We start from the raw sequence: 72,089 nt of genomic DNA on the forward strand, positions 1-72,089 counted from the left end.
AAGTGAATTTCTCTGTGATAGAGAAGGAGCTTTTAGCCTGCTGGTGGGCTGTGAGGAAATTCAACTCTTTTCTCTGGGGTAGTCACTTTGTCATACGGACTGATCATAATCCCATCCTCGTCGCCAACAATTTTGTAGTAGATTTGTCAGGAACACAGGAAACGTTGTGATAAAGATTGTAGTTTTATTCAGCATTCAAAGGACACAGCGACACAAGAGAGCACCAGGCTTCAACTGCCAACAGCTAACATTCTCAACAAAGCCCTAGAATGCACATGGCAGAGAGTTCTATCTACAGGTGCCAGTGAGGCACAGCACAGAACACTACAACGACCTATAGGTTTTTGGGCTGAGTCTATAAGACTGATAGGTCTATATTACTGGGTGGAGATTTATCACCCTTTTTATAAATCGGAATTATTTCAGCGCCTTTCCATGAAGATGGGATTGGCGCACCCCTAGCCACAGAGTTAGCTAAACACTCAAAGTACTGGCACCAAGACGATCTATCACTTAAAAACACGTCAGCTGGGATGCCATCCATGCCTGGAGCTCTTCCCCCGGTCACGCAATCTAACGCTATTCTGACATCTTTAGTTGTGAAAAGCTGACTTTGATAAAAGATAGTTGGGGGTAGTGGACACTCTTCTTCAACTGGGTTACAAGCGTATTGTGGTCTAAAGAAATCTACCCATTGTTGTTTGGCAACATTGTTTTGGGGGGGTTCAGCTACACCTCCTCTATCCCACTTAACAATGGCCCAAAATTGTTTTGAGTCCTTTGCTTTACAGGCTGATTGCAGATCACGCCACTGATCCTCATCCCACTGTTTTTTTGCTACTTTCTGAGCTTGCCTATATGTCTCCCTTGCCTTTCTCACTCCTGAGGGATTCCTAGATCTTATTTCTGTGCTCAGGTTTTGACGGGCTAATTTACAAGCATTGTTATACCACCCCACCTTGGGTTGTTTTTTGTTTCCCTTATCTGGTTTTATAGTCTTCCTGAAGATCAATTGGAGTTTTGCGAAAAAGTGGATATGTGCCTCAAGCATTATTTGGGGAAAGTCATGCTTACTAATGTGAGTGTTTAAATTAACCACTTCTTCGACAACCATATTTTTAAGGACCTCCAATTTCTCAGGATTCTCAATTAATCTACCCCATTTAATGTGACGTGTGTTATTAGAGGCAACGATATCTAGGGTGACTTTCCCACGCCCCGGTTTCGGTTCTCTAGTCCCCTTCTGTGCTTGAAATTCCATACAAAGTGGATTGTGGTCACTTTCCATCCTAGTTTTAACAGTCATGTCTATCAGACAGTACCATCCTCGTATATCCACCAGAAAGTAATCTATACGACTGGAATACCTGCCATTATCAAATGTATTTTCTCCCAGGCGGTCAGACGGGGTACGCCCATTTGCTGCTCTAAGCCCTCTCACTAAGCATAAGGCCTTAAGCTGTATGGCTACAGCTGACCATCTTCTTACGGCAGGTAATTCAAGCTGAGGGACGCCCCATTTACTGTCCTCCTCAGCAGCAGGAAACTGATCCTCTTGTCCAAGAGGTTCAAAAGTAGTATTAAAATCTCCACCTACTATACTAGACAACTGTTGTGGGAGGGCCTCAAGCTGGTGATCAAGAGCAGAGATTACCTCGGATGTTTGTCCCCCTGCCGTCCCCCTTGCATAAATGTTGTGAATAGCCACCCCTTGACCATTTGCCCATATGATTTTGACTGACAGGATGTCATTCGATGGGGAAATAATTTGTTGCACCTTACAGCATAAGGATTGGCGAACCCAGATTAGATTTCTTGGTAGCAGGAGCCTGAAAATTAAGGAACCCCTAGCGATAAACTGGAACCATCGACCAGGATTCCTGGAAAAGGATGATGTCATACTGGTCAACAAAAGTACACAATTCTGGAGATGTTATCTTATTGCCAATTCCAGCGAGGTTCCGTGAAAGGAAAGCCAACCCTGCCTCGCCTTGTAATATGCAGGATGAGTCCTGCGAGATTTTAGCTCCTAGGGTCACGCCCTCAATCACTGGTTGATGTTCTATGCTAGTTGACATGTGGCAGTACATCTCTGGAGGGAGCCCATCTAATCCGGGGCAGTCACATGACCCGAATGGGTTAGAGCAAATTAATTGTCCGAGATCCCTGTTCTCTAGGGGCTGCCCTGTAAGGTGGGATCCTTCCAGTGAGTTTATTCGAGGTGTAGGGGCCTTGTTAGTTTGTGCCATACCCTGATCCTTAGGACCATACATTCTACCAAACTCTGCTGCTTTCATAGCCACAGTTCTTTCAGCCCTCTGGAGTCAATCACATTCATTCAAATCAGACAAAACCCCAAACCGATTTTCCAAGCTGATACCTCCATCCCTAGTTTGGACACCCCTCCCCAGTGTACTCAACACAGGGATCCATTTCAGCCATGATCTACTGAAGTTCGCTACACTCCATCTGTACTGTAGAAAAATTCAAGCGTTAGTGGGATCATAGCAGAGTCCCTACGTTGTGGGGGAAATAAATTTGCCAGTACGTTAGGGAGTACCTCAGGACTTGAGAAGTTCAAGGCTATACAGTCTCCCTTAAATTTTTTCGGGTAGTCCCCAAGCCAGGCTACCCTTCTAGCCATAATAATTTCCCCTGCTTACTGCTGTTTACCCCAGGGAGACATCTTCAAGTTTTTCGTCAGCCAATGCAGCGCTTTATCAATCAGAGAGGTTGTTGTTTCCACCTGTCCAGGGGACAAAGGGGGGTCGTTTGAAAGGACTAAAACTAGGGGAGAAGCTTCCACAACAAATTGGAATAAGTCGCACTCTTGGCGCGGTTCTGTGGATGTTATTGGGGGATCATCTATAACTACAGCCTGGCAATCCTTGCCTACTGAGGGCTGGGTAGGGGGAGGGTTCCGTACAACATTCTCACTGCCACCTACCCCTCTCCCGAGGGGAACCTCTTGGGTTTCTCATCTACTTGATACTAAAGCTACCCACTTCCTCCACTGTCTTATTGAGGAGTCCTCCTAGTCTGTTAACCTCTGCAGTAAGCTGATCGATTTTGGCCACAAGGGGTTTAATAATACCCTTGATCTTCAAATCGATCATACTTACTATTTTTTTAATTTGTTCATCCTCCAATTTCACAGTATCACCTTTCACCGTAATAACATCGTCGTTGTCTAGGTTTTTAGGTGGAGAAGCTATTCTTTTTCTAACAGAACGTGACCCCCGCGTTTGGTCTGGGCTTTCCTGCACGCTCTGACTGCTCTAGGCACAGGTGTTGGTGGATTCTGTACCATAGTATCTGAGGACACCTCTAGATCAACTGTGGGGGGAATGTTGTGCTCAGGCATGTCACTGGCAGAGAAGTCAAAATTAATGTTATCACTGCTGTCATCCTGCGCCTGCGCCGGTAATACTGGTGAAGGTTGCGCAGTGGGTGGTGTAGGGGAGCAACTTAACCCTAGTGACTGCCGTCTCTCACTGTTGATTTTACTCACAACCTTCACTAGATAGTTATCCAAGGTGTTAGGCACCGGGGGAACCTTTTGTTTAGACATACCCAACAATGATAATTAAAAGAAACAAACTGAAGCTTTGCCAAATTGCACAGGATAGAACAAGTCACCTATAATAGACACTAAGATCTCAAGAAAACCACGATATAAGAGTTTAAATGTTTTATAGTCTCACTGTATAAGGGTCACAGAAGGCCAGCAGCATACATGACTCAGGGTCCCTGGCCCAGCCCTGTCGCGTCCTGTTCCGGACTGTCACAGACTGTCCGCCCTTTGTCCGGGCTTCGTCCGGCGCGGCCCGCGCGGTCCCGCGAAGCGCGGGGGCTGTCCTGTGATTAAATGCGCCTCCGTGCGCGGAAATGGCGTGGGCGGCTTCCGCCGCTGAGGAGCCTGGGATTAGTAGTCCCCTTCCCCTTCCTCCTCTCGGCGGCCGCGATGAATGGAGCTGCGGCGGCGAGAGGGGGGACCAAGAAGACCAGCGTCCACAGTGCAGAACAGGTAGGTTCAACGCTTTGCCTCAAATGTTTTTTTTTAATTTACCCCCTCTGCCGGGCTGTCCTGCGATTAAATGCGCCTCCGTGCGCGTAAATGGCGTGGGCGGCTTCCGCCGCTGAGGAGCCTGGGATTAGTAGTCCCCTTCCCCTTCCTCCGCTCGGTGGCCGCGAAGAATGGAGCTACGGCGGCGGGAGGGGGGACCGAGAAGACCAGCGTCCACAGTGCAGAACAGGTAGGTTCAACACTTTGCCCCAAAAGTTTTTTTTAATTTGCCCCTTTCAAGCTGGAGGAGATCCTTTTACTCATATGAAGAAGGTACTTGTATCATGTTTTTTAAGCTGCTGAATGCCACTGTAATTAGTCTTGCTTCAAATTGCAAATGCCATTCTATATTTACTCATCTGTTTACCAGTGAATGCAGTGCTGCCGAAACACAAGATATAATAGTCGAAACTCGTTAGGCAATTACAAAACCTCTCACTATTAACCTTTTCCTGACACAAAATGTATTTTACAGTTCTAGAGCACGGCAGCGTTATGAGGGCATAGAAGTACACGTTTTTACTGTTTTGTCTACTGGTGTTCCACTGAGCGAAAAGTAGCTTGCTTAATTTATCTCTACTTTAAACCTGGTTGCCTCAGGCCTTGGAGATGTGCATAATATGCCTAATCATTTCAACAATTAGTACTTTTGTACTTCACATAAAATACCATATAAACCCTTTCATGAAAGAGACCTTCGATTGTGCAATGAGAATGCGGATTTAAAAAACAAAGGAGAAAAATATAAGAATGCATTAATTTAAGACGTTTTGGTCGCAAGAAAAAAGAATCATGCTTATCAGAGGATATTGCTGTCTTTGTTCACTTTGAATATAGAAATTAATGCTCTCAGCCGAGAAAAGTGACCTTAGAAATGTATAATAGCTATTACAAGTTACCATTTAAAAATAGGATGTCTCTCTGCTTTTGTTCCAGTTCTTTTATGTATTAACAGCGCAGGTCGATATATTATTTTTCTCTTACAAACTTTGGGGCATATTAGCAAGAACCTCGTTAAAATGACCGCAGTTTTAGCCGCACGAAACTGCCGCTAAAACGGCGATAATGTGCTTGCTAATATGCGTTATAGAATTCCAATAGAAGTACATGTTAGATGTGAAGGACAACTAACCTGGGCTTCTATTGGAATTCAATAACACATATTAGCAAGCCCATTATCGCCGTTTTAGCGGCAGTTTCCTGCCGCTAAAACTGCGATAATTTTAACGAGGTTCTTGCCAATATGCACCTTTATTTCTTAAATGAAGCCAAGCATTCACTCCTCCATAAGAGTTCTGCAGACAACGGAGCTAGAAAGACAGTGGGGCATATTATCAAGAACTGCGATAAAATTATCGCCGCTTTAGCGGCAGGAAACTGCCGCTAAAACGGCGATAATGGGCTTGATAATAGGCCCTTGTGAATTCCCATAGCAGCCCAGGTTATCACCAGAACCTGGGCTGCTATGGGAATTCACAAGCCCATTATCGCTGTTTTAGCGGCAGTTTCCTGCCGCTAAAGAGGCGATAATTTTATCGCAGTTCTTGATAATATGCCCCTGTACAACTTAGCAGTAAAGCACAACAGCATTTACCCATTCAATTCAGTGCTCGTAGCTTCTTTAGGCAGACAGCCGGCCCGCGCTGTTTCACTACGACCACTTCTTATAGCACAGAGTCGGGCATTAAACATACATTCAAAGAATGTTATAACCAAGAACCTTGTCAATTATTTGAGAATATCAGCCGTTTTTATTTTGCTTTCTCGGTCCTGTACAAAGTGTTTTTTTTTGGGTTTCAATGAAATTTTAAATAGGTTAAAACTTACAAAGATTCATATTGGCCACTGTAACATTTAACTGGAAACAAGCATTGTCAAAGCCGAATAGGCATTTCCTTGGCAAGAGGACGCGTTCGTTATTTTTTTAATGTACTCATATCCCCCCAGAAAATTAAAATGACGAATGAAACACACTACCCTCTAATTGTGGCATGTAAATGTGTTGAATACAAACACTTACATTTAAAAGAAATTAGTGTTGCATATTATTTTTTCTGAACCATGCCGGTGCTTCCATATGTACTTATAAAAGGGATAGAAATTCATTTTGGTGTTAATGCACATCACAAAGATATGAATCGAATTGGTGCAAAGAACAATTATTATTAGCTAAACTTACTATGAACTTAAACACATACTTTCAAAACACAACATTGACGTAGAAAATGCATATAGAATAGAAAGAAAAAAGTTCTGGTCAAAGTAAAATACTTGCCACATCTGATGTAAGTGAATGTGCGCATTGCATTGGGCAAAAATGCCATCTCTCACAGGGCAAGAGAGACAAAAGTTGATAAGTGCTGGCACATTGCCCTTGATAGACACTGTGTTAGGGGGGAAGCAAAATGTGAAACAGATTTGAACATGGGAATAGGGGAATAGGGAGTGTGCATGGTATTGTTATTCACAATATTTTTGATTATTGAGTCTAGGGAGGAGGCTGAAGCTGTCCCTTAGCAACACTTAACAAAACACAGAAATATAGCCTTTTATAAATCAAGTAGCATGATGATGATGATGATGATGATGATGATGATGATGATGAAGATGATGAGGAAAGCGACTTGTATCACGCACAGCTACTCCAAGAAATGTCCAGGCGCCAAGCACAGGTCACATATGATACAAGATGCAGATGTATATTTCTGCATTAAAAGCCACTGTGTCATTGTTCAATGCGTGGAATTCGAGAGGGAGCATATTCCATTCTGCTGGTTTTAGAAGGATAGGTGACCTTACGCCTGTTCTAACGCTAAAAAGTCTGGGAGTCACACAAAGCAATTTATTAGCAGACCTTAGGTTTCTTGATGGTGTGTAGAAGCTGAACCTTGTTTTGAGGTAAATGCCACCGGTCTGGTAAAGTGTCCCATGAGCCAACACTATTGCCTTGAACAAGATTATTTTCCTGATAAGGAGCCAGTGAAGAGCATTGTGTATGTGTGGGGACATCCACACTCTAACTGGTATATCCAGGAGAAAACATGCTGCCGCATTCTAGACTACCTGTAGCCTGTCCAACAGGTGTTCAGGCAGACCAAGATAGAGGGCATTACAGTAATCCAACCTCGAGGTTATCAGGGCCTGGATTACGATTTTGTTTTTGCTGTGAAGGGCCGGTAATGCAGAAAACCTTTTCAGGGAGCACAGAATTTCAAAGCAAGTGCCTACTACAGACTTAATTTCTGACTTAAAGGACAGACTGTCATCGAATTTGACCACTAAGTACTTGATTTTGCCTCCCTATAGACCTGGAGCGGGAGCATCATCGGGCCAGAAATTCTGCCATGTTTCTGGGGGAGTGATGCCAAAAAAAACCAATTCTTGTTTTGTCAGCATTGCACTTGAACTGGTGTACGGCCATCCAAATGAAAACCGCAGTCAGGCAGGTTTCATTCAACATCCCTGAAATCTCTTCTTCCTTGCCAAATGGAACAGCAGCTAAGTATCATCAGTGTAAGATAAAGCATTTGCCCCTAGGGCTTCTGCTGTCTGGGGAAGAGGAATGATATATGTATTGAATAGTGTTGGGCTCAAAGTGGAACCCTGGTTGACTCCCACTGTCAGATCACACAGTTTTGATGAGAAAGGAGGAGTCCAAACCTGTTAACTTCTGCCAGTCAAAGTGGTTTGACTGATTGTGTGAATGGAATCATGTTGATATGTTGTGTTTAACTTTCTAAAGTGTAAATATACATTCGAATCCGTCACTTGTTGTTTTGTTGTACATAAGGTCTTAAAAAATTGAAGTGTGTCAAATTTAATTTTCCAACCAAAAAAATCGAATAAATGATTGAAATATAATAAAATAAAAAACGATACTTCTAGATCGAATTAAACATTTGTTTGATTTCTTATGTTTAGCCAAAAATAGGGCAGCTAATTAAATAGCCGCACTGGCATTTTCTATTGTTTATTATTAGCTTGTGGCAAGCTGTGCTGTTGGGAGCCCATACCCAGTAGTGTTGTTCTAGAGCGAAAAAAAGGAGGCAAGCCAGTCCAAGGCTTGACCCACTAATGATTGGAGATGCATTAGAAGTCTTGAGTAGGGGACTGTGTTAATGGTGCTGCCTAAGATGTTCTTTGATTTATTCTGCTACCTCCATTAGCACTGTGTCAGTACTAAAGTGGGGGTCTAAAGCCGAACTGGCTAGGATGGAGCAGGTTATTGGATTCCAAGCATAAAGAAAGCTGCTGATTCACAAGCTTTTCCAGTATTTTAGATGGGGCGGGTAGTAAAGATATAAGCCTGTAGTTAGACTGAACACATGGGTGCGCAGATGGTTTCTTCAACAAGGGCAGGATTTTACCTTGGTTGTGGGAGCAGGGTACCGAAGCTGTCACTTGCGATGCATTAAGGGCTTTGATCACCAGAGGATATATGGCTATCGCCCCTGAGACTAACTGGTTGGATGGATCACAAGTCTGATAGAGAACCTGATTTAAGGTTGCTTACGGCTGCCAAAGATCTCTCCAGCGAAATAGGTTTGAAGCTAGAGAGAGTTGCATCAGTTGTAGAGACAGTGCTGGCCTGCATAGTGTCCAGACGATCTTCATCAGCCTGAGAACTGGAGGACAGACTGGCTTGAAAGAAGGTTGCTAGCTATTCACGCCAGTCCATCGAGGAATGATGGGACCTAGCACAAACTGCAGAAGACATCCAATTTTTAACAATTGCAAAATGTCCCTAGCGTTGGTCGCTGTTGTTTTTTAAACTTATCCTCTAAATACCTTTGTTTTGCATTCAACATGATATTTCTTGGGAGTTGACTAGTACATTTCCTTATCATTAGTGTTGTAATCTGTCTCCATTGCCTTTCTAAGGCTTTGCACCTTTTCTTCTCTATCTTGAGGCTGTGAGTAAACAAAGGACTGGAAGGCTTATATCTACTCACTATTCGTAAAAGGGGCAGCACCAGTTTACAGTATAGTCTCAAATCCAGGTATCAAGGAGCATAACATCATCCTTGAGCAAGCCTGAAAGAGAAGGGTTGTTTCCTTCTTGTTGGCATATAAATTCCTCAGGCTGAACTCTGTGAAATATTCTCGATATCCAAGAGGTCCTGGTTGACAAAGAGTATGCTTTAATTAGGACCTACCAAGAGAATCTAATCTGGCAGTAGTCCGACCAAACTTGAGGGATGGGATCTTATATTTGCATAGTAATGTTAGAGAAAACCTGATCCATGATATGACCTCCTTGGTGATTTGGACTAAATATAGGCTGAACAAGATCCCAGGATATCATGGTTTCTCTCAGTTTCTTTACCTCATTTTTTATCTACTTAATCCATGTGAAGATTAAGGGCCCCAAAAAGCATAACATGCATGTATGTATCTCAATGCTAAATGTGCCAAGGCATTGCCTAAGGATTTCAAGAATTGAACGGCCGACCTTGGGGGCTTGTAAATTAAAGCTACCGCCACTGATTGCTGATGTGACAGAGTAGTGTACAGTCCCATCACTCCCTGCACCTACCAGGCCTGCAATCAATAAAGTCTGCCAGTCAAATGCTTCCTTAAGAATCAGAGCTAGCCCTTCTCCTCTACTGCAATGCTGGTCTTTCTGATATATTTTACAGTCAATCAGCTTGTCAGTGGCAATAGAGGGGTTTGAGGTGTTAGAGAGCCAAGTCGCAGTCAGAAATAATAGACCCAGATTGTCCTCCCTCTGACAGTCAGAGATGTGGACTGTATGGGTCTACCGTGAAGAGACGTTAATCAGGGCTGCATAACACTGAGCCTTACCTTTCTTGTTTACATTGATGAAGGAAGTGTTCATATCCTAAAGTGGGAAGATAAGCTGGAAGTCACACAGGGATACAAAATAATTGGTATTAGTTGGGGATAAAGGAGTTAGAAATGTAATTCAGGAAACACTGAAGTCCTGCTGTTGGTAAAAACACCTCTTTCTGGTCACCCAACGAGTGACCCATAGAGTTTAGGCCCCTGCCCACACTTGTTGAAAAAGTTACAAACCTTGGTGTGATTTTCAACAACAAGCTGACTTTCTAGAGCCAAATCAATCAAATTGCCTCCATAGATTTCTTCCATTCATACCATCAAATCTCACAAAAGACAGTTCTTACTGCACTGGTTTTATCCAAATTAGATTATTGCAATGTACTCTACATCAATATGCAGCAAAGCCTTCTGACTAAACTACAGACTCTACATAATATAGCAGCTCAGCTGCTCTATAGTCTCCCTAAATACCAATCTGCAGCCTTTGTCCTCAAAAAACTACAGTGGCTAGCCGTCAAGAAAATAATTTCCTTTAAGGCCCTTTGCATTGCCTTTAAGGCACTACTCAAAATTGGCCCAATACACCTAACACCTGGGGTGGAAAAAGCTTTGCAGTCGAAATAACCATATTGTGGAACATGCTTCCACTTGAGCTGAAAAACGCGTCTAGTGTTCTACATTTCAAGAAGGCCCTCAAAACATGGCTTTTTGTTCAAACCAACTAATTTACCACACTTCCACTAAGCTCAAATGCCATCTTTTTATTGAACAAGGCAGCGCCAAGACACCCTTGGGTAATTCAGCATTATATATATAACAAATTATTAACATACATCCAGTCACTCACCAGAACCTGTTTATGCATGCAACAGAGTCAAGGGTAGTTGAAGTGACACCTACATAGCTCTCCATTGCCTAATACAGGTACTGAAGTGTTTGTGCAGACCCTTACATATACATTTAGGCTGCCATTAGGATAATATATCAGGGAGTTACATACCACCACATTTACTTAAATATCTCATGGCACTGATAGACGTGTACTCCTACACTCTCTGAGATATGTAGGCAAGTACTGACATAACCTTCTCCACCAAGTATAGAAATAGTCCTTCAAACATGGGTGGTGGCTACTAGATTCACGTTGCATATTATGGGTCTTTCCCAAGTGTCAAATCCACTCAAAAACCTTAGATTTTCACTGAACACATCAAAGTTACAGGGAGGTTATAGTTAGAAAATAGAATTTAAATAACCTTAGAAATTCACACAAAAAAACAAACATATCAGCAACGTTATAGTTAGGAAATAGTATAAAATAACTTTGAAATTCAATGAAAAAGCCAAAGGTTACTGGGAGATTATGTTTAGGCTCACATTTCATTCCAAAACCACTGAATTTCAGCAGTTATAGTTACCTGAGCTAACTGTAACGTAATACCACACAATGCATTGCTTATAACCCCACATGTCTCATCAATCATGACATGGACAGTGAAATCACCCACGACCTCACTGATGACACCATCCAGCAAATTTAACTTCAATATACTTAATAAAATACCATTTTGCATGAGTCTATCGCGAACCACAACAACACTATTCGCGAAACAGGAAAGTAGTTTTAGTGCAAATGTGAATTTCACACAAACCACTGCAAACTCATTGTGTTGTGCATATTTTGTAAAGTAGGGGGATATCATTAGCTATGGGGCCAGTGTCAGGATGAGGTCAACTCATCGATAGCATGGGTAAGGGGGAGCACACGGCAAAACTAGCTATAATAAAGGCAGAGATAAATAGCTATTATCGGGAAAAGTGTCCCAAACCTACCAAGCACATAAAAGAGAGATGTACGAGAATGGAGAGTCAGCAGGAAGGTTGCTGGCCTATCATACAAGGCAAAAACAACATAGAAAAATTATAGGCCCACTGAGATCATGGGCGTCTTTGAATAATTCTATATAGAATTGTATCAAGCAGACTCCCCCAGATCTAGCCTAATGGGAGAAGAAAATAGACAGCTGAAACCCAAAAGAGTCTGCGGAGCAGTCTTATTGGAGAGAGGATTTGGCCCATGACGTATCACTGCTTTCCAGGCAATATACTATAAACCCCATGTTTGACTGCAAATGATGGGTAATACATCAGGGAGGATTGAGGTAGCTAGAGGGATGAGGAAGGGTTGCCTATGCTCCCCAATTCTGTTAGCTATGTACATAGATCCCTTTATTAACCAGATCTTAGAAAACCCCGCAATTAAATCCATAACAACTAACTGCCATAATACCAAGGTCTTGGCATATGTGGACGATATTGCTGTCCTTACAACAGATCCATAGAAGACAATTAAAGAAGTTGAAAGCATGGTGAAAGAATTTAGGATCAAATCTGGGTATCTCCTGAATAAAGGAAAAACACAAGTGGTCTGCTTGTGGCAATGTAATATTCAAGATCAATGCAAAGGCCAATCCGCCACTTACCTATGGGTTAAGATAAGCTCCAAAAATGTCCCATCAATTTAATTCCGGTGCTCAATAGTATAAGCACGGAATTGAGACGCTTAGATAAGCTGCATTTCTCAATTATAGGGAGGTCCAATGTATTAAAAAAGAAACTCATCCCTAAACTGCTATATCTGTTTAGCTCAATCCCCCTTTAACTAGCAGATGCAACTATAAAAAAAATGAATGCAATGTTTTCCAACTTTATATGGAACTACCAAAAACCCAGATGGCTGCTGAAAACTCTGATGTTCCCTCGAGAAAGAGGGGGGGGGGCTGTCCCAAATTTGTTGTTTTACTATTGGGCAGCTGCATTCCAACAGATGGGTACCCTGCTCGTATCAGATAGCTTGAGAACTCGTGACCTAGATCTGTCCACTTTCTATCACTTAGATATCGGAAAAAAGGCAAAGAGGCTCTTCCTTAGACAACTAGAACCTAGTTACTACAAAAAGACACGCTGTAAGTGTATAAATGCGGCCTGGAATATCCGGATAAAGGTCAGCAGACTTTTGAAAATCCCAAGATAAAATAGGTACACACCCCTATGGCGCTCCTCCCTCTTTCCGGCTGTGCTGTACGATGCAATGTGCAAAAAACAGGAACAGGCCTGAAAGGGAGGTGGGGTAGCATTGTTGTTTAAATCTCCCTCACCTGCAGACAGGAGGCGATTACTCAGGCCAGCAGCCATGAAGCCATGGCATTTTCAGTATCCACCAACACCACCATCCTATTCAGTGGTGCTATCATCTATAACCCTCCTGGTTGCACCCCTCACCAAACAGCTAACTGAGAATATGGAGATTCTGCAGTTGTCCCAGAGAATTAATCAACCAACTCATAGGGCCGGACACACCCTTGACCTGATGTTCTCCAATATTAACCACATCTCCATTTTAGGGATAAAACCACTACTGTGGACGGACCACTCCTTGGTCGAGTTTAATATTCACCTACCTGTTAAAAACGCTAGGCCCTCCTATCAAGTAGCAACCCTCAGGAGAAGTTATACTAACTTTAAGGTTGAAACTTTTCAGCAACACTTTGTCCATTCCTCTATAGGAAATATAAGCATTGACGAAGCAACAGATAGACTTCAGAACCACATCACGATGGCTCTTGAGCACTGCTCACAGCCTCGCCGTGATGCCAAACCCAGGCGCACCAAGTCAGAAAATTGGTACGGGCAAGAACTCAAGAGACGAGGATGGTATACAAGAAAGAACTTTCTCAATACACTAAAGCCATTAGGAAGGCAAAAAAGGACTATTTTTCTCGTAGAATTATAGAAAATAAAGACTCCTCCAAAGAGCTTTTTAAAATAGTAAAAGAGCTATGCAGTCCTACCAGCCTCTCATCTAATCTGACTCCCTCACAAGTAGGATGCGACAAAACGAATAACTTATTTTGCGAAAAAATAGACAAGATCTACTCATCATTTCCCAACCCCAAATCGGGCAGCCCGGAGGACCACGAGCCATCCACCTCCCAAGCCTGCTGTACTAGCTTTGGCCCATTCTCTGAAGAGGACGTGGGCAAAGTGATGCTTGAAATCAAATCTGGCTCCCCCCTGGACCCTTGCCCTCATCATATTTTCCGGCAACTTATCCCTTCAATTTGCCCTGCAGTGACTCAAGTACTGAATCACTCGCTAGAAGCCGCAGAATTCCAATCCAGCTGGAAGAACGCCACAGTCACCCCCTTCTAAAAAAGCAGGCTTAGATATTAACAACCCGGCCAAATACAGACCCATATCCCAACTTCCCTATTTGTCGAAAGTCCTAGAGAAACTGGTCAACAGGCAGCTGGCCAGTTTTCTCGAAGCTAACAACCTGCTGGATATCACACAAACTGGTTTTAGGGCCAACAACAGCACGGAAACAACACTCCTGGCCGTGCTGGATAACATCAGATTGCATGTAGATCAGGGGAAAACAGTTGCCCTAATACTGTTGGATCTCTCGGCGGCATTCGACACCGTCCCTCACAATCTGCTCCTGGAAACCTTAGCATCTAGGGGCACTAGGGACAGAGCACTGGGATGGTTGCGGTCTTTCCTATCGGATAGATCGCAATCAGTGCACATGGGCAGGTTCTCATCCCCACGCCGTAACATCAAATACGGGGTCCCACAGGGGGCCTCGCTAAGTCCAACTTTGTTTAACGTTTTTGTGTCTTCCCTGGCTGGAATAGGCAGAAAGTGGGGTGTCAAAATCTGTCCCTATGCCGACGACACTCAACTAACTGTAATCCTGGATGAGAAAAATAACCCCAAAGACAGGTTACTAAACTGTCTCTCTGAATTGGCTGAATGGATGCACAAGCACTGCCTTAAACTAAATGCAGACAAATCAGAGATACTGCTGTTCGGAGGCCACACTCAATTGTGGAACAACAGCTGGTGGCCAGAAGCCCTGGGTACTCCACCTGCTCCGACACCAACAGCCAGGAATCTTGGAATAACAATCAACACCTCCCTATCCATGAAAACCCATGTAGCTGCCATATGCGGCAAAGGCTTTGCAATATTAAAAATGCTTAAAAGAGTCTTTCCCTGGATTCCAATAGAGTGCAGAAAAATCCTAGTCCAGTCCCTCTTGATGAGTAGGCTGGACTATGGAAACTCCCTGTTCGTAGGCATGGCAGAGTATCTTTTCACCAAGCTCCAAATGGTGCAGAACGCAGCGGCCAAGGCTATTTGCATGAAAAGAAAATTTGACTCAGCCAAGAGCTGTTTGCGTGATCTCCATTGGTTGCCAATGAAGCAAAGAGCAACTTTTAAAATGATGTGTATCACACATAGAGCGCTGCACAAGACAGGCCATCTCATCCTCAGAAACAGGATTCGGTTCTATGCTCCCACCAGGAACCTCCGCTCTCAATTCTCGGCACGTGCCAGAACCCTCCGGGTAAAGAGAGCCAGGATGGGTGAGCGAGCCTTCTCCCACATCGCTGCAATCAAGTGGAATGAACTGCCTATGGCCCTCCGACTCACAGAATGCCACTTGGCATTTAGGAAACATCTAAAAACTTTCCTCTTTTCCATCCAGATTAATCCAAATCGACCTATGCCAACTGTCCATGCACTTTACCAATCATAGCGCCGTGATATCCTACTTGGATGATTGTTAGCGTTCTATAAGAAAATAAAATAAATAAAAATTGATAGGATAAATAACTTGTACAGTAATGCAGAGATTTTCTCATTTGAAGATTTAGTACAAAACTAAGGGATAGACAACGGAACACAATTTAAATATTTACAGATTAGGTAATGTTTTAAGTATCTGCCCACTGGGACCTTCAACTTGACTAAAATCTCAATCTTGGAAACAGTAGGCAGAGGGTATAGTGGGATCAGGGACTTTTATAAACGTTTATTAGAAACCCTCCCTGATGACTTGGAAAAAAATTAGGCAAAATGGACAGCAAAGCAGGGGGAGGGGGAGGTAGACTTGCATATGTCGATTGAAATGGGGATGAATATCTTTCTATCAGCCAATCTGAAGGCCCAGCACTATACAACAGTCTTCATCTATATTACGCACCTGCAAAGTTATATAGTTGGGGGAAGAGGGAAAATGACCATTGCCCTAGATGCCAAACAGGTCCTGCTGACAGTACACTTGTGTCCTATGCATGCAGTAAGCTGGTACCTTAAAAACCTGCATAGAGAACTTTTGGCAGTAAACAATCAACAAGGTAATTCCTATTAGCCAAGTTCTGATTGTATTAGGATATGACTGCCAGATTAATTTAGCTGTGGCTCAGCTACTGATTGCCACTGCATGGAAAGATGCCGAACACCCCCACATATCAGACCTGGCTCCATCGCCTGTTCAGCATCTATATGCAAGAAATAGCAAAGGCCTACGTGCCAGGGAGAGTAGTTGAAAGATATGGGCTCCTGTGATTGCATCGCTCAACAGCAGGGCAGGACAAGGATGGCAGCTCTAAGTTAAGTTAAGTTCAGAATATAAGAAGAGCTATATGATATGCTTCAAGACTCAGCTGTGATTTCATGTGTGTACGCCCACGTTTAGAGAGACTGAAAGTACTACTCAGTATGGTATCACATCTCCTCCACTGCTGCAAACTAGAAATGCAGCAATATTCATGCTTCCGATGAACTAAGGAAACCTCACGATAATATATGTAGCTATTTAAATGTTTATGAAATCATGTATGAACCTTGAATGATGTAACATATTTATTGATGAAATTAATACTTCTGTAAATTAATATCTTTTTTGTACCTTTCAGGTTCTGAAACAAAAAAACTAAAAATTCAATTCAATGAAAAAGCCAAAGTTTACTGGGAGGTTATGTTTAGGCTCACATTTCATTTATACAAAACCAGTGAAATTCAGCAGTTATAGTTACCTGAGCTAACTATAACTTAATAAAATACCATTTTCTATTAGTAAATCGCAAATCACAACAACACTATTCTTGAAATGGGAAAGTAGTTTTAGTGCAAATGTGAATTTTACACAAACCACTTAAACTCATTGTGTTGTGCATATTTAGCAAACTAGGTTGTTCGCATATTAATTACATTTTACATTGCTGAAGACAGTGACTATGAAAAGCAGATTTTTCATTCCAATACTGAGTTCTTGATGTGATGACCATTGCACTGGTCTTTAACCTTTGTGTATTTTATTTTAAAAGGCCAAGGGAAGGTCTTCCAATAAGAAAATTAGGACCTGAAGGGGCCTATTCACAATGGTAAACGGCAGGTAAATTTACTCTTTCAAGTTTGAGTAACTTTACTACTTTTGTTTTTTTCACCTTTATGAGTGTAAAGTTATTCTATAAATGAAACGTTTAGACCTGCATCCCCTGAGTTCAGGGGATGGAGCCTAATTTAAGAGTAAATTACTATTCTAACTTTTTTAATGTAGTTGGAGGTCTGCATCAACAGGGCGGTGATCCTGCTGTCGGAAAGTATAGGGAAAGGTTTATTAAACTCAAAAAAAAGAAAGAGTCAAAAGTGTGTTTAATATTAATTTGCATTAATTTAAAATGTCTACTTAAATGTAGAGGAAAAAACATCCTCAGTATCATTAACTTTAATTATTTAAATTATATTAAATTAAAATGTCCCACCTCAAGTATATCATGTATTTATTATGTAGTATAGTCTTAAAAGTTATTTATAGACATGAGTGAAATTAATGTAAGTATTTAAAACCTAATGAAATTATTTAATAAGATCATTAGCATTTTTGTAAGCAGATGAACTTGAGAAATGAGGAACACGTGGAGTGCATCCTGTCCCCCTTACAGTGCAGTTTGATACAGATGCCCTAAACCAGGAATGCACCCAGGACAACGAGGAGAAATTTGATGAAATAAGTAGCAATAAAAACGAGTCTGCATGCTAGGAGTAACAACGGGGTTCATAAACGACAGTACTCGAGACGCATGAGGAGTTTACTTTGAAATGATTATGAAAATGACTTGTAATATACTCTCACTCATTAAGTATTTATACAGTGCGACTTTCCATTGTTTTTATATGTGTTTATAGTATTGTGAGCCATAAGGGCTCGTTTAACTTAATCTCGCTGCATTATGGGAAATGTAGTTGTGCACGGAGGGAGTCTACACGTGGTGTTTAGAGTGCAAGAGGGCGGGAGAGTTGAACCGGAAAGGCCTCATTGGGCAAATATAATTAGGGGTTAAATAGGAGAAGGATTATGGGAAGGAGATGGAAGGGATGGAGAACGGAGTAAGGACGGACGCTTTTATCAACACCAGGCAGGTACGAGCTAAAGTAGACAGTTTTTGAAAGGGTATGGTTCATTAAACGAATCACTTTAGGTGGTGGGGAGTTAATAGAGAGAGGAATGAAGCGAGGGGCAACCGCTAATGAAAGCGGCGTTTTGAACGTGGGCGGGAAAGTAAATACGAGGGAATTTCTACCAGGAGGGGCAAGAGCGTCAGTAATCTAATGAGCATACGGGTGGAATTGTATTACAAGCTGAACAGTGTCCGTATTGAGGGTCTTAGGAAGGTTGCATGAGAAACCAATGGGTAGGGAACATATTGAGGGGTTTGGTTCAATATCTCTAAAAGGATTGGGTATGGTAATGTAAATGAAGAGAAATTAAAGCATGAAGTAGACTGTCTATTAATTTCGTTATATAAATAATCGTCGTGGTAAGGGAATCGAAAATGACAAACAATGTTTTAACATCGTATAAACACACATATTATTGGATTTACATTTGGAAATGTTATAACCGTAGTGACGAGCATAACTAGTGATTGTGGTTATTTTATTATGTATTCACAGTGACCCCCGAAGAAGGGCGTCAGCCCGAAATGCATTGGGTACCTTTTAAAGAATAAAAATGCTGCCTGTTATGAATCATTGCCTCAGCTCTGTTCATTCTTAAAGTCCGGATAGACGCGGAGTGAACAGTAAAAAATCGGAAATTGCATACAGACACAGCATGTGGACTCGCAAAACAAAATTTTTGAGAAGAAGTAAATAGTTTTGGTAAATTAAGGATTACATGGATGAAGTTCGATACTGGTGAAAAACAAATAAATAATTGCGGAAACTCGCACATTCAGCAGTGCGGTTGTTTGGGGCTTGATGAAGCCCCTTGACAGTGATGTCTATAATTTCAGTGCCGACAGGGCATGGCACTTCAAAGCAATCGGCACGCACCCTTTAGATGTAAGCAGATGAACTTGAGAAATGAGGAACACGTGGAGTGCATCCTGTCCCCCTTACAGTGCAGTTTGATACAGATGCCCTAAACCAGGAATGCACCCAGGACAACGAGGAGAAATTTGATGAAATAAGTTGCAATAAAAACGAGTCTGCATGCTAGGAGTAACAACGGGGTTCATAAACGACAGTACTCGAGACGCATGAGGAGTTTACTTTGAAATGATTATGAAAATGACTTGTAATATACTCTCACTCATTAAGTATTTATACAGTGCGACTTTCCATTGTTTTTATATGTGTTTATAGTATTGTGAGCCATAAGGGCTCGTTTAACTTAATCTCGCTGCATTATGGGAAATGTAGTTGTGCACGGAGGGAGTCTACACGTGGTGTTTAGAGTGCAAGAGGGCGGGAGAGTTGAACCGGAAAGGCCTCATTGGGCAAATATAATTAGGGGTTAAATAGGAGAAGGATTATGGGAAGGAGATGGAAGGGATGGAGAACGGAGTAAGGACGGACGCTTTTATCAACACCAGGCAGGTACGAGCTAAAGTAGACAGTTTTTGAAAGGGTATGGTTCATTAAACGAATCACTTTAGGTGGTGGGGAGTTAATAGAGAGAGGAATGAAGCGAGGGGCAACCGCTAATGAAAGCGGCGTTTTGAACGTGGGCGGGAAAGTAAATACGAGGGAATTTCTACCAGGAGGGGCAAGAGCGTCAGTAATCTAATGAGCATACGGGTGGAATTGTATTACAAGCTGAACAGTGTCCGTATTGACGGTCTTAGGAAGGTTGCATGAGAAACCAATGGGTAGGGAACATATTGAGGGGTTTGGTTCAATATCTCTAAAAGGATTGGGTATGGTAATGTAAATGAAGAGAAATTAAAGCATGAAGTAGACTGTCTATTAATTTCGTTATATAAATAATCGTCGTGGTAAGGGAATCGAAAATGACAAACAATGTTTTAACATCGTATAAACACACATATTATTGGATTTACATTTGGAAATGTTATAACCGTAGTGACGAGCATAACTAGTGATTGTGGTTATTTTATTATGTATTCACAGTGACCCCCGAAGAAGGGCGTCAGCCCGAAATGCATTGGGTACCTTTTAAAGAATAAAAATGCTGCCTGTTATGAATCATTGCCTCAGCTCTGTTCATTCTTAAAGTCCGGATAGACGCGGAGTGAACAGTAAAAAATCGGAAATTGCATACAGACACAGCATGTGGACTCGCAAAACAAAATTTTTGAGAAGAAGTAAATAGTTTTGGTAAATTAAGGATTACATGGATGAAGTTCGATTCTGGTGAAAAACAAATAAATAATTGCGGAAACTCGCACATTCAGCAGTGCGGTTGTTTGGGGCTTGATGAAGCCCCTTGACAGTGATGTCTATAATTTCAGTGCCGACAGGGCATGGCACTTCAAAGCAATCGGCACGCACCCTTTAGATGTAAGCAGATGAACTTGAGAAATGAGGAACACGTGGAGTGCATCCTGTCCCCCTTACAGTGCAGAGTCATAGACCTCCTCATGTAGGTACGTGAAGAGCACTTTGTTGTACATTTGCAGTAATATTGTAGTACTACAGCCTAATCTATCAAATAATGCTTTAATAACATCTTTAGTGGCCACTCAGTTGCTCATGTGCTCCTATTTTCTTATGTGAAAGAGGAATCCAAATCAGAAGGAATGTCGTTTTTTTCCACGTTCATTCATTCTAAATTAGGATAGTATTTCATTTGCGATTTACAGATTCCATGAACCTCAACAGGGCAGGTCTGTTTATTTAATCTGTCACATTTAACTACAGCTATGTGGGTTTTGTTAGTGACAATTGTTTTTGTCATGCATTTAAAATCCCCTTTCCTTGTTGTTTTGAAAAGTACCCCCCCCAGAGGAATTAAAGGCATATCTTCTTGGGTCACAGTTTAATAAAAGCAGCTTTGCTGGCTCTGCCGTCAATTTCATTTTGGTCTCCAAAGTAGTGGGAAAATAACAAGAAGTAAAAATAAAAATCAAACAAAATTGAATGGCGAGCAAATTCGTTAGAATGTATAATACATTGCTTTATGACTATCTAGAACAAGGAAACAAAGACAAGGAAACAAAGTTCCATCTTTTAATATTTCTAACTGCAGTTGCATTGTAAAGAAAGGTCTGCAGATAGTATGAAATGGAGTGTTTTAGGCAAAAGTATTTACAACGACTTGAATCACAGTGTTTCACTCTTTCAGTGTTTCTCTCTGTGCTCCGGATGTTAACAGCAGACAATCATCCATTATTTATACAAATGCCACTTTCTGCATGATCACCCCCAATTTGTTTGATCTAATGCTGTTTGTTCTTGGACTCCCTACACTAGCCTGATAACCAGACTCTGGTGCTATTGTTCTAATGCCTAAAACTTGCTGACTTGACTAATGTTGCTTGGGTCTGTAAGTTAAACATCACTAGTGGACTGCAACCCATATTGTGACTCCACTAAAGTGTCAATGGCAGCCTGCAGTGCAGTTTTAAAACCTAAAGTGTTACATGGCAAAATAAACTTTTGCAAGGTCTAAACCTTCCCTTTTAATACTTATCAGTCACCACTCCTAAGGAAGGCCCTAAATGTCCATAGGACACGGTGTCTGTTATTTAATAAATCAGACACTTGCACTTAAGATTTACATGCCATGGCAGGGAACAATCTCCAAAGTAATTTTTCATTATTGCAGGACATGCTCCCCCCTAGAAAAACACTTGGTTCCAATATAACACCTTAAAATGCATGGTTTCGGTTAGGGAATAGATAGAACCATTATTCAAGAACTTAAATTAATAGCAGTTTAAAGGAAATAGTCATGTCCTGTTTCAAATTACTTTTTAAAAAACGAAACTTCTAGAAAATTGGCATTTTCTTGCCTAAATAATCTAGGCTTTTCAGAGTTATTGCCCAACTGACATCTGGTAGCCTGGTGTCCCCTCACATGGAAGTGTGGATGGCTCATGGAATGGAAAATATAAACTTGGCTGGGATTAGGTTTGACCTCCTCCTTACAGAATGGCATGAAGGGATTGTCCCACCAACTGCACACGCTGCAAAGGGGAATCCCCTGTCACAGGCAGATGTAACTCACATTTAGGCCTACTCCTGCCATAGCCAGTGTGGCGCCAATCCCAGTGGGGGTAAACCTGTTTCAAAACTGATTTGCAGGGGAGGTTTCTCATTTCTCTAGACAGACCTCAGGTATGTGTATGGCGCTTTGTACAAGGGAGGAAATATTCTACAATATTTGTTTTACATAGGAAGGGGAACTAGAAGTATGGGACAGTTTACAGTAAAACACACAGCAATTACTGCAAAGGAACGTTTACCCCATTGGGTAGGGAGTGGCCAGGAATTTCCCCCATCCACGGCTGGCACTGGGCATAAACATGACACTCCATTTCTGAACACTTCTGGGCTTGTGGAAGATAGAGAAAGGACTCCAGCAGCTGTTGAGACTGTGGAGAGAAACCTTAAGGGCTGGACTTGCTCCCGATTTCTACAGAGAAAAGAGGAGTGGATTGCACAGGCTACGTAGATTCCTCTTGTTGAGCTCCAGGAAAACAAGAACTGCAAGAAGCCTAAATCTCTGCTGAGCCCAGTTTATTAGTCCCAACTGGATTTGCCCTGGACCCTGCTTGTAGCTTTTGGATGACTAAGTCCTAACCCCCAGTGGTGCCCAAAATGTCCTGAGTCCCTGGCTACTGATAGGATGCATGCTTTCCAGCTTTAACATATTTAGGTTACCACAATCACATGAAGGTCTGAAAGCCATTGAGTTATTGATGAAGCCACTATTCCCAAAAAAGAGTCCCCAGTAGTAAGTTGAATAACTTGGAAGTAATTAACTTGGTATGGAGACATTAGGGTATTTTCAGTACATGGGAATCATAATGACAAAACCAATAACTGTGGGATATCTCAAACCATTTGCCATAAACTCACCCAGAGTCACTCACGACTGCCATAAAAAGATTCAAATCAAATGTAAAAGCCAGCCAAGAAGCCCGGTTTCCTAAGTTAATTACTGCTGAATTAAATATCAAATGGGCCCAACAATCTGGGAGACAGACACACATCTGACAAAACATTAACCAGAAAGTTAACCCTACAGAAGATTGAAGTTGACTGACTATAATATTATGAACAGTGAATCAGTAGGTATGCTCTTCCTAGAAGTAGAAAAAAGGAATTACGAGAAATAGCTCTAATAAGGAGCAAGGGCCCTCACACACCCCAAGAGGTATCGTGCTTCATCATAGGGCAGCACCTCGTTGGGCTGGTGATACAATGACTAACGGGCCCCCGCTGGAGATCTTTTTAGCCCGTAATCTAAGCCATAGATAAAGTGGCTGTGTGTGGGGTGTGTGGAGTATTTCAGTGGTAATTAGAGTGTGAAGAGTGTGTGGATTGAAAATAACAACAGAAGCCCACTGAACTAACTTTAATTTGTGGATTTCATGTCATGATTGAAAATAGGTAATAATTGGGACTGGAGACGCTAACAGTATCATCAAGTATTTAAGTGTAGGTAGTGGTCGACGTGTTTCATGCCCTAAATTATCAGGAATGATTGTGGCATTTATTCAGGACCTAAAACAACTATCAACTACTCAAAAATAAGGGGGGTGTGCTAAACATCTATAAGTTAGAGTGTGTTCACTATGTCCTTCATAAATACACCATCTCTAGTCAGTGTGTCTTCAACAGGCAGGATCCTCAGCAGCAGGGACCCAAAATGTGGAGGCACAATGAGTCATGGGACACACAATGGCTCTCGACTGACCCACCGGAGCCGACTCTCGGAGGGTAGATTGGCTGCACTCCGCGTACGAAGAGGAAGAGTCGGCTGAGACGGCTGAGACGCCATTATGCGTCTCGTGACGCCGGAGCAGTGTGACTTCACACATAGAAAAATGAGAAATGAGGAGAAATGAAGGTATTTCTCTACTTTGTGCCTCCCTTACGCCTCCCCTGGGGAGACTTAGGCTTATGATGAATTCCCAGGTTGACAAAATCTCGTAAATCTAGGAATGTGTCAAATGTCACGGGTGTTACATGGGAACATCCACCATAATGCCCATGGAGCGCCTCCTTATTACAGGGTGAGGGCAGCAAGGCAGCGGCTTCAGCTGCGTTGCCTTTGTCCATATTTACATGGCCATGTAAAGCAATGCAGGGTGGACTTACATGACAGTGTAGATATGGCCCTGCTGTGTACGCTGCCAGCTGCGTTGCCTTAGTCCATATTTACATGGCCATGTAAAGCAATGCAGGGTGGACCTACATGACAGTGTAGATATGGCCCTGCTGTGTACGCTGCTGGACATCTCACCGCAGCTCCCTGTCTCTGCTTTCTCGGAATGTAGCAAGCTTGACCAGAATTCTAAAGATGAAAATTCTAGTCCTTCTCTGTTTTGTAATGATCTAATCTATATACAGGAGTCCTGGTTCTGCAAACCTCTCCCTGATCCGAACTACTGCAGATACCACGTAAATGCTATTAATGTCAAGGGGAAGGGTGGAGCTAGGGGTGGCTTGTGCATTTATGTGTCAAATATTCTTAATAGTGCAATAAACAAAAACTATTTATTTTGCTTGAGGCAATCTGCCCAGCACTTCGTGAAAATGTACAGGCAGTGCTTCTCTCTACCCCTTTTAATAAATGTTTATCTTCACCTTGCCAATAAGTTCAAGTCAAGCAACATAAAAATGCCTTAATTCCGCTTTTATCTCACTCCTTGATGGTAACATAAATGTCTTACCACATTAAGGGGTGAATTCAATCTTATTCTGGCCTACAATTTAATAGGCTCTTCTCTGATTGCCCTTAGTCCTTCGCTCTGCCTCTCTCACTAATTGGGCTCTGTCTGATTCCCCCTATAGGCCAGTCTGACTTTACAAGGCTCTACACTCCAACCAATATGTCAGAAAGGTGCCACAATGTTAGCTACAAACTACAGAAAAATTGTGCATCTGGACGTAGGAGCCAGATACTCTGCCAATAGGCTGCTAAGGGATGTTTAGATTTGGGATGAATCAAAAACATAAGACCAGAGACACAAACGGGGTTTAGAGGGAACAGTAACACGTCTATCATCCTTGCATTATCCATGCTAACTCACGACAGTAAAAGTAAAATAAGGTAATCTGTATGCTTTGTTGATTAGCATATTGGCTTTGACGGATTAGATTCCATTTTACTCTGTTCGAAATTTGTCAGATGGGGTATTCCGACCACTGCTACATAGGACAATCAGGCCTTGTTACTGGAGCACATGGGTAAGGGTCAAACTGGTGCATTATGACCACATTTCAAGAAATAAATATATCAGAGAACTAAAATAGGGGTGAGTGTTTGCACTGCAGCTATTTAATGTTTATATCGCAGATCCATCAGTTGCCATCAGAGTGGAGGGTAGCTACTCCCCCAAGGTTAAACTTGTTCTTATCAGTCTATGCATTATGAGGATGACACCACAGTTATTTTACATTTTAGAACATCAGTCGTGCCGAAGTAACTGACAGCCCTCTACAAATAAAAATAAAGAGAACAAATGTAATTCAGGCAAATCTGCTGTCTTGGTCCTTAGAAGTTTGTCTCTATGATTTTGGACCCCCAAATGAACACTTGGGGGCAGATTTATGTTGCCTGGCGCATCTCTGCGAATCAGCAGAGATGCGCCAGGAAAGATGCGGCACACAAGTTTATCCTTGCGCCACCCATGATGCGCCTCATTTACAATGCGGCGCACCATGGCGCAGGAATAAACAGATGCGTGTCGCATCTAGGGCGTGAAGTTGGCTCAGTGCTGAAGTTGTGTTGCATGTGGCACGCAACTCCAGCAATTTTCCAATCGCCCTACCTGTTAATGTGGTGCGTCAAGCCTTACGCCTGCTTCAAGCAGGCGAAGGGTTTTGACGCATCAGCGTTGGTAAAGTGACTGAAATCTTGTAGATTTCACTGAGTCACTTTTCAGGGGCCTTCCTGCGATGGAACGCCCCCCGCTTCGTGGAAACGCCCACATGAAACCTGACGCAGGTTTCCTGTGGCGCAGGGCTTTACAACATGACGCATCTCTCAGATGCGTCACGTTGTAAATACCCCGCACCATGGCGCATCTTTTGCACCGCCGCTGTGTCACAAAAGTGACGCAGCGGCGGCGTAAAAGAGGCGCATGGAGCTTGTAAATCTGCCCCTGACCTTTTTTGAAAATGAAAGCAAGCTCAGATTTACTAACATTTTATGCAATGCAATGCAGAAAGACAACTTGCACTGCATCCAATGGAGAGAGCAGGAATGCTTGATATTTACTGAGATATGGTGCATTCCTGATCTCTCTCTGCGCTGGTGCACTGAGTACTGCCTCGCACAAATGCTGGTACCCTTGCACCTTGGTGCGAGGGTGTCTCCGTTACCAGCAGGATTATTTTTGTGCAGGATGGAATATATTCCTGCACAAAAACAATCCACAGATCAAGTTTCCTCTTTCCATGTGCACCGCAAAATGCAGCACACGTAGAAAGAGGACATAATGAGGAAAAATACATACGCTTCTTGTTACACTTTTGTTGAGTAGCAATTTGACTGATACAAGTTTACTACTGGAGTAGAATCATTTTGGCTCCATCCTTTTACATTCGACTGGGCAATGTAAATATTTACATTTGACCTTATGTACTCATGTGATGCAATAATACGAAAGAGATAAGGAGCCCCTATAGTATAGAAAGTGAATCTAGCATGCTTTTTGACATATATTTGTTTGCAATTTAACATTTTCCTTTTCATACACATCTGAACTGCTGATAATAATTTTCTATAGGTTAGATTGTAAGGTGGTGTGCTAAAATGCATTAAATGCAGTGCATTCCCCAGGGATTAGTGAGAGTAAATCATATGTGTATTTAATGTTGTCTTCTTAAATTGTGAGAAGTTGTCGTTTTTGGTTAATAACAGTGTATTGATACCGCATATACGAGTACATTGATACCACATATAAGATTACATTATGAAATAGTTGATTCCTTTAATAAAAATGTCATTTATTAGATTATATGGAGGTGGTAGAACAAATATGCAGTTAAAGAAAATTGTTAAGTTAGCATGACTGTGTGCCTTAAGCTTATAGTAGAGACATTTAACATTACCATGTACATTGCATTTCTGCATGTTTTTTTCTCCTATGCAAGCACAGAAAAAAGGTATTGGTTAGTTAGTAAAAAGCAAATTGTATTTCAGAGATAGTGACATGGTCGAATGATTTCAATGATGAACAAAGGTAGTGTTGCCATCAGAGGAAGTGAGGAAGAGACTGGAATATGAGAGCTCTGTTCAAGGTGCCAAGTTCTTCTTGGGAACTGGAAAAGTGCTTTGAAGTGTATGAGGTCATATTTTGTAATGTTATTTGTGCATTTTAATTAGTGAACCCACCTTAGGATTACTCAGATTCACTTTGAGACTTGGACAGGTATAGACCTCTATTGATATCTCTGATTGTGCGTCTTCATACTATACATTACTCTTTACTTTAGAAATTCTACAGAGGTTCTGATGCTGACACATTTCTTGCTTTAAGATTGATTTAATAGGGTTTCCCCTATCTTTAGGTTAGTGTAGAGTTAAATAGATGCTGCAAACCTTTTCCATGTATGGGGAGAAGGATCAAAACCATTCACCTAGTAATCAAAATATTTTCCTTATTTTTGTATGCTGCTACTGCGATGCTTATATGATCTTTGCTGTTGACGACCAATATTGTAAGACATTTTGGTTATTTTACACTTTTATTCTATGTTTTTGAATTAGATAGATATCAGTCTGGCTTTGAGTTTGTAATAAACATTTTAACTTCAAGTTACTGATTCAGACTTTTATTGTGTGGTCCTCATGATCACACTGTACTTTAAGATCCGAATAGTTTTTAACCCCTTTTCCTCTCAGGCTAATAAAAAGGTCTATCAACCGGGAACAAACTGGAACGACCAGTCCAGAGCATTCTCGCTACCCTTAGTATATCTGGGAATTCTTCCCAATTCGGTGTAACGCAAGACAGCGGTTTGAGAGTCTTGCGTTACTTGGGATTTACTAAGCCACACAGAACAACAAATTATAGCTTTCTGGGACTTGGTAAACATCACTTGAGCTCTTGCATTCCCTTGCGTCTCCTTACATGATGCATTGGCAATGCACAGGTTTAGTGTATTTTGGCCTATGTTTAACATTCCGATTTCATATGACACTTCCATAAAGACCTGACAGCACTATTTGTCATTCACCTACTTTCTGAAATGAGTAGTATATTTCTTCCGTGCATTGATTAGCACTTGGCAGCCTTTTCACGGACGATAGGTCCCTGGCTATATCAATTACAATATATCTTGCTCTGGTATATTTTAAATTCACCTAACTCTATTTGCCAATTGAAAATCAGGTTGGAATTTAACTTATAGCAACCGTCAGCAGAAACTCATGTCCCTTTTTCTGACTACCTTTTATGTTGGATATCATGCCAAGGAACGAATATGCCACATTTCAACACATGCAATACATTGCATGTCAATACAACGCGGTTGTTACAATGACCACGTTGTTACATCGCCTACCATTACAATGCAAGTCATTACAACGACTTGCTGTAGGGAGCGCTGGATGTTGGGAATAGTCTAATTTACTATTCCAACTCCAGTCTGTGCAACAATAGGGAAGGTGTTGGATTTTAAATCCAACACCTTCTGCCCCCTACAGCAAGGCATTTTAATGACTTGTGTTGTATTGGTTTGCAATGTACCGCATGCATTTTAAACAATGTTTTCCCAAGGAACATACCTTTAGAATCACTGTCGTGCATGCACTTTCAACAGGCTCTGCCAGATATGTACCTCGGTAAATTATTAAAATAGTGCACTTTGCATGCTGTTTCTTGAAGCATTCCTGAAGCATTATGCGAGATACAACTTTACAATGTCTCATTCAACACTTAGCCTTCAACATTTTCCCTATCCTATGCACAGGACATTAAGAATTTGAACACAAAATAATATACAGATTATATTTTGGTAAGCCTCTTTGAAAAGAAAAATACCAAATTATCTTTCCTGCCCTTCTTATAAAACAGTGAGACAAAGTTTTATCCTCATCCGATTTTTATGTTCCACTTTAATGGAGTTCTGACACACATGCACAGTGTACAAACTACCATAAATGTTGTTGGCTCTCTAGATGCAACATTTGAACTAGGAATTCATATTAGAACATTAGAATGTTAGGAGCTCCATTAAAAACAATGGAGTTCTCCGGGTTTCTAATGGCTGGTAGTAGCCCGGTTATCCTGCTCCCTTGTTAAAGGCCTGAACTGAAGGTGAAGGCCTTTAACAAGGGAGCGGGCCTTTAAGGCCAGTATTGCCCGCTATGGCATGCTATAAAGCTATATTGTATGACTTTTCACTGAGCTTGTACCTGCATTATGAAAATGGCTTATTCCACTCTTTCAATTGCGAACAAAGTAGAGAGAAAGGGTATTTAAGCGGGAATACATCACATCACATCACTGCTCCACAGTCATTTATCTACACTGTCTTCCTGTGTCCTCATCAACCTGCTTGGGCACTATTGACACCATCTCAAGTTTACTAACATCACTGGTTTCTTGCAAAAATAGTCTTCACTTATTGGCGACCACAGCACAGGTTTGTCAAAGGCATGTCCATCTGCCGCAGTCTGTGCCTTGCCCGAACCCAGCCCTATGGTTTAATGGTTTAATGGTTACAGATTTATAGAGCGCATGGCTGCCCGTAAGCGTCCCAGCGCTAATGAGAAAAGAAGAAGGTGAGAAGGGGGTGAGTTTAAGGAAACAGCCATGTCTTTAAGAGTTTGCGAAAGGAGAGCAGGTTAGATTAGGCTCTGATATCCAGAGGGAGAGTATTCCACAACTATGACCCCTTGTCCTCCTTCCCCCACGTCATTACTTCACCATGACCTTCTATGCCTTGAACACCAGTCACATATCCCAACGCTGCTGCCATGCCTAGCAACCCAACACTGACGGGGAATTCTCCTGCTCTGCCTCAGCCACCTAAAACACTCAACACACATGACCACACATACTCAACCCCCATTACACTGCGCCCCTACCTTTTCTACACACTCCTCAACACTTGATCCTTCCCTAAACAGGCCACCAAATTTAGAAAACTGGTACATGACAGCTTATCGGATCTACTCTTCCTGAATACATCTGCTGACTCCCTCAATGGCCCCCACCATCACCATGGCAGTCTTCACGGATAAAATATCACAAAGAAGGAAAGTTCAGTCAGACCTAGAGATGGAATTTTTATCATCTTCAAAGAATGTCTCCAATGTTTTCGAATCTAAGAAAGCCCCACAAGCAACAAGGAACACTTGACATTAACACTCCTCATCACCGCCAACTACTTCTTTAGAAGCATCCTCATATACTGCCACCACTAGAGAGTGTGCTTACATTTGAGCCCCATTGCAGACCTTTTCACCCCCCCAATCCTTGCCTTCAGTGCCATAATCCTTCTTGGTGGCATCAACTACCACCTGAAGGACCTCACTGATCCCAACATGATCAACCTCCTTGAAGACTTTTCCTAACCTCTGACTTCCCCAGCAAGTCAAAGGCCCAACACACACCACCAGACACCAACTGAATGCAATCTTCAACAGATTTGGTGGAATTACAGTAGACAAGCCCACGTCGAAAACCTGGCCCAACTACTCCCTTTTCAACTTCAGCATATTCATCTCACACCACAGCTGAAACACCATCACCAAATCTTCAGGACAGGACTGGACATGATCCAAGCTGCAACTTGGCCTTCTAAAATCCTACAGCACAATTCCTAATACAACATCCACCTCACAGAATCCATCACCAACTTCAACGCCTGGGTCACCTGTTGCACAGGCTCCCTGTCCCCTCTCAAAGCCAACAAAGAATGGGACTGCAATCACACTGATCCACGTAAGAGCTTATGCTCACCAAACAGAACTGCAAGCAACTTGAATTCCAATAGAGATCAAGTTGGTGTGACACCAATAAAAAAAACTACAAATCAATCCTTAAAAGCTACCATTAGCAACTCAAAGCCACCAAAATGCTCCACGCTCTATGACTGCATCAAAAGCAGTTCCAAGGAAATCTTTACCATAGTGAAAGACTTCACCTTTCTAGAAGCAAGCTCCAGAAGAATGACCCCTTCCCAGTACTTCTGTACCCAGCATTCCCTATTCTTCATGAACAAGATCACCAGTGTAAATGATAACTTTTAGCCCCACCTCGAACCTTGCAGCCCTTCTAAACCAAAACGTTGAGGACCACAGTGAACACATTGCTTGCCCACTATCACCATCTAAGAAACCACAACACCCAAACCAGACACTCAGGGTCACTGTCAGAACCTTCCCTCGCCACGTCTTCATCAAATGACTACACCCCATTGGCACCACCCTCACCCAGATCTTGAATGGCTCATCAACACAGCCACCTACCCAAAAACAGACCAGAAGACCCTAGCCAACTTCATGTCCATCTCCTTTCTACCCTACGCAACAATTCAGGGAAAAAATGATAAGCAACAACCTACCCACTATCCTCAAAGATAGTCACTTACTCGACACCACCCAGTCCGTATTGAGTCTCTACCTCAGTTCAGAGGTCACTGACATCACTGCTACGGAAGACATCTAGATGATCATGACACCACAGCTCTTGTCCTGCTGGACCTTTCCACAGCCTTCAAAACAATCTCCCGCCCCATCCTTATCCAACAATTTTATGCAGCCTGCATTCCAAGACCTGCTCTTCACTGGACTTGCTCCTTCCTAATCTGCTGCACTCAATAAGTCAGTACAAAAGGGGATGGTGATGGACGGAGCATCTGAATCAATCAAACACTCACACCCAGTCAAAAGATCTGGGTTTGATCCATCACCGTTCTTTAGCCCACTCTGCCACCCCAGTTCAGACATGGCTGTATGCAAATCAGTCAGACCCTGTGCCTCATGGGAACAGTCCAGCCCGAACTGCCAAGCCATGCCTTCCCTGGACCGGAAACAAGCTTCCGAGGACCAGTTTCTCGCAATACAGCCGTCTTCAGCCCGGCTTGCTTGAATCCAGTGGCAAAGTGAGCAAGGGACTCACGTCTGAGCATACCCTGCCACACTTATGGCGGCCAAAGCGGTACAAAAGGTGGTGGTGATGGACGGAGCATCTGAATCAATCAAACACTCACACCCAGTGAAAAGATCTGGGTTTGATCCATCACCGTTCTTTAGCCCACTCTGCCACCCCAGTTCAGACATGGCTGTATGCAAATCAGTCTGACCCTGTGCCTCATGGGAACAGTCCAGCCCGAACTGCCAAGCCATGCCTTCCCTGGACCGGAAACAAGCTTCCGAGGACCGGTTTCTGGCATTACAGCCGTCTTCAGCCCGGCTTGCTTGAATCCAGTGGCAAAGTGAGCAAGGGACTCACGTCTGAGCATACCCTGCCACACTTATGGCGGCCAAAGCGGTACAAAAGGTGGTGGTGATGGACGGAGCATCTGAATCAATCAAACACTCACACCCAGTGAAAAGATCTGGGTTTGATCCATCACCGTTCTTTAGCCCACTCTGCCACCCCAGTTCAGACATGGCTGTATGCAAATCAGTCTGACCCTGTGCCTCATGGGAACAGTCCAGCCCGAACTGCCAAGCCATGCCTTCCCTGGACCGGAAACAAGCTTCCGAGGACCGGTTTCTGGCATTACAGCCGTCTTCAGCCCGGCTTGCTTGAATCCAGTGGCAAAGTGAGCAAGGGACTCACGTCTGAGCATACCCTGCCACACTTATGGCGGCCAAAGCGGTACAAAAGTCAGCCTCAGCACCATCACCTCAGATATCATCAACTTCATCTGCAGAGCTCCACAATTATCCTCATTCAGCCCAAACCTGTTTAACACCTACATGGTCCTATTCACCAGGATCATCTACGTCCTCTGAATCAACTTTGGATCCTGTACTGATGACACCCAGCTCATAGTCAGCCTGATAAGACACCAAATTAATGGACCAATATCTCTGCCTACATAACCGGGTTGCCAGATGGATAAGAACCCACTGCCTCAATGTGAGAAATTTGGTTGCTGGTTGGTGGGTGGTGGGGCCCTTCTCAATCGACCACTGCAAGTTTTGTGAGGTGAACCACAAAAAGTTACTAAATTCAACCTGTGGTTAACACTCTGGTAGCTTGGCATGAAAGTAGTGAGGATTAACAGTTAGAGCAATATGTAAAGTATGTATGCAACAGTTAAACAGCAAAGCACAACACCAGTTTAAACAAAATTGAGTAAATTTTGATAAATTAGTTGACACCAAAATGACAGAATTCCATTCAGTAGAACCAGAGTTATGAACTTCAAAGTTTAAAGTGAAAAATAGAGTGAAAAAATCAAAGTGCCAACTACAGACCTCTAGTAGTGCGAGACTGGAGAAAAGTCAAAAGTTATGGATGACCACGTTGAAGCACGGTTTGGGTACGCAAAGTGGATTGGGCCTAGTCTCTACTTATTTTTGTGCTTACAAGAAATTTTGAAGGAAAATGTCTGAGAAAGTAAATTTCAGTGTGGCAAGGCAGCCGGCGGTGTCCGAGGAGGAGGCATCATTGTCAGGGAGCCCCTAGTTGAAGTTGCGGCAAAAATGTCTTTCCACGTTCAAGCATAGTCTCTTTTATGGAAGTTGAAAATATCCAGCGGAACCAAGCTGTAGGATGTAGCCGACAGGGCTTCCATGAGGCTGGATTCTCGTTTTGTAAGGAATCACTTAACATGATTTGCTGCTGTTGAAAAGAACATGGTGCGAGTCACAGCAAAGTCAGGATGACTATGCGATGAACCATGGGTGGATTAGTAGATCACTGTGTCCTCTTGGTTGTCAAAGCACCTTTTGGCTGAGAATTTTCTGGGATCCAAGTTTAGGATTTGGGCTATCTGGGCACCTGTAGCACCACTTCCAATGATCCAGGATTGGAGCGGCACTACTTGGAGGATCAGGACTCACTCAGGCTTAGTTCAGGTGAAGTTTCAGGATGCTTGAAGCTTTTTCTGTCCCTTAAGCTCTAATCAGGAGGCCAGCCAATTAGCCTGTGGAATCACTCTGGAAGGTCTGGGTTCAAGCAAAAAAGCATTCTTCAGGCAGAATAAAAGTCTTCTTGGTACAGCAGGACAGTTCACCGAAGTACACAGCAGGCCCCAGGCAGCAGTGCAGTGCTCTGAGATTCATTCGCAGGTCCAAAAGTGAACTGAAGAGTTGGCTTGAGGGTCCAAATTTCATACTTGGTGCCAGTTTGAAGTGGAAGAAATGTCCGGAGTCCAGCTCCCCTCAGAAGTGTCTGAAATGTCCTGCCTTCCTGCCCTCATTCCAGGATGTCTGAGGGCAAAAAAGGCTAGTGTGAAGTGCTTTGTTTCAGGGCTGAGGCAGCTGCTTTGAAGTGCAAGTCGGGTTGTAGCCAGCTATGCCCCCCAAACTGCCAGGATGGTCCATCCTGCCAACTCCTATTGTGTGGCTGTCTGGGATGAATGCACAAATGCTAGCTGCCTAGGGATGTGACCCATGAAGCAGGCTGAATGATTAGGATGAAAACATGCCAACTTTCTAAAAGTGGCATTTTCAGAGTTGCCACCTAAAATCTAAATTTACCATTAAAGAGGATTTTAAATTACAATCCCTTAGAAAGCAGACATGATATTTCTACCTGCTCTCAAACAAATGATATTCCAGATTAAATGTAATAAGGGTGTGCAGACAAAATACTGAAGAACTAATTATTGTATGTACAAAATATTGCCTAAAAAATGTAGAGGGCAAAAATATTGTGAAGATAAGTTTCTATAGGTGAGACAAGTTTTACTATATATAATTCCACATATGTGCGCCATGATGATATATATATCCTCAAGGTATGTAGATGTAGAGTTAGGAATAGTAAAACTTTAGTGACCTATTTGCACTTACTTTCTCAATATTTTGCTAGTTAATATTTTTGACATGGCATTCTGTCCGCACGATATTTGTGTTTCCGATATACTGTTAGTGAGCCATAATAAAGTAACCCACTGGTATCCTATGGAAGGAGTAGGCTTCACCGTAGTGACAAATGATTTTGTGAGTTTCTCACTACTAGAACATCACCTAGCCTCATCACCAGCAAGCAGGAATAAAAGCAATGCAATGTATGCCAGAATCAACGTTCAACTGATCAGAAGACTTCAGACCATAAAAAACTCATCAGTCAGGCTCACCCTCCCTATCCCACTCTGCACTTACATGTGAAAGAGCTCCACCAGATCCCAATCCATAAAAAAGCACTCTTCGAACTTCTCGTGCACACATAGAAAGCCTTACACAATGGTGGTCCCATGTAGCTCAACAACTACATACATTTCCATAAACCCACGAAATACTTCTGCTCAGCTGTATGCCGATTTGCACACAACCCACGCATATGCAGAACCAGATTAAGCAGTTATGCCTTCTCGTACCTGACTCCTAAAGCCTGGAATGATCAACTCTTGCACATCAGAACTGCCTCCTCAGTTCTTGAATTTCCCAAAAATCTTATGGCCTGGCTCTTCACCTAGCACAGCCCTGGTTCAGCTCATTCAGCTACGGCTTCAGCACCAGGATACCTTCCTAGGTAAGCTGTGTTCTACACAAATGGCCATAGGATAACATAGTATCCAGAAATCTCAATATGCGACTTCCCTTGCAATTTCCTATCCTCCAGACTGACCAACTTACCCACATCCATTTGACCATTACACCAAAAATTTCCAATTCTCTTTAATTGCACTAGAGACCCAAATAGTTGAACTTATATCATCAATTGTGTAGGCCTGGGAGCAATTTAGTATTTCCTCATTAGTCTTGCAATGCGGAATTACTGATAAATTCCAAACTGCAGTTGTTTTCAAAACATAGAGTGACTGCTTCCTCTTCCCACACTTTTTAGAGATTACTGCAGCTCATATCCCTCAGCGCCCTATACTCTCCAGTAATCACTGTTGAGTATTTAAGGGCGCTGAGGGGAATGAACTGCAGAGTTGTATGCAGTGGTTTCTAAAGTTTAGAAACTATTCCACACTACTTAGTGGTGGTGCTCTAACATACATATAAGAGCACCTAGTGCTGTTTGGCTTCATTATTTTATTAGCACAAAATGCATCCTCACACCATTTCTGGATGTGAGGGTGTATTTGCGCTAAGATAATAGCACCAAATGCCCACTCTTTTGAAGAATTCCATGGGAACTCACAGTATTTCAACGTAATTCAGCTGGATTCTGTGTAATCATACTCCACCAATTCCATCCACCCCTGCAATTCCTAAGACTAATGTTGCCTCTTGTATATGTTCTTCATTCTTTTTTGATAAAGTTTGGATGCTACAAAGTTCCCGCCAACACTGTCAATCCACAACTTGTAGCTTGAATGGAAATTAGCAACAGTATTTTCAGGTGCAATACTCAACTGTAAATTGGAAGCAATAATGTATTTTTAGCTTGGATTCTACCACCATCCACATCAAATGAGAAAATGTAGGTAGCTAAGGGCATCACCAAATAAGTAGAGTCAACAGTTTGTTTTTTAAAAGCCTGCAAATGAAGCATTGCCAACCTATTTGGTTAACTATTAGACACTCAAGAAGACACCAATCAAATACACCTCACTTTAACATTTTTTGAGTTTAGTTTAATAAAAGTTAAACAAGAAAGCAATATGAGAAATACTATATATTCAATCTTAAATCAGATCTGATTACTCATTAGCACATGTAATCAATTTGTGTTTATGTATAAAACATCCACAGTTGGTGGGAGTGATGAATTATTCCCTACAACTCACTTTGTTTTCCAATTCATATCTGTAGAATTTAGAGAGATGTAAACTTCAAGTTTCTAAGTAACAATCGCCTCAACTGGGGGTGTGGCTTAGCTGGCTGCAAAATGGCCGCACTCTGAGTGGGCTCTGCCGGCCAAGCCAATAATCCACTAAATATCCTGCAGACAGATCTTCCATCGCTGCTCGATACTATGCCATCGCTACTCACCCGATGTTGGGGCACACCTGGTCCAACTCCTGCCCTCCTGCGACATCGCTGAGCCGAGATCCGGTGCTGCGTGTGCACTGGGCCTGGGCTCCGTGACCGGCACGGCCTAGTCCTGCCTCCCTCGAGTTGATTGATGGTGGCCTCCTGGCACCGGATCCTCGCCCTGTACTTCACCTCCATCGCTCCTGCATCGCAGCTGGTAAGCGCCGTTGCTGCGGGGGTGTACTGTGGTGAGGTTGGGAGCGCGTGTGCCATACTGCACGGCCTTAGCCTTCTCGCCCACGGGCGCCACTCTCCAGTCACTGGTGCCCGCCGCTCAAGCCTTCCCCCATTGGACCTGGCGACGTGGGCGGCACGCTCCCTGTGGCTCCCCGCTACTTGCTGCCCTCCTCCCGCCGCGGCTCCCCGGCTCCTTGAGGCATTCTGCTGCGGATGCGGTGTCGGCATTTTGTTCTCTTTTACCCCGGCTCCTCAGAGGCCTGCTTGCTGCGAGGGGTGGGCTTCCTGCAGCCCCATCCACATCGGGTGTCGGCCCTAGGATTCCATGCCTGCCACTCTCCTCAGCTGTCTGCTGACGCCACCTGCTGCACCCAACGCCTGCCTGTTCCTCCCGCCGGGCCCGGGTCAGCCGGAGATATCCCTCGTGGGTACCTTGGCTACTGCTTCCTGGATGCAGCCATGGTGGCCTACCCCTCTAGAACTGGGCCTGTGTTTAGCCCACTGGGGATGCGCTGATCCTTCACCTTCTGCTGGACCTAGTTGCTGCCGATGCTGAGGGACCGGTGGTGCTTGCGCCGCGGGTTTATACCCACCATTTCTGAGGCCAGACCGTTCTGGGGCACTCCCCCTTGTTGGTCCCGTTGCTTGGGCCTCACGCTGTGGCGGTCTACCTCCTGAGCACCCACGCCATTGCCCGCTCTTCACCAGTGCCATCCTTGGCGACACCTGCGGCTGGGCTGTCCCCACAGTGCCCTCTGCTCCTCAGGTGGCCCCACACTTTGCCCATATCTCCTGCCGCCATGCCAGTCTGGTTGATTTACCGCTTCTTCAGACCGGGGGTCTGGTGGTTATCTGCTTCTTCCCGTCATCACTGGGAGTGTCGCTTGCGGCTTCCACACCACACAAGAATCTGGCCTGACCGTTGATTGCCCACTGCACATCTGCAATATCGCCTGCTGGTTCTGTGGCCCTGCTTCCTAATGTGTGGCGGTGCTGTTCTGTCACCCCTGGATGCAACTGTCTTCTCCTCACACTGTAGCCTCCCTTCTGCTGCCTGGTTGTGCTTCCCACCTGCCTCTTTCCAGACATGGGGAGACTTAAAAGCTATCATGTTGGACTTCAAGTCCACCATCACTGGCATAGCAGCTCAGCTTGATCAACTGTCATCCCGCCTTGACACAGTAAAGGCCCGAGTTGACTAACACGATGCTCGCCTTCTACATGTCGAGACCAGGGTGTCAGACGCAGAGGATGCCGCCACTCAAGATCACAAAAAATTGCTACAGATGGACAAGATACTTAGGGCTAGATGTAGGTAATTCTCATTTACTGACTCTAGAATACCGAATTTTACCGATTCGGTATTCTAGATTCGGTAAATGAGATGTAGTTTAAAATTCGATATTTTTTACAGAATCTGTAGGATTCTGTAATTACGGAATCGGTATTTACCGATTCGGTAATTGTCATTGATTCCTATGGGCCTTGAGGCCCATAGGAAGCAATGTCAATTACCGAATCGGTAAATACTGATTCGGTAAAAATACCAATTTTTCAAGGGGGACAAGGTGTCACTTTGACACCCTGTTGCACCCCTGATACTGGCTTGTGTGCCATGTGACACACATACATGCCCTAAGGGCATGTATGTGTGTCACATGGAACAGGTGTACATGCACAGATGTGCATGTACACAGGAATTTGTTATTTACCATGGAATAGTATTCCATGGTAAATAACGATTCGGTAAGGGCCTGTGGCACTGATAACAGTGCCACCTACATGTAGATTTACCGATTCGGTAAATATACCGAATTGGTATTTTACCGAATCAGTAAATTTACAGAGTCGGTAAATATACCGATTTGTCACATTTCCTGGCCCCTACATCTCCATCAGCAAATACTGGTTGGTAACGGCCGAAATCGGCCGTTACTGACCGGTATTTGCCTTCCTACATCTGGCCCCAAATCTCATACGGAATAAAAAAGAGGAGGTGCAGGAGCAACCTCCGCATCACGGGAGTGACCGAATCTACCAACATCTCCCGAATGGAGGACTATGTGGAACAGTTGGTTCACAAGCTCTTTGGTGAAATCCTCTCACCAGTCTTCATTGTCGAGTGGGCTAACCGCTCCCTTGGCCCTGGCCCTGGCTTGCCGGCTCGCCCCATCATAGCCAAAATCCTGAACTTCAGGGACCGCGATGCCATTCTTCGGGCTGCCAGGGAGAAGGGCAAAATTCGCCACCAGGGCAACTCCCTGTCGTTCTACCCCGATAACACTACTGCGGTTCAGGTGGCTCGCCGTGAGTTTCTACCGGCGAAACGGATCCTTCGAAAGCATGAAGTCTCCTACTCATTGGCATATCCTGCTAAACTGCACGTCAAACAAGGCTCCAAAACGCTCACTTTCCCAGATCCCAAAGAGGCATTGGCGTTTGCCAAAAACAGGACCAGTCACATCGTTCTTCGCCAGCCAACTCCCAGGCTGCCACTGATGACTATCTCAGTGATAATGACTGAACTGCTGTTAAGTGCTGCCAATCTGCTGTTTGTTCTTCATGTTACTCTTAGTTTGAGTTAGCCCTCTTGGTCACTATTGCCTCCTATGACATCCAATTTCATACCTCTGCCCTGGGCGTGGTGTCCTCTACTCTTTGATGTTTATTTCTTGTTGTCTGCAATGACTTATGGCTTGGCTACCCTGTCTTCCTGGCAGGGGTGTAAGCTGAGTGACGCCATGCCCCCACGGGATAATTCCCTTCACGGACATAGACTCTTCCCTTCCTAGTTGTGGGTCCCGGTTTGGGAATGGATGGTATCTCAGTCTTATTGGGGGGTTGGTGTGGAAGCAGGGGTGGGGGGTCTTTTGGGTTCTTTTGTTTTGACGGTGGGCTTGGGTGGTCGCGCTGGGGGTTCCTGGGGTTTGTTGCCTCCCTATGAGGCCTTATTGTTCTTTTTCGCACAGGCTTATTCACCTGGCTTTTTCACAACATGTCTCCCCGCTTCTGCTGTCCAAACTCCTACTGGGGGGATTGTACTGTTTGAACCGGCGCCTCCTTCCAGGGATTTAGTTGTATTTTGGACTATGCTATTTCATTGTGATTCCAAGGTTATTGCACTGCCCTTCTTTCCCCATTATTCACGGCACCGCTCCATAAATCTGCATGCAATCTTCCTCATCACCTTACTCAGCACTACCACTCTTGACACGGCACCATGACTGACACTACTCTCTGGACCTGGAATGTCCGTGGGCTTAATGACCACCGCAAGGCGTGACTGGTCCATGCCCACCTCATTCGGCACAAGGTGGACATTTGTTTCTTACAAGAGACCCATCTGTTACCGGCTACTTCCTTCAGACTCCTTTCCCGACATTGGGGTGAAATTCACTTCTTCTACTCAAATTACTCCCGGGGGTGTCCATCCTGTCACACAAAGGGCTCCCATGGCAGACTTCTCAGGTGAACATTGACCCTGAGGAGCGTTTTGTGAACCTTCACGGCTGTCCACCACTTTAGATAGGTCCAGCTCCCATGCCCTCACCCGCGCGCAGTTTCACTCCTCAGCTCTATTGTCTCTGACAACTCCCTGTACGATGCTTGGTGCCATGCTTGCCCTGCTGATCGAGAGGGCATCTGCATCACTGGCTCCCGCGGCTGTTGGTCCCAACTGTACCTATGGATCACTACCCCAGATGTCCTTGTTTGGTTCACCTCTGTTGATCATTTGGCGCGCACCCTCTCAGATCATGCTCCCATTCGCCTATGCCTCCGCCTCCCACATTCCTCCCACCGTGCTTTCTCCTGGTGACTTCACCCTAATGTGTTACACGACTCGGTCTTTTGTGATGAGAAACAAACCGCAATCACTAATTATTTGGAGCTTAATGAGGGTTCCGTTGACTCCCCATCCATGCTTTGGGAAGGGTTTAAAGTCGTTATTCGTGGGGATTGTATTTCCAAGCAGTCTGGCGTCCCACGCTCTATCCGCGACACTCTTGACAAATTGGAAAGGGAGATTAAGGTTCTTGACTCTTTTCATGCCTGGGACCCAAACCCTGACATGCTTGCCCAGATCTGCAGGAAACTTACTGACTTCGCTGACGAGTCCAACAGAAAACTTTCATTTCTCTGTAGAGAGGCACGGGCGCACTGCTTTGGTGAGGGTGATCGCCCTGGCAAAACCCTTGCAATCTCCTCCACGTACCTCGGGCCACGTCCTACATCACCGCCCTTCAGGACGGCAGCCCTGCCCGTACCACCTCCCCTGAAGAAATTAAAGCGCGCCTTACTACGTTCTACACACAACTTTACACAGCTGAATCAGTACCTCTGTGTGAGGTTCTCGACCAATACTTTGATACTCTTCAGCTCCTTTGGCTCAGCAATTCCCATCGGGAATTCCTCAATGAGTCTTTCTCTAAAGAAGAAATCCTAGCCGCGATTAACGGTATGCCCAGTGAGAAGGCCCCTAGCTCTGACGGCCTTACAGCCTCCTTCTATAAGGCCTTTGGCCCGATTTTGGCCCCTCATTTAACCGCCATGTATGAGTCCTTTGAAACAGGTGAGTTCCCCCCGTCGCTATGCGAGCATTGCTCACTTTAGTCCTAAAGCCGGACAAACCACCCAAGCTGCGAGATTCCTATTGTCTCTTATCCCTCATAAATACAGACAATCACATTTTCACAACACTACTCGCCTCACGTCTTCTTCCTCTCCAGCTGCTCATTCCTGCCCAGAGCAGTCTAGTTTAATTCCCACCAAGGCTTTTGATACCTTAGAGTGGCTTTTCCTGTTGTATCTCCTTCCCCGCTTGGGCTTAAGCACGATCTTTTTACGCAAAGTGTTACTCCTCTTCAACCTTCCTACTACCCGTCTTTGTATCAACAGCCAAATCTCTGAGCCCATCTCCATCTGGTGTGGTACTCGGCAGGGTTGTCTGTTATCCTATATGCTATTTGCCATCGTAATGGAACCCCTCGCAACTCGTCTCCGACAACACCATACCTAGAGAGGCATTGGCTTTGCGGCTCACGCTTTATTAGTTTCCATGTACACGGATGATGTTACTCTTTATGTCCGCAATCCCGAGGAGAACCACTGCCCACTGGTTTATGAGGTGATACACTCTGGCGGTTACTCCGGAATTCAGGTCAACTGGAATAAGTCTGTAGTATTTACCCTTACAGAGGCCATGATGTCATTTGCTCCAGACTATCCCTTTATGTGGGCATCGGAGCTCACTAGATACTTGGGCATCTGGCTGAGCAGGGATGTGGATGAACTTTGGAGAGCTAACTTTGGCCGTGCAGTGGACTGGTTTGAGTCCAAGATCCCTCTCTGGAGCCGGATGCCGCTGTCTCTAGCCGGGCACATAGCCATTAGCAAAATGGTGGTACTCCCGAAGTTTTTATATCTATTCGTCAATATCCCTATCCCTCTCACTGCCCATTTCTTCCTCAAGGTTTGCTCTTGGCTAATCACCCTAATTTGAGCCAGTCGGCAACCCAGGATCGCATATAACATCTGTACTCTCCCAATGCCCCGGATTTCAAGCTTTATGCCCTCTGCGCTCAGCCCAGTTTTCTTCACTTCTGGCTTCATCCCACTCTGTTCCAGCCTCACATTGTGGTGGAGACCGACCTCGCAGACCCGTGCCCGCTCACGACTGCTTTATTCACCAAGGCAGACTCTTATGCACTGAAACTGACATGGTTAAGACCTTGCACTCGGCCTGGTATGTGCTACAGTAAATTTTCAGGCTCCGATACGCTTTCCGCAAACACGATACCAATCACTCATCACCCAGCTTTTCCTCCTCTCTAATCTTCTGGGATGGTTAAACACGCCACTCACCTGGGGCTCTCCGAAGTGTCAGACCTTTACCCTGGGAACACATTTTTCTCGCTTGCCGCCGACTCTGGCCCCATGGAAACCTTGTTCTACAATTAACTCAGGGCTGTCTGTAGGAAGCTTGACCGCTCGTTTCCCCATCCCCCCCTTCAATGGCCACTGTCGATCTCCTCTAGCATCCCCCTCTCCTAAGAAATTGCTCACTAAAATCTCCGCTTACACACTGGCAGCGTCTTCCACATCCACTGACTGGGCGCGTGTTGCATGGGGCGAGGACCTGGGAGTCAAAATCTCTCAAGCCGACTGGCTGTATTGCTGTAATCAGATCAAACATCTCTCCCCAAATTATTGTTTGCGCCTCATTCACTTTAAGTAGGTACATAGGCTATATCGGACTCCAGCCCAACTGCACAAGTTGGGGCTAATTGCAAGTGACAGATTCCTGCGCTGCTCTGCGCCCAGGGTTGACATCTCCCACCTCGCCTGGCTATGCCACCAGGTCTTCGCATGCTGGTGCAAGGTCTGCGCTGCTATTTCTGCAAATTACCTCATCACAGGTCCAGCCCGATCCTCTGCTCTACCTCTTAGGCTGCGTTAGGTTTTGCCCAGATGCCTCCCGCCGCTTGATTGCCATGCTGCTGGTCCTCACGCGGCATCGGGTGTCCATGTGTTGGGGTTGCAGGCCTGCACCTAAGGTTGCCCTTTGGCTTGAGGATGCATCCCGGTGCCAGACCCTCCAGTCTGAGTTCTGGGACCTTCTACCAGCCAGATCTGGCCCAATTGACATATGGAGTTCACTTGTGTCCTACCTCTCAAGTCATAACTCCCAGCAACCGGCAACAGCTCCCGCGCTCCCCGCCGGCGCAACGCCCGCTGCGGCCGCCGGTGAAGGTCAATGAGCAGCTCCCTTTCCGCTCTCGCTCCTCTTTGCTCCGTCTGCCTCCCTCCCCTACTCATGGTGCCTCTTTCTGTTGTTCTCTTCACCTTCTGAGCGGCTGCACGACATCTCTTCCTGACATTGCCTCCAAGTGTCACATGCTCGAGGTAGACTTTGCTGTCATGTATTGTATGTTTGTGCACAATGCCTTGAAATGGTGGAATCTTGGAACTTTGCTGTGCAATTTTTTCAATAAAAGTTTAAGAGTACTTCACACCAATAGATTACATTGGTCAGTTTGCACTATATCAATTCACATATATATATGCACACACATGTACACAAACACACACACACACACACATCTAACAGATAAAAATATGTTCAACTTAATAATAGCAACTCTTGCAGTCATTATGGGTTCTTGGTTAGATGATGTCAACATAATGCTTTTCTTTTTCACAAAGCTTTTTATTGATTTATTACAACAAAGCAACTTACAGCAGCTGCCACAAAATAGTACTGAAGTAGGTCCTCTGAAATGATCTGATTTTGGTCCTTAATAAATTCATGTGCATGCAGAAATGTATTACTAATGATACTTCCACAACATATTCCATACCATATGACTCAGCTTTCCAAACTTTTCATGTTGGTGACACACCCTTTTGTGAAAAACAATTTAGGGACACGGTAACGCGAGAAAGCGCAGCGAGCGAGCCGGTTCGGGCGCCACACCCCACACACACAACCCCACACCCCAACACACACCCCCCACACACACACCCCCCACACACACACACCCCACACACACCCCCACACACACACCCCACACACAGAGACTTGAGGGGCACTGTTAAAGGGTACTAGTGAGGGAATCAGTGGTGGAGGTGGCCTTTCCCTCCAACTGTCTCCCTCCCTCTGTCTCCCTCCGACTGTCTCCCTCCCTTCCTCTCTGTCTCAATCCCTCTCTGTCTCACTCCTTCTCTGTCTCCCTCCCTCTCTGTCTTCCTCCCTCTGTCTCACTCCCTCTCCCTCCGACTGTCTCCCTCCCTCTGTCTTCCTCCCTCTGTCTCCAACCCTCTCTGTCTCACTCCCTCTCTGTCTCACTCCCTCTCTAGCTCATTCCCTCTCTAGCTCGCTCCCTCTCTAGCTCACTCCCTCTGACTGCCTCTCTCTCTCTCCCTCCGTCTCCCTCTGTCTCACTCTCTCTGTTTCACTCTTTGTCTCTCTCCCTGTCTGTCTCACTCTGTCTCACTCTCTCTCTCTCTCTCTGTCATCCTCCCTCTCTGTCTCCCTCCCTCACTCTGTCTCACTCCCTCCCTCTCTGTCTCACTCCTTCCCTCTCCCCCGATGCAGTTAAGAGCAAGGGTTTCCTAATTGCAAGGAAGATTTCGTTCCTCTGACGAGGCCCTGAGCGGGATAAAGCTTTTTTGGGTGCTGTATGCAGACATGGCCTTTTATCATGGCATGAAGAGGCGATAGCCACTTGTAGGACAAGGCCCTTAATGTAAAGACACGAAGTGGACTGAAGGTAGTACTGTGAAAACATTGTACTCGTGCTAAAACAAATAGAGCAAACACATTTTGCTACTTTTTCCACATATGATAGTGAATAGAGCAAACACATTTTGCTACTTTTTCCACATATGATGGTGAATAAAGCAAACAGATTTTCTCCAACCTCATTTCTTAATTATTTCCTCACCACTGGAGAAAAGAAGAAACATGAAGTAATAGCAAAAAAAAACAGATGACGTCAATTTCCCCAAAAATATTTACCAGATAAATAGAGCTGTTAAACCAGTGCTCCATGAATATCAAGTAGCGTCAACCCCTATGGTAGTGTCAGGTGTAATTGGTTTAGCACATCACGGCAGTACTTGAATATTTAATGATGGCTCTTTCAAATCCTATGACTGGAGCAAATCAGTGAAAACTGCGCTTTAAAATGTACCATTTGACCAACTTATTTCAACAATTTCTCAAGGTGCGAGGGAGGGGAAAGCAGAGAGGAACACCCTCAAACCCTCTCAGAAGCACTTGGGGGGGGGCGAGGGAGGGCTCGCTGGAATTCGAGCATTGTATTCACCCTACTACTCTGGAAGGTGAACAGCCGTCAACATTGAATGCAACCAGAGTATGTAAATGGGGTGAAATGTCAAGAGCAAAACACATTAAAAAGTTAAAGAAAGGACACACCTTTAGGGTCCTCTCCATGACATACTCTTTTGGCGGAGAGCATCTCAACTTTAACAGCAGTGACTCTTTTACGAGCAGGAGGTTTTGACTCCGGTGAAACTTGGCATTCGATTCAGCTTGAGCCCTCTGCCACCTGGAGAGTCAGTTCCCACTTAGGGTTCTTCGTCTTCCTTAGCTTCAATTGCTTTTTCTTCAGTTTCTGCAACTCAGCTACCTTTGCTCAACATGTATTAGCTTTACCATCTCCCATACCATCTACCCAGGGCAGAACCTACAGCAGAAGGGATGTACCTGGCTACTGAACACTGCCTATAGCGCTTTTCTTTCTTGCTTTCTTTCTATTCATAGGCACAGTGGACCCTACAAAGTGGCCACAGCTGGCACAGACACAGTGCTTCAAAAGGACAGGTACTGTCAGGTACTGGGGTCCTGCACTTCATTAAGTTTAAAGGGAGAGTATCTGCACTTTTCAGCATAGGTGCAATGTCTTCAATAGGAGAGTTCTGACAAGTCGCAGCTGAAAAAAGGTACTCTGGGACACTGAGTACCTATACTTTGATATTCACATTTCAAGCACTGCACAGGCAGGCTGTTATGTTTTAGATCTTTTGGAAAGGGAGAAGATGAGTTATGTTTTCATTTCATTATGCATGATTATGTGCTTTCACAATTTTGGAACTGTAGTTCTTGGGTTTTGGATTTGCAGCGCCACTCTGCCTTTTGCCCGCGGGGGTGATCTAAACAGCATACTAAAACCGGGACATTTGGATGTTTTACCCGGACGCTGTTGTAAAACCGGGACAGTTCTCTACTTCAGCCCCCCCCCCCCTACCTCCCTTCTCTCGCACTGAGAATATTTTGTTGTAGTGCATTGGCATACACCATATAGGGCAAGATGGCGGCGGTGTGCTAGACCGCTGTGAGATGTCTCCCTGACCGGTGCCGGTAGTAAGGGAAAATGCAGGACGAGAGCTACGCTATGAACCCGAAATAATGCTGGATTAAGCGGCTTGCACTTTGATTCCGGAGAAGAAAAAAAAAAACCTAGTGCTTATCCAAAGAAAAGAACAGCAACAATCTAAAAAAAAAAGAAAATCTCCAGAGGTGGGAAAAAGGACATGGAAGCTGCAAGCGCTCGAAAATTCACTGAGGCGACAAACGAGAGGAGGGCTGTATTGCAAACTCAGCTCTCCCTTTTACCTCTTTAATTGGTGTTGCAGTGCTGCGGCTATTTAGTGGTTTGTTGTCAGCCAAGCACTCTCTAAATAACAATCAACTAATAGTTACTTACCTGACTGGTAGGTCTGACACCGAAGGTATGGCCCCGAAAAATCCTGCTGCAGTGGCAGCCGCGGAAACGAGGGCAGCAAGGCAAGCGCTTCGTGGTCGAGAGCTGGTGGGGAAGCGAGGCGGTGCTATGGTTGCTATTGGTGCCGAAGCGGGAGCCCCTAACGCGGAGTATACGCCGAAATCAGCGAGGTCAGCAAAGCAATCTGAAGCTACACCTGGACCCTCAGTGGTGGAGCTGCTCCATTGAGCCCCGGGCGTATCTTCAGTTAAAACACCTCTAAAGCCTCCTGCGGCCGGTGGTGAGAAGTTACAGCCAGCGGCAGTGATTTTGTCAAGTAACCTGGAAGAGGCGGCAGCTGGAGGCGACGTATCGGAGAGGAATGGAGAGACTGAAGGCGTCGTTACACCCAAGTCTACCTCCACGGAAGCCCCGGTAGTCGAAAATACATCAGATGGTCCAGAGGTCACTCATGCACTCGAGAAGGATACATATCCCAAAGGTATGACCCCCCAAACGATACTAACTGACTCCCCAGGGACTCCCTTGCCACAAATTCTAGAGATGCCGCCTTTAATAAAGGACTTATTCTGTTTGTCTGCCACTTCTGCCACGTCCTCCGAGCTGGGGGTTCAGGCTTTAACACGAACGATAACATCTTCTTCGGTGGTATGTGACCCCGGGGAGGCTATCCCTGTATCTCCCACACCTGGTGTTTTGGGGGTACAGGCTGTAATAGAAACAACATCGTTGCTGGTTTGTGACTCTGGTGATTCTGGGGAAGCCGTAGTAGTAGTTAATCAGGAAACAACTGAGAATGCAGAGATCTGTGAGGGAAGCTTGGATGGAAAAGAGCCATGTACAAAAAGTACAGCAGTTTCTGAGATACTTGAAACTGATAAGGATCCTACAGACTTTTTTTCATTTTCTGAGGATGCTGACTGTTCGGAGGATACTGAGGAGGACCTCGGGGGTGACACTGAGTCCAACGCTACTACTGACAGTGATCAGATCTTGAAAACTAATGACCCAAGGGGGAACCTGAAAACTGTTTTAAAAAAGAAAAAGAGCCACCATGGTGCATCAGACCTGTCCTGGGATTATTCTCCGTTAATCCAGTCCGTAAATCAAAATCATGCACCTCACACCTCTCGCTCACTACCACTGGACCACCCAGATCAGTCAGGGGCTACCCTGACCACAGTGATGGACATGGTACTTCAGGCTATCGCCTCCCATCGTGAAGAAACATCGAAAGATGGGCGCAAGGCACAGGCAGCCATTCATAAAGTTCAGGGTGTATTACGCAAACTAACTAAAACAGTGGGCACTTTCAACGATGGAATGACCGAAATGGAGACCCGTATATTGTCCAATAAAACAGAAGCTGCTGCAACCCAAGAACGAGTTGACTCTCATGAGGCCGAATTAGAGGATGTCAGGTGGAAGTTAGAGGATTGTGAAAATCGCCTACGCGCGAAATAACTTGCGCGTCTTTGGCATTCCGGAAAAAATTGAGGGCGATGATAGCCGTGCCTTCATTATACAACTTTTCCGAGATACACTCCCTGAGCTTTCCACTTGGAACTGGGACCTGGAAGTCCAACACGCCCATAGAGTACCACTGACTCTGAAACCTGCAGCAAAACAGGGGGGGTATACCCGTGCGGTTTTAGTATATTTTGGGAATTTTCTTTTAAGACAGGCTATCTCTGATAAAGCCAGGCCAGAAGCACAACGCAATAGAGATTCTATCTCATACTTCGTATGACCAGACTTCTGCCACATAACTGTGGAAAGGAGATGGCGTTTACAACAACTAATTAAGCCATTTTTGGAGAAGAAGGCGCAAGCGTACCTCAACAATCCAGCCAAATTGAAAATAATATTCGGAGGACAAACAAGATTTTTCACATCTGAGATTAAGGCGAAAGAGTATTTAGACAGCTTGAATTAACTAATTACAGAACCTGGAGAGTGGTGGGGGCAGGAGGAGGATAGCACTGTTATTTCATTTTTCCATTTTATCATTGGTTGGATAGGTATTTAGATTCATTTATACAGATTATATCTGATAAAATAACAAAGTTACCCTGACCAGTATTTAAAATGTAAAAGTCCTGTGGGTAGACTAAGGGAATCGGTGGCAACTGCTTTTTATGGAAGTGAACTGTGGGGTTATGTTGTAGGGGAGCAGCTACAGATTACTGAGAATTCATTCATGAAGCGCCTCTTGTGTGTACCAGCCGGACCTTCTAATCTTATTGTACATGAAGAGCTGGGGGCACATTATTTAAGTGACACCTTTTCGTTACGCCCGCTGATATGCTGGCTTAATTTGTGGTTAAATGAAGATATTCCACTGACTCACTTGATCATGAAAGACTTTTTGTCCCGGGACAACGCAATGGGTACCCCATGGTTAAAATACTTAAAAATTTGCTTCTCCAGGCTCGGTCGTCTGGATCTGTTCGAACATCCGAGTAGGATTGTAAAAAGGGATGTGGAGGCAATTAAACGGTCCTTCCTTACAGACAGGATTATGCAAAAGAAAGGTGTGGAGCTTCTTAAACAATCTGTAAGAAAATTTGTTATGCTTAAAACATGTGAATCAATGGAACCATATCTGACTGGATCACTGTCTTCACATGAGAAGTTTTTGCTAACAAGATTTAGGTTAAATGTTTTCCACCACTTACTGATTAGACCAAAAAGTGATATTTTTAATAAACCTGCTGCACCCTGTGGCTGCGACGGAAAGTCTCCACAGGATATGTTGCATTTTATATTTTTATGTAGATTTTATGATTATCCGCGTAAACGCTACCTGGTTGTCCTTTTAAAAAAACTTAGGGGCATATTATCAAGGACCGGCGTTAAAATGATCGCCGTTTTATCGGCAGGAAACTGCCGATAAAACGGCGATAATGGTCTTGATAATACGCTCTTGTTAATTCCAATAGAAGCCCATGTTCTGATGTTAACATGGGCTTCTATGGGAATTAACAAGGGAGTATTATCAAGCCCATTATCGCCGTTTTATCGGCAGTTTCCTGCCGATAAAACAGCGATAATTTTATCACCGGTCCTTGATAATATGCCCCCAATTTTTAATCAAATCAGACCAGCACTTATGTTTTTACAACTTTTGCATAAGGACAGTATTCTTCAAGTAACTGAATTTTTAAAGCTATGTATAAGAATGAGAAATTGCATGGATCAATGAAGGTCTTCTGTGTTGATGCATTCTTCTTTGACAAATTAATCTTTGCATGTAAACTACAGATCTGTGAACTCTTGCACTTTACTCTGTACACTCTGCACTTTATTGTATATTCATATATTTACTGTATTTTTAAATTGCATTGTTGCACATGTGCTTTTATGGTTTGAATCAAAACCGAAATAAAGTCTCTATTGAAAAAAAAAAATTTGACTAAGGGAATAGGTATATGGGACATTATATTATGTGATTATATGATTATGTATATATATATATATTATATTATATTATATTATATGATTATATTACATGATATCATAGGCCATGGTCTTAAAGACCGGTGTATGAGGAGTATGTCCTTCTATTATCTCTTTTTTTTTTCTCTCTTTTATCCATCCTCCTTGTCCTCTCCCTTTCTTATTTTTGCCTTCATCTCTTTCTCCTGGATTGTTGTTCTTTGGTTCCTTCTTGTTTCCGCATTGTAATGTTGTTTTTCAGATGTTCTCTTTTTTCATTATTTAACACTACTGCGCACTGGTTAGGGAACATTTCTCCATCATTACAGACTCTAACAGAGTCTTATTGCCTTTTTTTGTGGGTTTAGGGGGGTTGAGTTAGGGGGGCGGGGGGTGCAAACAAATAAAAAGAGCAAGCTCAAATACTTAAGAGACATATTAAAGTTTGTAACAAATAATGTCCAATTAGTGGTAAGAAATTTGAACGTTTAATTGTGGGTATGTTTACTTAGGTGAATAATGTTCTATAGTGATATTGCTGGTATGAGTGCTGAATGTGTACGATCGGGAAGTTAAAACTTTGTTGTTGGAACATCGCAGGCCTGAATGATAGGGCTAAAAGGATACAATTATGTCAGAGAATTCGTCAAGACTCCTATGATGTCCTGTGCTTGCAGGAGACCCACATTCCGGTGGGAGATAAAGACCTGCTAAAGATACCTGGCTATAATATCCTTGCTGTAACAACGCAAACGTCCAAAACACGTGGGGTTGCTATTCTAGCAAAAACATTCTTGGGCCAATCTAGGCGCAGATTGGTCGATCCCCATGGTAGATGGGTTATAGTACAACTTGACCTAGGTATTACCATCTGCCCGATCTATGGGTCGAATGTAGACGAACCCCAGATATTTCAAGACCTTGAGTTAGAATTGGTATCTTAGACAGGCTCATTAATTATTTGTGGAGATTTTAATGTAGTGTTGGGCGCCACATTGAATAGTCAATTACATCAGAATTATAAAGGGCGTAAATCTAAGGTTTATAGGGCAGTAAGGCAACTTATGGATAGCCATAACCTAACTGATGTTTGGGATTTGAAGAACGGGAATGATCCTGGTTATACATACTTCTCCTTTCCCCACAATAAGTATGTCAGGATTGACTATATTATGGTATCTATGGAGAACGCTACTATGTCAACGATAGCTAAGTCTCCCAAAACACTATCAGACCACAATGCGCTTATTCTTACTTTTGATATTACCAGCCATAAGAGACCCTACTATCAATGGTCATTTGATCGAAAGCTCCTGGTGAACATGGAGTATATAATTCATATAACACTCTGGGCTCAGGATTTTTTTGATTATAAACAGTATAGCGCCCCCAGACTTGTGGTCTGGGACTGCTTTAAAGCAGCTTTAAGGGGAGAGACCATTGCCTTTGTCGCTAAACGCAAAAAGAACCAGGATAGCGTAAATCTACAACTTAATTTGGAGTTAGCAAGTTTAGAGGTCAAATACGCCACCCAGATACATCGTGGGGGAGAAAGTCAGAGTACCTTGCTGAAAATATTAGTCCTTAAGACAGAGATTAACAGTGCCGTAACACAAAAAGCAGCTGAGACTTTCCAGGTAAATCAAAGAAACATCTATGAGAGTGGGGAAAATGTTGGGAAACAACTTGCTCTTCGTACACGACAGAAACAATCTCATAATACTATACAAACTATTAAGTTTGAGGGGCAGAAATACACCTCATCTGTGGATATTGCAGGGGCCTTCCAACGATACTACCAAAAACTTTATCTAAATGAAGATCAACAGCTGGTAGCAGATACGAAAATGTTTCTAATTAACTGGCTATTACACTCGGAGTTAACTAGGACGATTGATGATTTAGTTAAGGAAGATCTTGATAAGGAAATCTCAATTACCAAACTTGAACTGGCACTTCTAGAGCTAGCTAATGGAAAAGCTGCAGGCCCAGACAAAATCCCGCTGGACCTTTATAAAATACTTGGGAAGCATATTTTGCCCAATTTATTAGATTTGTTTCTTGGAGTCCAATATCATGGCTTACCACCTGAATCATGGAAAATCACAAATATAGCCATCTTCCCCAAAAAAGGAAAGCCTCCTGAGCTTCCATCCTCATACCGCCCTATATCGCTCATAAACTCTGATTCAAAACTCTATGCCAAGATTCTCGCTAACCGGCTCGGCAGGGTTATTGAACATCTGGTCTCCCCGTTGCAGCACGGCTTTATTCCCGGTAAGGGTACGACAGATCATACCCGGAGAGCCATTTCCCTTTTTGACTTCATGGGAGCTACGGGGGGCAGGATGTCAATGATCCTGCTTGATGCCGAAAAGGCCTTTGATCGAGTGTCTTGGCAGTTCCTGTGGGGTGTTTTGGAATTAAATAACTTTGGAGAGGGTCTTATTAAATCTATTAAAGCACTCTAGGCCAAACTCACCATAGGCGGTATCGAATTAGAGTTTATTAATATCCAAAGGGGCATGAGACAGGGGTGCCCGTGCTCCCCAATATTATTCGCCCTTTACATTAACCCTTAAATATTAAAACTACTTACCTCCACACTAATAGAACCGCTGAAAGTTGATATATTTAACACTAAAATTTTAGCATACGCAGATGACGTGGTGGTACTAACATCTAACCCCGCTGAGGCAATTCAGGAGATAGAGCAAACCACCCAGACTTTTGGCTCTTATTCAGGGTACTCCCTGAATAGGGATAAAACTATGGTGCTATGCACAGGAAATACCTTATTTGAGAGCCCTTATAGAGTCAATCAGGCTACATACCTAGGGGTGTGTATATCTCCTGATGTTAAGGAAATTAACCAACTTAATTATGACCCGCTGGTTAAGAAAATGAAAAAGGATCTCATTAGAGTAAATAACTTGCATTTGTCAATAATAGGTAAGGGGAATTATCTCAAAATGAATATTTTCCCAAAAATCCTATATTTATTTCGAGCGATCCCGCTAATGGCCAAGGACAATATTATTAAAGCTTTAGATTCCTCTATGTGTAAATTTATATGGAACTATGGGAAGATCAGGAGAGCGTTGCCATTTCTGACATTACCACAGCACAGGGGAGGGTTAGCCATTCCAAATTTGACATTATATTTATGGGCAGCTCTCCTTCAGCAAATGGCCCCCTTATTTAACACTAAACCTAATATTGTTCCCATAACAGATCAATATATACCTTCCATCTATGAACTGATATTAGGGGATGAAGCCAGAGGGATGCTATTAAGGCAGGTAGAACTGTCCTATTAAAAAAAAAAAAAAAATTTAAGGTTATTATTGATGCATGGAAGACCTGGAAATATGCATCTAAATACCTAGCAATACCAAAATATACTAAATACACCCCTCTCTGGCATAGCTCGATCCTACCAGCATACCTTAACGATAGCACCTCTCGAAAATGGGAGAAATCAGGGATTGTCACCTTGAGCGATTTCTTTGGCCATGGACTGACTGCGACATTTGAGGGCCTACAGAAAAAATTCTCGATCCCCCCCCACTGATTACCTAAAATATGTCCAAGTGTATACTAGTATTCGACACTGCTCACCAAAAATTAAATTAGAAAGTATTCCTTTTTTTTAAACTATTGATAGGCGGACCACTAGGATAGGGACTGTATATGAGATGCTGATTAAAAATCTTAGTGATGATCTGGAGCGTGTTGAGAGAGGATGGGTAACAAAATTAGATAACCCAAATGTAGATATCGACACTTCTCTGATCTTGTCCTCCAAACTATTTTTAGCTTCTAACCTCAAGGCCCAGTATTACAGAACGATTTATGATCTCTATTTTACACCTTCAAAATTATATACTTGGGGCCTACGGCCTAATGATGAATGCCCAAGATGGGGTCAGCCTCCAGCGAATCAAACGCATATGTTTGCTGAGTGCCCCAAATTAGACTTAAAAAAAAAGATGTTCTTCGAATATTGGGCGGAAATTGTTGCGCACAAATTGAGATCCTCATTGACTGTATATGTTTTAGGTCATGATGATTCTCTGGGGTATAGTAATGAAGAATTAATGTCTGTGTTTATAGGCATGGCAGTGCTTCGAATCATACTGGCTGCCCGCTGGAAAGAGCCTGAGGTACCTACCTTTCAAATGTGGTTAAGCCGGTTTTTGGGGATTTACAATCAGGAGCAAGCTATTTACAAAACAAGAGGAAGAAAATCTAGAACTCTGGGGCCCAGATTTGGGCTCCTATTACTAATTGGTATGATAATAAAAAAGACCCTTAGGCTCCTCGATTGATAGAACTATGAATTGTACATTCTTACCATGATATGATATTGTTTTTTGATTTGACCTTCCTTTTTTGTTACCTTTTTTCTTTTACTTGTTTTTTTCCTATAATGTAAGATTACGATTCTGTAAATTATGATGTCTTTTATGGGCAATAGCTATTAGTGTGATTTAATATATATGAACTGATTGCTCTGTTTTTACTGATATATGTATTTTGATCTTGCTCAATAAAAAAAATAAAAAAAAGAGAATCTTTTGTTGGTACTTTTTTGGACACCGGAACGTGTGCACATGGGCTGCAAAGAGCGAGGAACTTGCAGCCTACTATCCATCCCCTCGAGTGGTGTTGCTGCTGGGAAGGGCTTTGCACACAATTTTCAGCCGACCTACCTCAGCCTCTAGAGAACAGGTCAACGCAGCTGCCGTTCCACCTCAAACAGGATTCAGCGAGGAGAGACCCCTGCAACCGAGCAAGGCTCCGGCAACTGTATGTATACATGGCTAGCGCCAAGAAACAGTGCTGCGAAGTGCTTAAGATCAAGGGTTCATGATCAGAAACGCCGTCGCGTTCCCAGCACAGACCCTTAGTGCCTCTCATTGATACGCACGTGTCGTGAGATGTACTGTCAGGGCTTCCGTTGTCGCACATGTGTATTCTCTTCACGGCGATAAGGCAGCAACTTGCTGCTATAATGAAAAGCCAGCCATCCGGTCACTTGGCGCTTTATGATTGAGACATGTCCGTCTTTGTTTAAGGAGAATTGCCTTTAGATACTTTGAACTGATATACGGGAAGCAGGTGCAGTGCTAGCTTGCTCTAATGTTCTTAACTGTACGTGTACATACTGTGTACAATAATTATGTATGTGGAGGGAAATTGTGTAATTCCTAATTTACTACTGCACAGGTTTCCTATTTGTTTATAAAGTGTCCATTGTACAGCGCTTCCCCACCCCTTGCCAGGACCCCAGATGTTCAAGTGGACCCTTACTACTTCTGTAGCACATGGATATGAGAAGGATGTGAGCTGAAGTGTTATCTACGGTTCTTGAGTTTTGGTGTCGTGCATGTGTCAGAATGCTTGTATTTATTTTCTTTGGGAGTATATTTCACAGTTTGCATGTTTTACTGACAAGGTGATATTCCCCCCCGTCGTGTGTGGCAGCCCGGGACCGCTCACAGCCGCACCCGAGCACTTCACAGGTCGTTAAAAGACCTTGTGCATGTTAATGAGGCTTTGCTGTTGCTTCACTCCTTGTAAGAGCCCCTGCAGCTCGCGGATTGCCAGCAGACGTCAGATCATCGCATCGCGCGACATACCTCTGGTTGGGGCGCAACACAGTAATGTGTTGCGCCACATAGTTTGGAAAGCTGTGCCTTATGAGATCCCTGCAAGCATCCCTTGATCTATAAACATATTCCTAGGCCTTGGTGCAACCTTAAGTCCATTCCCTGATCAGAGGAGCCTTATCAGAGCATCAATGTCCTTTTTAGTAGCTGATGAGTTCATTACCATAAAAGAATTCGTCCTCCCCACTCATTCATAAGATCTAGAATACTCACTTTGGGATCAGAAGTGACCAGCAGCCTAAAACACTGCATAATTCGTCATGTACACAGGACAAGTATTTGTGTATAACTGGGCGCTTTCATGTTCTGTGGTAAAGGGACTCCCTTATGCATCTCAAGCCCTGCTTCATTCAGATTAGCCCAGTCGGGCTATAATACACACTACACAAGTATTTCAGCTTAATAAGCCTCAAACGCATGGACACCAATAAGACACTGGAGGCCATCTTAGATTCTGCCCAGTCTGCATCATGTAATTCCTCAACATCTTGGGACCATCTTTCTCAAAGAAATGAGTACACAATGTAGTTGAACAGTGTGTTTTATATATTGAAGATACCCTTATCCTCTAAGTTCTACATTGTAATTCTGGATTCCAATGAGTTGCATTTTGAAAGGGGTGTGAGGTCACTTTTGCAGGATTCTAGGGCATGCCGTAATTGCACACATTGGTAGAAGTGCATCTTTGGCAGGTCATATGTCTCTTATGGGTGTGCAAATGAGTAAATATGATCCCCCTCCCAAATGTTACCCAATTGTATATACCTTGAAGAGCCCATGAGCAGAAAACACACAGTGTTGCCTTGTGATCAATCTAAGTGCCACACCACAGTGGGGTTCCAGCAGGCAGAAACCCCTGCCATTTGATCCATGGGGGGGACAGCAGGCCAACATTTTAATAGAGTTGCTGCAGCTGGAGGAATTTATTTCAGCCCATAAAGCATGTGAAACACCAATAGGTACACAACATAATCTAGCGATGGACCTGTACAGGGAGCATCATGGCTTGTCCAGTAGTACTGTTTAATGTCAGCAAACCCAGGGATAGCACAAACCTTTTGATCCTGATTCTGGTTTGCTTACACACCAAAAGGCCAGATTATGACTGAAGAGACTTCCTTGGGATATTTTAAGGGAGACTTTGAAGTACATACAGCAAGTGGGGGGGGAGAAATAATTTTAAATAAGTAACCTCTACTTGCTACAGTGAGAGGGACTTAATGCCATGCCTTCATCTCCTGCCTGAGCCAGGCAAAAAGGATGTAATATTCAAATCCCAAGCTCTCATGACAACCGCATTCCCAGATATTTAAAATGGTCCGGTGCCAGTTGCAATCCATTGGTCGCCCCTAGCTCATCATGATCACCGGTTCTGAACATATGACGTTACAACACGATCATTTACATCGCGGTACGTCACATAGCGGTATTACAATGCACGTTATTAAAACGACTTTTGCTAGAGGCGCTGCACTTAGGAATAGTATGATCTACTATTCCAACTCCAGTGTATATAATGGTAGGGAAGGTGTTGGAATATAAATCATACTAATCCTTAGTTTAGAACTCCATCCATTGCGTTGTAATGACCATGATGTAAATGTATCGTAGTGTAACAACCACGTGAAGGTCGTTTGCCCCGGTGACAGGCATGCAGAATGATTTGTTCTGAATAAGGATTAGACCAGTAGTCTTAGCATATTTCTGCAGCTTCTTCAGAAGTCTAGGCATTGATGACTCAGGATTTTGGACACAGGTTAAATTATTGTAGCCACATAATGAGATTTAATGGTCTCTAGGTGTTTCCCACTTAAATCCATTCATCCCCATGTATACCCTCCACTAGCAGTTCTATAGTTCAGGTGAGGAGGAGAAGTGGGTGGGCATACCTCTGCCTCATACCCTGCTCTGAGCTGATTGGATGAAAAGGTGATCACTTCACCCTGACCCATGCCTATGGGTCGGCGTACAGTATCTGTATGTATCGCTGAAAGAGTGGACCAAAATTAATTTGTTCCATCATCCTGAACATGAAGAACCAATGAACAAATTCTAAGGCCCTTTTAAAATCTACTAAAACTAGGACCTTATTGGTCCGAGCTTCCGTAGACCACACAAGGACGGTTTACAATCACCTGCGACAATGACATGGGCTGCACCCTGGCATACAGCTTTTCTGATCATACTTTATTAGGTGACACATTATGATGCTTAGCCTTTGAGCCAGGCTTTGGTCATTACCTTTGATTCTAAGTTCATCAAAAATATGTGACGATAGGAGGAACATTCAGATGAGGGCTTTACCCATTTGAGGATCACCCATATGAGGGCTCCCCTAGGATCCTGCAGTAGCTCCCATCTCTATGGACTTCTAATAAACTGCCAGGTAGGTGATGTCAAGTGTAAACCTGGGCAGAGTTCGCAAAAAGCGGAGCAGCGGAGTCCGTTAGATAAATGCAGTTTGCCGTGATTTTCAGTGCCAGGTGCTTGTCCCCACTGTGCAATCATTGCAAAAGGCTCCATGCACAGATCAAGCGGGCGGTGCTTCCTTTCTGCCGCTCACATGAACAAAAAAAACCTCTACACGAGTGGTCGCGAGCATACGCAACAGCTCGCAATGAGAAATATAACCGCCCGCGTTAAGATATCTCATCAGGAGGTTGATTTTCCATGTTTGCGCTCACCAACTTGATGTTGATGATTGCAATGAGGAAAATTCTCGCCGGGAGGTGGATTTTACTTGCTCGCACTAGACAACTTGACGTTGATGAACCTGAGAGAGGAAAAAAACTCTGCTCCAATGAGTGGAGTGTTTCGGAAATCTCCAACATCTACGTAATGTGGAGTGTGGAAAACTGCAACCTCCGTGAGCGGGGAGGAGTTCATCTTCCAGACTTAGTCAAGTGCATATTTTTTAACGATCTTAAACCCATTGGGGCTTGTGACTAAGTATGGGCGAATTTTGCGAATCAGCAGTTTGCAAATTCGAGCGATATCTCAAAGAAATCAGTGAATTCACGGATTTTCCCGCGAAATCGCGGATTTTTTTTGTGATTTGCACCATACTTAACTGGAGTATTTTCTACTGGCTAATCAGTAAGTGCTACCTCGTTGGGTAAATCTGTATCATGCTTTTCCTACACTACAGCTGCGAAAAGGCCCAGAAGAGTTGTCTCCAGTGACCCCGTGTGTCTGTAACTTTGCCACCGCGCCCATTGGCGCCGAGGTCCCTCGAGTGAGCTGTCCATCACAGTGGGGGAAAGGGCGGGAAGAGGTTGCATAGCCTAGTGTGTGTGGGCTGGGGCCGGGCTTCTGTGCGAGTTCACATGCCTCAAGTTTATAAAGGGTCAGAGGCCGATCAGCGCAGCAAATGAGGAGAAAGCAGTAAGTGCTACCTCGTTGGGTTAATGTATTGTGCTTTTACTGCACTACAGCAGCGTAAAGACCCGGAAGAGTTGTCTTCAGTGACCCCGTGTGTCTGTAACTTTGCCACCGCGCCCATAGGTGCCGAGGTCCCTCGAGTAAGCTGTCCATCACTGTGGGGGAAAGGGCGGGAAGTGGTTTCATAGCCTAGTATGTGTGGGCTGGGGCCGGGCTTTTGTGCGTGTTCACATGCCTCCAGTTTATAAAGGGTCAGAGGCCGATCAGCGCAGCAGATGAGGAGAAAGCAGCCTCCTGGTCAATGGAAGTACAGGGGGATTGCGCTCGAGAAACTTGTGGATGCCTAGACCTCCATCACGGATTAAAGCTAATTGTAGATGGTAGATCTGAGGAGAAAGCACACCTGCCTAGCATCGACCGTGCTCACTAGATTCTTGGGCTGATTATAATGCGTGACTGAATTTCAGCTTCAACTCGGGCACCTGCTTTTTTTTATCTGTAAGTGCTTCCTGCTGAGGTTTAATTGTTGGGACAGGTGCCTCGTTGCCTAATTGTAACTCTTCTCTGACCCTGCTTCGAGGGTCAGAGCAGGGTCAGTGAATAGTTGCAAGTAGGCAACGAGGCGCCGCTCAGGAAGCACTTACAGGGTTACAGCAGGTGCCCAAGTTGAAGTTAATTTCTTTGTAACCATTTTACAAAGAAATTAGCTTCAATTTGGGCACCTGCTTTAACCCTGTAAGTGCTTCCTGAGCAAAATTTGTCCCGCTCGCGGATTCGTGGATTTTGCCGCGATTTCGCGCGATTCGCAGATCGCGAAATCGCGGAATTCCGCAAATTCCGCGAGCGGAACACATTTTATGCCCATACTTACTTGTGGCCTTCCTGGATGGTAGGGCCCTAATTGAATGAAATGCCTCTTTCTCACTCAGAGGTACCTTCAAGATTTTACAGTCTGAATTGGACAGTATGAGGACCAATAGGTCCTTGATAATAGGTTGTTACCCTGGGGTGAGGGAGGTGATGGTAATACTATGTAATGGGCACTGTGAAAGGGCAGCCTATGGTTTGTTCCTTTTTTCCACGTTGGTATGTACTCTTTGGAACTTCATGCCTATGTTGCTAAGGAAAACAGTGGAAATGCTTCCCTTTAATAAATACTTGAAAACATGTTTGTACAGTTCCTTTTGTTACCAATAAACCTCGGTTTGAGTATGCTTTGGAAAAAAGATAACCTTATATTACAAGGCTTCACATTAGGTCATTTGCTGCTTGATTTAAAAATTATTAAAATTGAAGTACTGTCATTAGCAGTTTTATGTGAACTGATGTGATGAGGTCCGGATCATAACAGATACATTCTAAGGTCAATGTGGTTACAGACAAAATAGGCTACAATATTGTGGGTTTATTCGGAAAATGTTATTTATATTGGTCAGGTCCACATGACATCAAAGACCTGGAGCATGAGTCACTATTATTAAAGTAAATCCATTCCCTGAGTGAATCTTTGGATCCAGGAGCCATACTTGATCTATCATGCAGGAATGAAGGAACACTTTCAACATTGCTCCCATCTAGTTATGACTTACAAACTGCTAATGTACTTTGGTCATATTATGATACCTAGCAAAAACATGAACTAACTACACCACTAACTTACCAGAGGCCTCAGGTCTATAGTCGATGGGGTTGCAATAGTGAGCACTATACTCTCACTCTCAGATAAATCCACTCTATTCTCCCTAAAATTGGTTGCAGCCTTTGCACTAATTGGTCATTCAGAGTGAAGCACTTCATGTGCTTTACAGGAATCTTACTCCTGCAGATTGCAACTCTTAGTTCAGACAGGCCCTCCAGTGCAGATAATACAATTCCCTCCGGTCCAGTGCCCAATTTCAGTGGAGGACTTTCTTAAGGAGGTTCATCATTGCCTTTATTGGACGTGTCAGCCTTAGAGCAGCCCTCCCATAAATGGTTTCCCTACATACCTCAATGTTTCTGCTAAAAGTAGTTTCCGTTTGCTTTAGGACTCTATGCACTTTACCACTGCTAACCAGTGCTAATGTGCTCGTGGTCACTCCCCTAAAAATTATTGAACTGGTTTACACCTGATTCTCTTATTTAATTTACTTACAGGTCCCTTGTAGAGTGGTACACCATATATCCTTGAACTGTAATTTAAAAACTACTAGTGGACATGCAGCACAAATAATTCCACACATGTAAGCAGCCCCTTAAAACATATCCCAGTCTTGCCATTGCACCTGACTGCAGTTGCAGTTTTAAACTGCCTATTCAAATTGGCACTATAAACTCCATTCCCAGCCTCAAACTCCCATTTAGCTGCATAATAAGTCACACCTAAGGTAGGCCCTAGGTAGCCCTCATGACAGTGTGCTTTGTAATTAAAAGGTTGGGCATGTCAGTCAGTCAGTCAGTTCCGCTTTATTCGGATACAATAGTACCCATAAAAGCACAAAAACATAAATACATCACAATATTTGATACACAGATTAAAATTCCATATATCTAAAGTGCCAAGTGCAGAAAAAGCCATCATTTTAACATATAGTTGTTAAAACAATTCTCAAATTGTTTCATATATGATCAAGGATCCATCATAGACCTATGCGCCCCTATTGCAGATTTAAGAAAAGTGCCAGTGCGGAAAATCAATTCAACATCGTCTAAATCTAATATGCAATGATACGCTAAATCTTGCTTAGAACATTTAAGATAATATTTAAAGTGCATAATAGTTTGCTCACTCCTCCGGTCAAAAGGGCACACATTTTTATTACAATTTGGGCTATAACCCAGTGGAAAGCAAAGTGCAAATCTGATTGTGCCAGCTCTTAATCGAAACAAGAGGCTCCTTTCCCAATGACTCATCGACAAGGATAAATACATATGGACCGGATAACGGTGCTGCTCAATGGCCATGTAGTAGCGTACAAATGTTTTCCTGGACTCCACCCCATCCCTCTCATTGTTATATAGGGAGTACAAAGCATTCCGCAGTTCCTTTTTTGGAACTGATTCTTCTAATATTGGGTCCAGGAAAACATTTTCTCTTTTTACACTGCGCAAACTTTGGAGCACACCACTTAGCCATGGGATTTCTAAGCCTTTATCGCAATGTAAACAATCCATAATAATCTGCTGTGTCAAGGATGCCACTTTGTTCTTCCATAGTGATACCCACATAACTGCCGGTCGTGCACGAATAAAATCAGTTCTAAAATTAATATTGAGCTCCTTGTGACATATATATTGGGGGGTTGAGATTGGGGTGCTCAGTAATTTCCTGCAAAACTATTTTCTTCCTGCTGGATAGCTGAGCAATTAACTATTCCCCAAATCTTGGCGCCATATGTAGCCACCGGAGTACACTGTAGTTTGTATATATTCTGCACTGCTAAAAGAGCCCTCGTGGTCTTAGCACAGGGTAGGCTTAAAATTGAATTGGTGGCCTTTGAGAAATTGCTCCTGGCATGAGCTAGATGCTCATTCCAGGAGCCGTTCGCAGCAAAGGCCAACCCTAAGTAAACAAAAGATCTTACAGAGGTCAATTTTTGGCTATCTATTGTAATTGAACCTATTTCACGCTTCCCTGGGCCACTACTCATTAAAAAAGATTTCTTAAAATGTACCCGCAGATCTAACTCCTTCATATAGTTGTTAAAATTTTAAACAAGAAGACGCAAGGAATTTGGAGTGCCGTCTATAAGAACCGCATCATCTGCGTAAAGAAGCACGGGGATGGGCTTCTTATTAATGTATGGAACATCTCGAGTAGCCATTTTCAAAGAGCTATTCAGCCCATTAATATATATGATAAATAGGAGGGGGGCCAATACACAATCTTATCTGACCCCCACCAATATCAATGGTCCCTGAAACCTCTCCTCCCATGCCAATCCTTACTTGAGCCTGGAGGTCTCTATGTAGATATGCTTACAAATTTACCAGTACTTCATCCAACCCTCCTGCCAGAAGGATTGCCCACAGCTTTGACCTACTCACTAGGTCAAAAGCTGTGGACAGATCCATAAAAGCCATATAAATGGGGGTCCTCCGTGCGATAGTATATTTCCTGACAATTAAATTTAGGTTGAGACATTGGTCTATGGTTCCAACCTTACCCCTAAAACCCAGCTGGCATGGATCCAAGATGGCATTTGCTTCTGTCCATCCCAAAAATTTGTTATACTAGACTCTTCCTAAGATTTTAAGGGTGTTGTCTATTAAAGAAATAGGTCTATAATTGCACGGAAGAGATCTATCTCCCTTCTTAAAAATCGGGACTATTATACTTCTGGCCCAGGTTTCGGGTACTTTTGTCAAAGTTAAATTGTTAAAAACGTTCAAAAGCAAAGGGGCCCAGAAATCCGGGTTCCACTTGATTAAATCAATAGGGAGCCCGTCTGGACCCGGAGCCTTATTACCTAGGCTCTGATTGATGGCTTCTACAATTTCTAAAATACTTATTTCTATGGGTACCGGGCTACTTGGAGTAAAGGTTGCCTCGCATGGAAGTGGTGAGGTGTAAATTCCTGAAAAATTTTCAACCCATGCATCACTCGAAATGTTACAGCTAATCGGCGTCGAGGACTGGCCCATGGACCGAAGGTCCCTTACTGCTGCCCCAAAAATATTACCCTTTTTCTGGCTAGCAGCCTCAGACAATTTGTCCCAGTATTCACTCAGGAGGTCCTTCTTCCTATCTCTGATCACCTCATTGTACTTCTTCCTGGCTAGTTTAACTTCTGTTCTGCACCGCTGAGTGGCTGAAAGTACGCTACGTAAGTTCCTATTTCCTTATGTGCATTCATGGTTGAACCATCTAGGGTTGGGTGCCATTTGGGGAGCGGGTCTGGAGAGGAGGGTTTTGATCGTCTGACAGAGCTTACCGAAATCCTCAATTATCTGTGCTGATGGTATTTGTAATGAGAGGCAGAAATCAACAAGGGGCATTTTGTCCCTTGCCAATTTTCTGAATATTTCGGAGTTATCAACCCCCTTCCAACACAATATTAAGTTATCTGTGGACACCATCAAATTTGTAGCCCACATTCAATCTGAAAAATTGGCCTATGTGCAGTATGTATGGATATCTTAATAGGATTATGGTCTCCAAAGTTGGAAGGTACAACTTCGGCAGATACTAACTGTTTTTCTGTCAGAGGGCATACAAAGATAAAATCTATAATAGAACTACAGCCCCTTCCCCTGTAAATTGGATAATTAGTCGTGGTTGACCCTGCAACCAGGTCCATAACGTTGGACAGATTATGGGATCTTATAAACCGGCGGAGTTCTCTGCCTCTACTGATCGATTGGCCATAATAGGCCGTTCCCTTTTCAGGTTGTGTGTCAAGAATTTTGGAATTGAAATCGCCCCCCAATAAGAGACCCAGAGGGTCCCCATTATTGGACTGGGTATCCAAGGCTGAAATAAAATCAAAGAGCTTAATAAAACTCTTGTTTGGAACTGACTAAAAATCATTATTATAAAAATGTATCAAATGGAAGTGAATCTCTATTTTATAAAGTACTACCTGATAATCTAAACTGCAAGATGGAACTATCTTGAAACTTCCCCCAGCAGTCACATTAATCCCTATAAACACCCCTCCCGATGGTCTCCCCATCCTAGGTGTTTGGGATGTCACACTAAAACAATGGAACCCCTCGATATATAGTTCTTCCGTGGCCCAGGTTTCCTGGAACATGACAATGTCATATTACCTAATCATGTTTATCCAATCTATGTTATCAAGTTTTGAACATAACCCTGCCACATTCCAACTCAAAACACTCAAGGTTGCTCCATTGCTATTTTTAATGTGTTTATCCTCTCTGGGGAGCATTCAGGTCTAATTGGTACGTCTGGGATTGACATATCATTAACTTCTACATTGGAAACCACGTCTAATGGTCAATCTTGTGTATCCAGACTAGAAAGGACATGATATCCGTTCGATAGGGGCATAGCTGTTTCAGTGCTTCTATTTGGGGTTAAGGTTAGCTTATAGAAATAACCCAGGGGAAGTATACTAATGTTAGTCAGGGGGGTAAGTGATTGATCTCTAACAGATAGTAGGCGACGGACCTGTTGGAGTCTTCTAAAGTTTAAAACAATACAATCCCCATCTATGCATTTGTTTGATGGTCCGACCCACCCTACTCTCCTGGCCATAATTATTTCCTCTGTCCTACACGGATCAAAATGTTTTTGTTTATGGAGCCAGTCTACCGACTTGTTTTGAAGATCAGACCAGGACTCTCTCTGTCCCTCTCTAAGCGCAGGGACGCCAGTTAAGACAAGCACATATGGGGCGGAGGCTGGTGGGAGATGTAGAACATCCGAATTAAAATTAGTACCAGATTTACTAGGATCTCTGTTCTTATCATTAGTGCCATTGACTAGCAATTAGCCCTGCTTAGATGGCCTGTCTTGGTTGATGCCCCCCTTCTGATTACCCATGCTATCCTTCCCCATTGTCATCCTACTGCTTCTATTGATAGGGTTATCACTTATTACTGGCATTGCCCTCCTATTCCCACATATTTCACGGAAAGCAGCTTGAGGTGACGCTATGAGGTCAACTGTGCTCCGGGATTGTGATGCACCATTGCAATTAATTTGACCATTCTATACTGGATTCAAAGCTGGATGCAAAACAATATCCCCGCCCCCACCCCCAATTGTTCTAGCCGCCACAGTATTTATTTTAGGCATTTTCTTCCATAATACACCCAGTTTTTTAACAAAAATCTCCATTGGGGCATCCAGTCTAGACTTAAATCCTTCCATCAAAGTATCTAAAATTTTAATGCCCATGTCGGCTGCTTTGGGGCCATTTTCCAGAAGATCTTCGGTCTGAGTGGAAATCGAGTTGGACGACAGAACATCAACTGTCCCGCTACCACTACTACCAACACTACTACACAAGACGCCTGTATTAGAGTCTTTTGTTTTTTGTCTGGTCTTTGACTGGTTTAATTTTGCTCATTTTTCTTTCCCCAGATGCTAAAGAAGCCAGTGTCCGCCCTCTAGCTGTCTTGCTCGAAGTCCCTCGTCTATTACTAGCAGGAGCACTTAAATCCTGGATAGCAGAAGGTGATAAAGACGGTGTGTGTTTCTACTATACCAGGACTTAAAGGCACAGTAGACGACCTTAGAGCTCGGAAGAAATTAAGTCCAGAGTATCCCCAGGTGACAAACGTGGTTGGAGCGGGACAAGGTCTAAGGACAATCTTCTCTCGGTTGCCTGTATTTCATGTATAAGCACCGATTCGGCCCTTATAATAAAATCGTCTAGGGTTCCAACTACCCCCTCCGTTTACTCATTTTTGCAGTGGGGAGAGTTAATATCTTAAAGCACTCAATACGTTATTATTCTGGGAGGAATGCGTTTGTCAATTGGTTTTTATACAGGTCACACGTTACCTTTTTCTTCCGTTATTTCTTAGTCCCTGTTCAAAGAGCTCAATGGGGTGACCCAGCCCGGTCTCTTTCGGCCCCTGACGGCCACAGACTGCCCGCCCTTTGCCCGGGCTTAGCCCGGCGACCGCCCGCACGCGTCCCATGTCGCGGGAGTCTGCAGGTGGTTAAATGCACCCACAGGTGAGGGGGAGGGGCTGCTGGTGTGCTCCACGACCACACTGGTTCCTGGGCCTGAGAGTCCTTTTCCTTGCCCCTGCTGCTAGCCACAAACACTGTTGGACGCTCGCGCTGCGTCTCCCGTGAAGCGGGAGGTGCAAGAAGTTAATAAAGCCCCCACAGGTGAGGGGGAGGGGCTGCTGGTGTGCTCCGCGGCCCCGCTGGTTCCTGGGCCTTGGAGTCCTCTTCCTTGCCCCTGCTGCTCGCCACAAACACTGTTGGATGCTCGTGCCGCGTCTCCCACGAATCGGGAGATGCAAGAAGTTAATAAAGCCCCCACAGGTGAGGGGGAGGGGCTGCTGGTGTGCTCCGTGGCCCCGCTGGTTCCTGGGCCTGGGACTCCTCTTCGTTGCCCCTGCTGCTGGCCACAAACACTGTTGGACGCTTGCGCCGCGTCTCCCGTGAAGAGGGAGGTGCAAGAAGTTAATCAAGCCCCCCCAGGTGAGGGGGAGGGGCTGCCGGTGTGCTCCGCGGCCCCGCTGATTCCTGGGTCTGGGAGTCCTCTTCCTTGCCCCTGCTGCTGGCCACAAGCACTGTTGGACACTCCCGCCGCGTCTCCCGCAAAGCGGGTGGTGCAAGAAGTTAATAAAGCCCCCACAGGTGAGGGGGAGGGGCTGCTGGTGTGCTCCGCGGCCCCGCTGGTTCCTGGGCCTGGGAGTCTTCTTCCTTGCCCCTGCTGCTGGCCACAAACACTCTTTGACGCTCGTGCAGCGTTTCCCGCGAAGCGGGAGGCGCAAGAAGTTAATAAAGCCCCCACAGGTGAGGGGGAGGAGCTGCCGGTGTGCTCCGCGGCCCCGTTGGTTCCTGGGCCTGGGAGTCCTCTTCCTTGCCCCTGCTGCTGGCCACAAACACTGTTGGACGCTCACGCCATATGGGCATGTACTTTTAAGTTTCACAGGCCGCTAACATTTGGAACTCCCTCCCGATGGAAATTTGTCTGTTGGAGGATCTCATGCTTTTTCGGAAAGCCATCAAAACATATTTGTTTTAAGATTCTTGTTTAGCTCTTTCTGTTTTTACAGCTGCCTGTTGTGTTGTGTTTCCCCTTGTTGGTGGCGCCAGGACGCTCCTTTGCTGGAGCAGCTGTGCGCAAAATAAATACATATAGCATAACATAACGTAACATAATATGTCCTGTTAGTGAAAACACCCTAAATTGATTTTTCTCTACTGGGAGGCCTATCTGTCTCATAGGATAACATTGAGTTGTCTTATTATTGTTAGTCAATGCTGACTTTTGATTTGGATATGGTCAGCAGTTCATGTTTGTTATCCATGAAATTATAATTAAAAATCCTCTTTAGTGGAAATGTTGAATCTTAAATCAATATTTTGAAAATCCCACTTTTAGAAAGTTCGCATTTTCCTGCCCTTAGCCATTTATTTGGTGCCTGTGCCTCTCCTGGATAACATGACTGGGTGTAACTGACATGTAGGCATAGTGAATTTCTCCCCAGGCAGCCACACAATAGAGGTAAAGATAAGGTATGGCTGAATGAGCCATCTACTGGCAGGATGGAGGGGCAGAGCTGGGCACAGCCCATCTCGCAACTGAATAAATTGAATAGACTGTGCTCTGCCATCACACAAAGGGCCTTTCACCTCCACATTTTCTCTGCAGCCAGCTTGGAGCCTGGGCAGGAGACCCAGGAATTTCCAAGCACTTTAAAGAGAAACCTCAAGAAACTTCTCTCAAATTCAAATAAGGCACCATGTATTGAAATATGGTCTTCAGACCCGCCCTTAAGTTGACTTTCTGTACCTGTGGAAAGACTCTCAGTGGACTGCCTGAAGCTGTGGCCTGCTGTGTACTGCGAAAGTCTGCTTTGCTGTACCTGGAAGGACTTCTTTAGTGCCAGGAACCTGTCTTGAATCCTCAGAGGCCAGCTTGCTGTTTCAAACCTGCATCTTTACATGAACCTAAGACTCCTAGAGTGACTCAAGGGGCTAGGCTTTTGGCCTCCTGTTCAGAGGTACAGGAAGATGAAAGACTCCTACCACCTTGAACCAGCAGCTAGACCTAGCTTGAGTGATGTCCCACCAGCCCTATACCTTTGGTTGTGGTGCTGAAGGTACACAGATAGCCAAAATCCAAAACCTGGGACTAACTAATTTTTGGCTAACATCTGCTCTGAGAATTGACTTAGTGGCTGCCCCCATTATGTTTTTCTCCACAGCATCACATACTAATCAAAGGTCCTTCGCCAAACGGGTATCCGATCTCCTGGAACTCTCTTCGGCTACAGCCTCTTGCCTCATCCCACTGGAGAATCTGTTCACATACCATTGACAATTCATGGCAAATCTCAATCAATATTGTGTTATCTCTGTCCTGATGATGACCTCAAGTCATGAAGGTCAAAACACCGTCAACTTGCACAAGCGCAAATTTGGGCTTTGAATTAGGACATGGTTTTATATATGTTCTCAACTGTATTGATTCATGCATAACTTCAGTTTGAATTCTGGTCCAATACACAGTAGCATTTTTCTTCACTTATTTCACTTGCGCCATGTATATGTCTTCATGAATACAAAGTGTTCACTATTCCACTTTAACACACAACCTTAAAAGCATGGTTGAGGCTGAGATTTGATTCATGCAAATCTGATCCGGTTTTCTTTTTGACGAAATTACTGCATTATATTATGTTCTTGGAACTATTCATGTTATCATTAAATGTATATTATAATTATCGCATTAACTTTAGCCCGTTATTGATTCCAGTTGAAACATTATTATATGTTCCCTTCCCACCAAAAACCTTGTGGCAGCCCTTCCTCGAAGGAAGCCTGATAGTTGTGGGAGATATATCGAAAAGTATGTGAGATTTTAGGAAACGATGATAAAAAGGTTAGTGACTGGGAGAATAGAGGTAATTTCACTAATGGGGTTAATTTGTTTTCTTTCACGTTTAAAGAAGTATTTTTAAAACAATAAAGCTATTGGCATTTGGATTGTAGATACCTGTGGCACAAGTGTTAAATGAATGATTGTAGTTTTGGATGTTGTAATTTCGGACCATTACATTAAACGTGAAATGATGAGTGCCAACAATATTGGTAATTTAGAGTGCTAGGGAGGTGAAAGGGAGATGGGAGTAGTAGCAAATTCCTGTTAACCCTTAGATTAATATGCATTGTTAAATTAATCTTGACTGTGTATTTGGAAGTGTTTCACCTGGATTGGGTGATTTATCACCTACCAGCCGAGTGTTCTGAAATCCAGCACAGTCAGCCAGACTCCTACCTCTGCACTTAGATTACTTTCGAATGTCTGAGTACTAGGAAGACGAGGTGATATCTTGCGCACACACTTCACGTCCGTTTCAAATGTACTATAAGGGCACTTAAACATCGGGAAGTAGCTGCAAAGTGTCAACAAATCATCAACACAACAACTGAAGACGAAAGTTCAACAGCAGTTCAAGCCATTAAAATGCTTTGCGCTGCTGAGGCCTGAGCCCAGTGGGAGGAAGTAGGACCGTGCTAGGGAGAAGGGCACGCATGTTCTTGTACGAGGCAGCCACGGACAAGGTTGATGTGACTGACCTTCAGCTACACTAACTGATTGCTGGCTTACCTGCCTCCGTGTTGTCATTTGAGATGAGTGAACAGAAGCAAAAGGTTAAGAGGGCATCTCCAGAAAGGAAACGTGTGTGCGCCTCGTCTTCTCATACATTCAGGTAAACGTATACAGTAGTACCGCAAATGTGTTAAAAGTCCTGGCCCTAAGGCTTCGAAAAGTACAATACAAGTGACTGAGCAAGCACTGAATATGAGCTAGTGAATATCTTCTCCAGTGGTTGAATACAACTTCACAGCTTACCTAAAATGTGTGTCAAACACTAAAGGGACATCCCGAGCACATTAGGTTATTAAGCATTTTTCTAGCCCGTAGGGCAAGCAGATAAAAAAAACATTTATGAAGGATATCTTAATCGATTAACCTTCCTGCTCAAGATCTGCACATAATATACATGGTAAATAGGACATGTTCATATTATACACGTGTGAAAAAAACAAGAACGATAAAAAATCAATGTGGTGCTCAAAAACAGAGAAAGAAATTAAAAGGTGACATTTATTTTTTCGGTTTTGTGGTGAAACGCGCTTTCCTCCTGATATAATCTACAGGTCAACTTTGCACGGCCACGCAATTTGCAAAGTCTGCGCTCAGTGACAAATCTCACGGCATCATCCATTATTCACAGAGGCAGGCATAGGCAAGCCTCCT

Source organism: Lissotriton helveticus, chromosome 9, assembly GCF_964261635.1.
Source record: "Lissotriton helveticus chromosome 9, aLisHel1.1, whole genome shotgun sequence".
NCBI classification, from domain to species: Eukaryota; Metazoa; Chordata; class Amphibia; order Caudata; family Salamandridae; genus Lissotriton; species Lissotriton helveticus.